Source organism: Tenrec ecaudatus, chromosome 6 (genome assembly GCF_050624435.1).
Source record: "Tenrec ecaudatus isolate mTenEca1 chromosome 6, mTenEca1.hap1, whole genome shotgun sequence".
NCBI classification, from domain to species: Eukaryota; Metazoa; Chordata; class Mammalia; order Afrosoricida; family Tenrecidae; genus Tenrec; species Tenrec ecaudatus.
In genome coordinates, this window is record NC_134535.1 from 89,936,988 (window position 1) to 90,009,076 (window position 72,089).

Genomic DNA, 72,089 nt, shown 5'->3' on the forward strand with positions numbered 1-72,089 from the left:
CATGCAAGCAAACAGTCATAGAAGCTGGCTTCCATGAAGAAGTAATTGTATGTCAGGAAAACATCCCAGCCCAGTGCAACTCAAGTCCATAAATCTGATACTAGTTCATAAGTCTCTCTTCAGACTCATGCAGTCACAAGCAATGATGCAAAATGCAGAAAGTACAAAGTCTTGTGGATCCAATGGCGGTGGAAGCATACCAGGGATCTGGCAGGCCCCATAGTGAGCCAGCAGGAAGGTGAAGACTGAGGGGGAGTGTGTACTTCTCAGGGTCCTCTTTATGAGCAGGCTACACCCACCAGCTGTGACCTGATTGACAGGTTGGATACTACCCCTGCAGTTTTATATGTCTTCAAGTTGACATGACATCATGTAACTACCACATCCCCAAAGTGGGAATTGTCCCTGGTTGAGAATTACTACACAGTTTCATTATCTAGTCCTATAGACTCAACTTTTGGAACCTTTGTCACCTCAGTTATATTCTTATTGCCACAAATATTAATTCTCGCACCACTTCATGCACAGATTTTTTTCCACTTGCTTCCCATCTGTCTGTGGTAGGTAAGTTGACTGACCCAATAGTCATTCCCAATGCACATCGTCCTTGCCAACTTCTGCTAAAGAAGAGTGATACTTGTTTTTCAGCCTCCGTTGGAGAGGGGTGTGGAGAGGTAAACAATATAGAATGGCAAATGAAGTTTGTGATGAGGGAGATGATGGAATTTAAGGTTGTGAACAAGGCTTTGAAATTATCCAACCTGAGGTGTACCTCAACTTTACCATTTTGGTAGCTTTGTAGTTTTAGGAAAATTATTTCAATTCTGTTTCATCTACAACACTGGGCTGATCACACCACGCAACACACATACACACACACGTTCCATTGGGTCAATTTTGACTCAAGGTGATCCCATAAATACTAGAGAATTTTATTCTACAGGGTTTTCAATAGCTGACTTGGGGGAAGTAGATCACCAGGCCTATTTTCTGAGGTCCCTCTGGATGGACACAATCTATCAACCTTTCATTTGACCACCTGCTATATCCAGAGACTCTTGATTAATATTAGTACCAACCTTATATGGTTATGATAAATGTATATATCCCCAGAACAACTGAATGAATATCTGTAGTAGATATTAGCATTAAAAACACTCATTTCCCATTTTGCCACAGTTGATGAAAGTATACATCAAATTAGAAAAGAATTCCAACTTGTTAGTTTAGGTTCCTATGCTCATCGTTGGGAAGAGTGAACATTAACAACAACAAACTTTGGGCAAAGTTAATGTACATGAAATATAAATACATCAATTCACCAAAGGGTGATTTTGAAAAGGAAATCTATTTTATTTTAAAGTATATGTTCCTCACAAGTCTGCAATTCCAGACAGTAAATTGAAGACAGGGACCAAATTATTCTTAGGCTAAAAGGAAGACTACCACGTGACTTCTACCTTTGCAGAATTATTAACACACACACACACATACACACACACACACTTCTAAATAAACTATTGTAATCTAAATTTGGAGAGGAGAGTGGCAATAGGAAATGTTAATTGAGAGAAGTCAATTTTAACACTCCAGTGAAATTGTGCCAGGGAAACACAGTTTTGATACATATGGAGTTGAAGTTGACTGAATGGAACTGATCTGTGTGTGTGTGTGTGTGTGTGTGTGTGTTTAATCATGCCTCTGTCACAGATGGACAAAGTTACCAAGGTTGTAAAGCTGAGTGAGGTACATCTCTGACTAAAATGCATTTGGGATTTTCAAAATGACTTTTAACAACACACAAACACACACATACACACTCCCATGCTTTTCTTCTGTCCATTCTGCATTTAACAAACTGTTAGTAATAAATTGGAAGATACATAAATTTCCATAAGAAAAGAAAAAGTGATTATAATCCTTAATAACGCAGTGTTTCCCTCCCTCCCATCCCCCCTTCTTTTTGTGGAGGAGGGCTGAAGTAAGCAGTTAGGAACCAAAGGCTGCTCCGCAGGAGAAAGTGGAGGCTCTTTTTCTGTAAAGAATTACAGTCTTAGAAACGCACTGGGGCAGGTCTACCCTGTCCAATAGGATCGCTATGAGTCAGAATCTGCTCGATGGCATTGGGTCAACCACGTGATATAGATGAACTTGGGGCTGGCTGTTCCTTCCTAGATTTAGACCCTGTCTTTTGGCATTTAACCAACTCTGAGATCCCCTTCCCTAGATCAAAGTCTATTCGGTCTTCTCTTTTTGAGTAATGGCGTTAGCGGCACTTTCCCCGATCCCTAAAACAAAAAGGCGACGGAAATAAATCATTGGAAACGGAGACATTTCTCAAGAGTTCTCCCAGAAAATCATTTCATTTTCCGTACCTCGTTTAATATGCAAACAACTCCTGCTTTAAACACTGGTCCCACATAACAGTCTCAGTAGCACTTGAGCTGTTTCTGATGACAACGCTCCAAGACTCGGTTTACTTTCCTTTCACCTCACGTCGCTGTCAGGAGTGACACCAACGCCCGAGAGTTCGCCGGTGTCCCACGGGTGGCCTCGGGAGCGCCCTCCGGAGCTGGGCCCGCCTGCCCCGCCCGCAGGCACCCCGGGGCGAGGACCCACCGGCGACGGGGAGGGGACAGATGAGCTCGCCTGCTTAGCGTCTCCTCCACACCCACCTCCCGCCTCTGATGCCCCTCCCCTTGCCAGAGCACCGACTCTCGGGGCTGGCACTTATTGTTAGTCTCCTCTCTATCACTTTATGGGCCGGGTGACATGAATGGATGGGCTGGACATACCTTCCAGCCGCCTCGAAAAAGCCCGTCCGGATCTGCACAGAGAGCCAGAGAGACGCCCCGGGCGCCCCAGAGCCGACGCCGCGGGCCAGGGAAACGCACGGCTCCCTCCATCTTTACTACCCCTGTCCCTTACAAAAACCCCAACAAACTCCCAACAGACACACGTACGATCGTCGTCGTCCCAAGCCCGCAGGCGTCCTCGCCGCTCGGAGCCCGTGCGCGGCGGCCGGAGGCAGCGGGGCGGGGGGCGCGGGAGCCCCGGGGGGCGCGCGGCGGGCCCAACCATGCTCCCCAGCGCCGCGGCGGCGCCCGCCGGCGCCTACTGGGACGTGGTGGCGTCCTCGGCGCTCCTCCACCTCCCGGCCGCGCCGGGCTTCGGCCACCTGGGCAAGAGTTTCCTGATCGAGAACTTGCTGCGGGCCGGGGGCGCTCCGCCGCCCGGGCCGCCGCCGCCCGCGCCCCACGGCCCCGCGCTCGTCGTCGCCGGCGCGCAGGTCCGGCCTCTGCCCGCCAGCCCGGTTCCGCTCAAGCTGTGCCCCGCGGGGGGACAAGGCCATCCCGGCGGGGCGCCCTTCGGCACTCGGTGGGCCTTTCAAGTCCTGAGCCCTGCGGCGGACTGCCCGAGGCTGTCGGGCCGGGCGCCGGGCGACGGGGACAGCACCTTCGCGCCGCCAGCCCCAGGTAAGCCAGCTCCGCACCCAGGGCTCCGGGACGCGCCCCGGTGCGCAGGGACCGTGCCTGGCAGGGCCTTCCTAGGGCATCTCGACCTGAAGTCGGGGTACGGCTTCCTGAGTGCCCTGCATCGTTCTCCCGTCTGGTCCCCTTCGGGAGAAAGGTGGGTGGACTCCGGGAAAGGGGCCCGTCCTACCCTGGCCTGCAGCATCTTCGGGAGCCGGCACGGTCTGAGGGCAGTGAGGTTGGTTTGGGGTTAGCGGTACCACTAGGTCCCCGCGAGTCCTTTCCTTTCCAAAAGTAGCTGGACGCCCCGATTGCCTGGCCTGTAAAGAGCATTCCCTAGTCCCGAGGTCCCAGGGGCGCCGAGCCGGGCCGGTTTCTGGGAGTTCTCCAAGTTCAGCGGCTCTGGCCGGGTCGCACCTGTCTCCTAGGCCAGGCCGCGCGGGCTCCCTCGGAAGGTCAGGGAGGGGAGAGCTTCGCCTTTAGCGCCTCAGACTTGCTGCAGCCCGCAGACAGCCAGGAAGGAGCGAAAAGCTCGTCGGAACGAGTTGTACGAAGTTTTGGCTTTTTCCATGCGTACATTTGGATGGCTGAAGACGGGAGAAGAAAAATCGGAGCGGACTTTGCTGAGCTGCAGCCGCTGAATTGGCAGGCGGAATAGGAAATTCACCAACAGAATTGAACATAAATGGGGATTTATCAAAAGAATGGCAGTCGGGGTGTGCCGTCATTACTGCATGATGTAGCTTGAGAGGCACTGGGGAGAAGGGGGTCAACCATTGAGTTACCAAGTGGTCAAAGCCCATGGCGGGTTGGTGAAGTTGGCAATGATCAAGGGCAAGAACCACCGCATGGACAGTCAGGAACTGAAGTCCTGTTGGGTTAGTGTTCTAATTCCTGCTTTTTCAGAGGATCTTGGCTCATCCGCCAGTCCCCAACAGGGTGGGTAGTACAGAGTGACTAACAGGCACCCCGCCCGGCAGCCGCCATTGTCCCAGCAAACTGCCGGATCAAATGTAGTGCTAATGGCTTTATAGAAGCTAACATGTTTAGAACCTGCCCTGGTCCTTTATTTTAAAAAAATGGTTAGTAACAGACAGAACGGAACAAATATATGAGATAGGAGCGTCGGTCTCATTCACCTAGTGAAAACTCTAAATTCTAGGGAGCAGTTCGCACACTGGGAAAGGAAATACAGTTATGGGAAAGTTTTTGTGACTTAGAAGTTTGGACCTGTCGCTTATTTTTAATAGTGCTAGGAAAATTAGAAACGTAAAAAGCAGAGCCACAAAGAACAAAGTTATGAACAATGAATGCCATTTAAAAATAACATTTTCGAAGATCTTTTGGTGATCGCACTAACTTTGGGTGAGTAGGCATTAATTTCCTAGAAGCTATTTTTTCAGGAATTCTCTTAAAAGTCCGGAATATGTTCAACTACTCACCATTGAAAAAGTGCTTAGTTTTTTACTTTTGTAGATCTTACAGGTTATGTGAACTAAATCCAAACAATTCCATATATTCATTTCATTCAAATTACTGCAGTTAACGGGTAAAGAACTTCTTAGCTATCCCGCCCCAGGACATATGCATTCTTGTGCACTTATTAAAGTGACCAAATGCAAACACAAAGATGATTTCTTGGAATAATGAAAGAGATTAAGATGTTATATTTCTCTTTGATATATTCTAATATAGGCTAAGCATATATTCATGAAATCTTTTATGCAATCTCCACCGAAGATGCGAGGCCTGTCGAATTTTCATTTGAACCACCTTTCACTTTTAGTAAAACTGTTCCTATAAAGAATGCATTTAGTTTTTGAACCTAGAAAAAGATAGAACACTAAAATCCCTTAAATTCATGCCTACAAATAAACTGCTTAAAACCAATACTTAAATTCATTTGCTTTTGCACTTTGACAGAGAATCAAGTTTTCTATTACCCCAGTGTCTTGCTTATTATTCAGGTGACAGTCTTGAATTGCCAACTGTCATGAGGTTCCTTTGATAACATGTAGAATTATGAAGTCCTAATGAGTGCCCAAATTTTAATTATCACATGAACTAGTGACTGATGTTCTATGAGAGGCTAAGAGGGAAAAGCTATTATTTTTTCAGAGACATCACTTTCTGTCTCTCCGTCCCTCTGTCTATCTCTATCTTTTCCTTTCTCTCTCTCTGAGTGGTCAATGAATAATCAGTCCTGATCGTTCAGTGACTACTGTGGACTAGCATGGCTGTGAATCACAAAATGTGGTTTTTAATGATTTTAGTATAGTGTCCCCCATTTTCCCCAAGCCTTATTTGGTGAGTGCACCAGGCGAAATGCTGAAGAAGATAATATAAGAAAACCAAGACCAATGAGGTTTTTTTTAATGCATTGGTAAAATACTGTGCCATGTAATGTGGAGTTTTATGCCATTATATAAATTTCGACCTCCTTGTTTTTGGTACCCACTCTTAATGACTATATATATGTATATATATATACTTAATGACTATATATATGTGTATATATATATTTCATTCATTCAGCAAATATTTCCAGCGTGCCTCCTACGTGTCAAGGTTTGTTCTAGACCCCTGGGTAACTAGTGAACAAAATAGATGACTACTTCAGCCCTTGTGGAGCTTAGCATCCATGTTCTCTACTACGTTATCATTTACCCAGCCGTCTCGCAATTGTAAGCTCCTTTAGTCCTCATGAGAGGTCAGTGAGGCAGCCATTGATATCCCCCAATTTTTTTCTACACAGAATATTTCACTTGCTAATTTTGTTATTCAAAAATGTCATTTTAAACTTCTAGGCTGTTGTGAAAGAAAAAAACTTGATCACATGTTTGGCCCTTAGTCTTTCATCAAATATGGGAAGCTAATAAGGAAGGCTAATGGGATAGCCAATAACCTTATCACGATAATAAATCAGATTATGATTTTGTATCTTAGCCCACAGGTAACGAAATTAGCTCGTCCCATCATCTTATTGCAAGACTTGTCTGAAAAGTGGTGACAGCCAACCAGTAACGTAGACTAACAGGTCATGGATGAAAGTATAGCAGCCAGTGCTTCATGCCTGAAAGTTGGCAAGTCTTTGGTCATTTAGGACAAGGAAGGAGACATTCCGAGTTGTATGTTCCCAAATTACCTATGTAGTTTTAAAGCTGTTTTAACAAATTCAGAGGGCACCTCTCATTGATAGTAAGTTTGCCTTTCTGGGTGAGGTTAGGGGTTGGGAATTGTTTTAGATCTGCTGTTGTGTATTAGTGGAAACCAGAGGGTTTATTGGGTCAGTCCTAACCATTGGAGATTCTTCCCCCAAAGTTCTTTAAAGTCAGTATTACATCACTCTTGGGCTACATTAAAACATTGATACATTTTTATATATAAAAGAGGGTCTAGAATTTTAGGCAAATAATAATTGAGTCAAAGTAAAAACTGAGTAAGTATAAATTTCTCTTGGTTATTCATCCTATTTTCTTCAAAATAGGTGGAACAAATAAATAGTCTTTTACATTGCATTTGCTAACTTTACACCTTTTAGGAAATGCTTGCCATAAAAATAATTTCCTGAATATGACTTTCTTTAATGTCTATTAAATCTACTCCATGTGCTGAAGATATTCTGAGGTCAGAATAAAAGGATTGGAAAGCCAGTGTTCATTCTGAATAGGCAGGTTGTGCTCTATTTTAAATTATTTTTTCCCAAGTAAATTGTACTTTTTAGTGCAGAATTGGATGCAGATCCAGTGTTTTTTTGGAGGGGGAGGGGCACCCAGCTAGGGTTTTCTCTTACCGGCATACTTAAAATGACCTCTAATTTTCTTGTCTATCTCTCAGTCCCAGTTATTACTAGCTAATAATCCTGGACTGTGTGTTAAAGTACTGCACTTAAGTTTTGTGTTCCAACAGTTCCATCATTGAGATTTATGGAAGCATGAAAGGAAGTAACGTCCTTTGTATGTTAGGGATTTGGAATCGAGTAGTGGTGGATCTGTGCCCAAATAAAAGATGGTAGTCTGATGGAATACTTCAGGGTCTGATTTATTACACCATAAGTTTGTCATTTTGTTGCTAACACCATGCTCTTGATCTATTTTGGCAAATTAGGATCACAGAATCTTGAATGTTGCTGATGCTGATCCGGAGCCAGGATGATGAGAATGGGGTTCAGAACAGAGCAATGCTTGACACCATTTTAGCGGTTGCTGGAGCTCAGGCCATTATCCTAGCAGTCTATTGGTGGAAGTTGTAGATAATACTGGGATCATATCCTCATTTTATCTGCATATTCTTCATGATCCTTGGGTAGATCTTTGTGTCGAAATTAACTTACTAATACGTTTTACATAGTTCATGAGTAACCTGCTCTGAATAAATTATTATATGGTTAAGAAACTGCTTAGGTTCAAGGAGAAGTTCCTTCAATGAACAGAAACAGCAGAAACAATGGACAGTCTCTTTACTTCTGGTCAAGTTGGATAAGCCTCACTCCTTACCAAATTATGTATGAGGTGGATCCGCAACTGGTTAGCAATTCACCAGCTTTAATGTCTTACTCTGCATGTCCAGCCTTTCTTAGCCCTGTCCTGCAACACCCTTTTCTCTACTTTAACAAGTGAATCCAAGTCAGTTAACACTCATTGAAGCTCTTCAAGTTTAATAGTATGGAGTAAATCCAGCAGGCAAGTAGAAACATCTCAGAACTCCCTGCTTACCTACTATTCACTTTAAGGATTTGAGGATTATTTTAAGAGGCACAATACCTTGAATGCCAAGAATTCTGCATATGGGCTTACGGGGCATTAAATTTAGGATCTAGAGTGTTATGGTTTGCATAGAGCTAAAAGATGCCATATAGTATGGGCACGTATTATGGACATTTAAAGGGATTGTGAAGGGTGTTTTTAACTACACTTGCCATGAATCTGGCTCAGGTGTTGCCCCTGATTAGATGTCATGGTATCACTTTGTGGTCATGCCACCTACTCCCTGTGTTTGTGTCCACTGATAAAGCCCTTCTTTTATTGCCAGATTTACTACTGAATCACGACAGCAAACTGAAAGTGTAGGAAGCAGTTTCCAGACACAATTTGTGTAATGGATGTCCTCACAATATGCTTTGGAAATCTTTTCTATGAAAATTTTTGCAGAAGCAAAATGCTGACTTTAGAACACTTAAACAAATGTGTGTCCTCATGTTAGAGCGAGTGGCAAACACTTCGTTTACTCCTCATTCAACCGATTTTCTACCTGCACATTTCTGTTACTGCCTTGTCCATAACTTTAGAATCCATGATACTGTCTGTTCAAAGGGGCTTCATTTGGGGGCTAGTGTTGTGTGTTGTTCTACTTGGGGATTGCCATGAGTCAGCACCAACTCAATGGCACCCGATACAGTGTTTGTCCAGTTAATATTAGTTTAACAGAGCCGTTAGATAATGTTTTTTTCCCAATTAAAGTGATTTTTTCCCTTAACAAAAAGTACATAATTCTTAAGTCAATGGAAATAACTCCATTTTCATCAATTGCACCTGGAGTCTTCTAGGAATAAAAAAGGCAAAATTGATTAAAAAAAAAAAAGCAACCAAAAAAAACCAACAAACCAATCTGATTTTTATCTAGGAATGCTCATTAGAATCCTCATTTAAGAATTCATTAGAGTACGTTTCTATTTTATTATTTTTTAGTAAGAAATTGGATTTTTGCCTTAACACATAACATGCTTACCAGACCCTTGTATATTTTATTCCAAAATATTTTATTTTACTCTCAGTAATGTTTCCACTTTTAATGAAATCTTTGCCTTTCATTCTTTTTAGCCTCCAGTCAGTACTTGATTTGGCAAAGCTGAGTGATTCATCAGTTTATATAAAGTCACCGTAACTGATTTCATTTTTAATAGCTTTATTCATTCTGTCAACCAGCTATTAGTTGGGAATATTTCAGGGGCACATTCTTCTGGGTTATGTGAATAGTAAACTTAAAGTACTAAAATTTTCTCTGAAGTCAGAGATCAAAAAAACCTCTATAAGTTTCTAAACTTTCTTTCAGAATCAAAATATTAGGAAAAGATGGAAGTAAAAAGTTCATGGATTTTTACATACACTATTAAATTCTTGTTTACCAATATCTTGAAAATTAACTAGCTCTTTTATATATTCAAGTGCCATGCTGTAACACCATGAATGCTGCTATTTCTAATTGACTATCCAAAATGTAATATTTAAAAGATATGAAAATATAATACACAGTGTATACACTTTTTACAACTTCTCTTGAGGATGACAAGTGTTCTTAGATACCTTAAATCTCTTGTATATTTTGAAGTTGACATATGTAAAGGGGTCAGTAAGTTATACCTTGAACAACTTTCGACTAAGAAGAGTAGAGAAATGATGACTGCTGACACATTTTCAAATGGATTAATTTAAGGCCCATTGGGGTTCAGGTGCATTCAAGCAATTCTGCAGTAATACTAGGTCTGACACACAAAAAGGCAGTGTATTCTCGAAAGCAGGAGCAGAGCCATACATGTTTGCTTATGTATTTTTTTGGGTGCTTTTGCCCTACAACTGCAGAATTGACTGGTGGGACCGAGACCTTCTGGCCTACAGAGCTTACAGGATTTCCTACACGGCCCTTCATTGGGAAATTGTGTTCAGCTTAAAAGCAGTAACGGCTAATTGGGTAAATTTTAAAATGCTTCATTGGCTTTAGGGGCATGCTATGATTTTCAAACAGATTCAAGGCTAAGTTTGTTATACAACATGGAGATGAGCCTCCACAATTGAATGGGTCCAGTGTTGCAGTTGTGAAATTTTGGGGTAAATTAAAGAGACATCAGACAAAATAAAACATGGTAGGGCTCACCTCTTTCATGTTGACCAGAAACAGAATGAGGGATTACTTGAAGGGAAGAAATTAAGAGAGAGACAAAAGTTTTAGGGTGCTCACCTCCACCATGGCTTCAGGAATCAGGTCTGAACAGAGAGAGAGTAATGTATTCTCTCACAAGCTTATTCTATGTTGGGTATGCAAGCCATGGCAAACACATACGTAACAGGAAGGGATTTTATTAGAGGAATACACATAACATGAGGGGACAAGCTAGGGGTAGACATGAAATAGGAAGGGGAGACACTAGAGGCATACATGTGACAGGAAGGTACATAGGCAACAAGGTGAGTGGGCTCTAGAGTCAAGATGGCAGCCTAAGTTTGGTCATCCCTGAGTTGGCTTGCCCTTAGATGTCTTTGAGCTCTTCTCCAGGGGAACAATCTATGATCCTTATCAGAAGGGAGTGATCTGTATTTAGGGTTAGATGGTCTGATGGTTTTTGATGGCAGATAACCGTTAGGCAGATAGCCTTCAAGCAGTTGACCTTCAAGGGTACGTAGTAGCAGCCATGTGATTGCAAGTAGTTCCTTCAAATTGGTGTTATAGGGGGACATTCAGGGAATGACTTTTACTTGGGCGCCCTGGCCTCCCAGACTCCTTAACATATATATAGCATCGAGAGTTTGTTTGCATATACTCTCTTCCCGGTTTTGTTTCTCACAACATAAAGCAGTATCAAGTAGATTACAGACCCAGGATTAATAACAAAGTTTAAGAAAATTTAGAAAACAAAAAATTCTGGCAAGGGTATAACACTCATGCACTGCTGGTGGGACGGTAATATGGCACCACTGTGGAGAGCAGTGTCCAGCTCCCTAAAAAGTTAGAAAGAGAGATACCATATAGCCTAGCAGTCTCTCTACTTGGTTTATGTCTTAGAGAGATAAGAATCACAACATGCCAAGAAGAATTACTGAGACCTGAGTAGAGGGTCAACATGATAGTGGGGTAGAATAGAAGGTGAAAGGAAATAGAGAAGTAGGAAGTAAAAGCTATGTATAGAGGTATAGCCATAGGCATGCATATATGTAAATATATTAATTTAAAATGGAAGGAAAAGAGGCCAATGTACATATATTTATATGACAAGAATTAGGCTAGCAGACAAACGCTGGGCCTCTACTCAAGGCCTCTCTAAACACCAGATCACTTTGTTTTAGGAACCTAGCAATCTTTGATGCTCACCTTCCTGACATGATCACTGAAGACAAAATGGATACATAAGCAAATGTGGTGAAGAAAGAGGATGGTGCCTGGTTATCAAAAGATGTAGCATCTGGGGTCTTAAAGGCTTGGCGTTAAACAAGAGGCCATCTAGCAGGGAATCAAATAAGCCATATGGAAGAAGCACACCGGCCTGTGTGATCATGAGGTGCCCATGGGATCAGGTATCAAAAGATCCCAGGCAAACAATTATTGTGAAAGAGGGGTGTTGGAGTGGAGACCCAAAGCCCATCTGTAGACAATTGGACATCCCCCCAGATGGGTTACAAGGAAGGGACAATTCAACCAGGGTGTGGTATGGCACTGAAGAAACACACATCATTCCTCTAGTTCCTGAATGCTTCCTCCACCTGACTACTATGACCCAGATCTATCTGACAAATCTGGCTAGACGGAGGCACACACATTAGTACTGATAAGAACTCTCAACACATGGAATTCAGGACAGATAAAACCCTCAGGAACAGTAGTGGGAAAAGGGGGGACCCATCACAAGGGTGAATATATAGCCCAACTCCCCACGGGGATGAGTAACAGAAATGTGGGTGAAGGGAGACAACGGACAGTATAAAACACAAAATACCAACAATAATATATGATTGATCAAGGATTCACCAGGGGTGGGGAGGGGAAAAGAGCTGATACCAAAGGGTCAAGTAGAAAGAAAATATTTTGCAAATGTTTATGACAACATATGTGCAAGTGTGCTTAACACAATTGAATGGTGGATTGTCATAAGATTTGTAACCCCCCAATGAAATGATTAATAAAGAATAAGTGAAAAGAGAAAAAGAATCACAATGTGACTAGATATGAGGGGTATGCCCCAATAAAACAACCCGCGACAAAGCTCCGATGCGCTGAGGTTTTATAGTACGCATTTTCCCTGCTAGGCGAGCTTTGAGCAACTTGCTCTGATTAGCGCACCTGGTGGTGTCACCTGGAAGGTTCTCTCTGGCCACAGTGAATTTTTCCATAAAAGCAGTTTTGCTCGAATCTCATTTTTTTTGTGATGGCAAATTTAAGAGAACAAGTTGTGACTTTGGAATTTTGTTTCCTGTTCTGTTAAAATGCTGCCGAAACTGTTGTGATGTTGAACACAGCTTAAAAGGACAGCACTATGGGAAAAAAACTCAACGGTATGAGTGGTTTTCTCATTTCAAAAAAAGTAAAATATCGATTAATGACAAACCTTGTTCTGGACATCTGTCAACTTCCCAAATCGATGACAATGTCGATTCGTAGGGCATTTGGAGTTAGGTCCACCGGATCAGATTGCTAATTAAGCTTTCTATTTATAGGTTCTGAAAAGATTGTGTAACAGTGTGCTTCCCCAAAAGACCTGATTTATGGCAGACAGGAGATTGGTTTTACCTCCATGACAATGTATCTGCTCATGCACCCATATGAATGCACCCATTTGGGGCAAAACCCAGCATGCCTCTTTTGCAACTTACTCACCTGACCTCACTCCATGTGACTTCTTTTTGTTTCTGAGAATGTAGAGGGGCACAAAAAGACAGCGATTTGATGATGTTGATGAGGTGAAGAAAAAGATAAGGGAGGTGCTTTAAGTCATCTGAACAGATGAGTTTGAAAAACATTTCCAAAAATGGAATCACTGATTTGACAAATGTATTGTGTCATGGAGAATACTTTGAAGGTGATAGCATTGTAAAAAAAATTAAATGCATAGCTTTGGAAAAAAAATTCAGGTGGTTCTTTTGGGGGATGCCCCCTAGTATGCACACTCATATTAAACACAGTACTGTTCATAACAGCAAAAAAACACTTTAAATCATCAATGGAAGAAACATTATTAGAAGAATGGATAATTAATTCTCTGTCAAGGATATCTTGTTGCTGGGATCCACAATCACTGCTCAGGGAGGCAGCAGTCAGAGATCAAAGACAAGTTGCATTGGAATTCCACTGGCCGAGACCTCTTTAAAGCGTTGAAAAGCAAGGTTAGTTTGAGGACTTCAAGGTGTCACCGGGGCCAAGCAATGATATTTTCGATTGCTTCATGTACATGTGAAAATTGGGCATTCAATAAGGAAAACCAAAGAAGAATTGATGCCTTAATTATGGTGCTGGCGAAGAGTATTAAATTCATCACCAATGACCAAAGTAACAACGAATCTGTCTCGGAAGAAGTATGACTAGAGTGCTCGTTAGAGGCAAGGGTGGTGAGGTGTCATCTCCTGTGCATTGGAGAGCTTGTCAGGAGAGGCCAGTCCCTGGAGAAGGACAGGTGTCGAAAAAGAGGAGTGACCTTACAAGATGGATGCTCACAGCTGCTACAACAGTGGACTCATGGATAACACCCATTGTAAAGAGAACAGCAGTTGTGAGGGGCCCACAGGCCTGGGCAGTATTTCCTACCATTGTACGTAGGGTCTTGGAGTTGGAACTGGCTCCATGGTACTTAACAACAACTACACACACACAATGGAATCCTACAAGAGCTACGAATAGCAATGGACCTGAGAAACATCTCATAACATGGATGAACCTGGACGACATTCTGCTGAGTGAAGTTAGTCAATCACAAAAAGGCAAATAGCATATGAGACCCCTATTGTGAAAAGCCAAGAAAAAAATGTCCCACGAAAAGAAGCAATCTTTGATCATTACCAGGGGTGGGGGGCAAAGGAACATAAGTCACTGGCCAGAGGGGAACAAGTTGTTAACGTGGGTGAATGGGAAGGCAATGTGAAATAAGAGTGTGGTTAGCAAAAAAAAAAAAGATGGAGACAGGGCAAGACACCGAGGGGTTTGCAAGAGTTAGAGGCAGCTGGAGCAAACAGGAGGGCAAAATTATGAAAACCTCTTAGACATACCAAACACCATGAGGGAATAGGTCACTGGGTCTGGGGGCTCAGAACCACCGTCTCCGATATACTAAGGTCAATTGGCACAGCATAGTTCACAAGGACAACATTGTACTCTGCAATGGTGAGTCGAGACCAGGGTCTTAAAAGTTAGTGAGCGTCCAGCTAAGGTGCGACTATTGGCCTCTCCCTATTGAGAGGAGAGTGATGAAACTCAAACCCCAAACCCACTGCTCACTGAGCCAATATAGGGTTACTAAAGCTGTGGATCTTTGTGCAAGCAGACAGCCTCGACTTTCTCCCAGAGAGCAATGAGAGTGTTTGAACCCTTGACCTTGAAGTTAGCAGTTCACAGCACCAGTTACAGTCGAACCCCAGACCTTGGCGCTAATCCATTCTAGAAGGAGCGTCAAGATGTGATACAGTCGAGTTCAGAATCAATTTTCCCATAAGTAATAACAGAACGGGTTAATCCATTTTTGACCACCAAGTTTTCACCCCAACTTTGACTTTTTATACAAAACATTATACAGAGTAAATAAGTTCAAAAATAAATAAATTCAAAGTAAATAAGTTCAGAGTTAAATAATACAACTTAAATAAGAAACACAACATTTAAAAAGTTTTTTAACAACTACAGTCTGACCCATACCTTGAGATTGATGAGGATCTGGATCTGTGGACAGGAATGTGGAGAGGAGGGATGGAGAGAGTCACTGTTTGGAAGGGGAATCCCCTGCCATCAGATCAACTGGTAGCTGCTCTTCAGGAGGTTTTTTCCCCCTTCTTTTCCTCTTTTCACCAGGACCTGGCTGGCTTTCTCTGAAAAAAATCTGCCTAATGTGGTCAGCTGTTGGCATTTCCTTAACTGTTTTCTAAAAGGGTTTACTAAATTGCCGCCAACAATATCGATAACATGGTTAACCAGTCCTTATCATGATGATTCTTTAAAAAAAACTCTTTCTTAGGACCCATGGTTTTTTAAAATATATTCTAAAAACAAAACCCAAAAAAGAAAATTCTAGGAAAATGCTCGGAACACAGCCTCAAAAGGTTGAAACAACGTCAATTAACAAGGAGAGACGGGAACACGAACTGCTTTTGTTTACACAAATCACATGTGTGGGATCACATTCCCATGTTTTGTTTGCACTCTGATGAAAAATTTTCTTGACATTTCGCCTCGAAATCTGATTATGTCAAGCACTGATGCGGTCCACTACCGGGGTTCTACTGTAAAAACTTCATGGAAACAAGTAGTTCAGTGGACTAATGAACCACAAAAACATCAGTCTCCGTGACCCAGAGTCCAGAAGAGCTACATGGTGCTTGACTCTCACTACCAGCTGCCTAGAAAAGGAGTTCATGAAAAGATTCTGCGTAAGATATGATAAAACAATCATTATAAATTATCAAGGGTTCATGAGGGAGGGGGGAACAGAGAGGGAGGGGGGAAATGTGGAGCTGATTCCAAAGGTCCAATGGAAAGCAACTGTTTTGAGAATGACGGGGGCAACAAATATACAAATGTGCTTGACGCAATGGATGTATATATGGATTGAGATAAGAGTTGTACGAACACCCAATAAAATGACTTAAAAATAAATTAAAATGTGCTGGGGGAAAATAAAGGTCCTGGTTAGAGTAGTAGAAAAATGTGGAACAAAACTGAAAATGAAAAAAAGATAGCTGGTTTACTGGTCTGATAGTGACTGGTCAAAGCCCCAAGAGTACGGCCCTTAGTGATCCTTCCCATCTGGAACTCATGCTCAGGGCACAACATTTACCCAACAGTAGACAAGTCTACCAGGGAAGCAACAGTGTAGTAGGGGCATAGTCTACACACCTGTGAATAATCAACTATTTAAGATGAAAAGGGCAGCATTTAGTCAAGGTCACAACCTAGAAGGTTAGGAAGGGAGGATGGAGACAGGAAACACAGGGAAGAAGTGAGGTAAGTGAGGGTGTAGCGAAGGGATTACACTGGATGGGATGGGAAAAAGTCTGAGTTGTTGAATGTAAAACTGATCATTGGTTTTCGAAACCAAAATTTAATTCATAACAAAACTTTTTTTCCCCTTTAAGTTTGTAGGAATTTTCCATTATCTCTCAATTCCATTTTTTCTGCAAAGCATTTGAAGCCTCACTCCTATTATTAATTGAATAATCCTAAAAATTCACAGTTAATCATTCTATTACTAACCCCAAAGTTTGTGTTTTACACCCACTATTGAGTAAGCAGGAGCAAAGACCTGGCCATCTACTTCCATAGAGTGGCCTAGTGGGTCGATCTGACATTGCCTTCTAGGATCACTGAGTCCACTCAGTGACACACGACAACCACCTTACATAGCATCACTCAACCTTATTTCACTTTGAAAGGACAACAGATATTAGGCTCAGCATTTGACTTTCCAGAATGCCCCTAAAATGCCCCTTGATAAAATAGAGCTACTGTGGAAGACTTCCTCCAAGAGCAAAATATTAGAAACAGGAATGTTGATAATTAAGGAACCCTCCCCAAATGCAATGGCTTTAAAGAACCACTTACAACTTTTCCCCTCAAACTTGTTTGGATTGATTGGGGCCAGCTGGGTGGTTCTTCTGCAGTTACAGTGAGATATCGTGGGAGTTTTTGTCATCTGAAGCCTTGCCTGTATAGGATGTACTCACATGACTGGCACTTGAGCCTGGTTGTTTTCTGAGTGATCAGCTGGAGGTGTTCATGGTACCGCCCCAGAGTCTTGGGCTTCCAGTCTGGTGGCTACATTCTGAAAGGGTGAGTCCGAAGTAAAAGTATTCCATGAAATCCAGGTCGTAGCCTGGCTTCTTATGACATATTTATGACATTTCCAAAACAGTACAACTGCCATTTCCCTTGATCAGACAAGTCTCTGAGACCATCCCAAATTTAGAGAAAGGAGAAATAGATCCCACCACTCAATTAGAGAGGACACTTGGTTATGTAGTTGGTTAAGCATTGAACTGCTAACCACAAGGTCAGCAGTTCAAAACTGCTAGCTGCCCTATGCGAGTAAAGGGAGTTTCCTTAGGTAACAGCTTGCAACACCTTTTGTCTTGGCAAGAGATAAAAGGACAGAGAGGTGAATCAAAAGGAGGGACTTCCTGTTAAGAAGAAAGAAGAGCAGAGGGTGCAGTACATCCTTCTATCCTGGGGTCCCTGCATTGTGACCTGCCTGCCCCCAGGAGATGATAGAGCAGTGGGTTCTCAACCTTTCTAATGCCGCGACCCTTTAATACAGTTCCTCACGATGTGGTGACCCCCCCAACCGTAAAATTCTTTTCTTTGGTTTGTTTTGGAAATGTTTTTTTTCTTTTCATAAAATTATTTTAATTGCTACTTCCTAACTGTTATTTTGCTACTGTTATGAATTGGGCGACCCCTATGAAAGGGTCGTTTGATCCCCAAAGGCATCACAACCCACAGGTTGATATGGTGAAAGGAGACAAGGGCCTGTCTCCATAGCCCATGGAGAGGGAAAACCTTCCTGACAGCTAGCACACTGAGTTTGGACGTAAGGCCTCTTGATGTGTGAGAGAATATGTTTCCATTTATCAAAGCTACCAATTTGTAGTATTTCTGTTATAGCATAAGATAGAGATAACCAAGTTCCTTTGACCATTTCATACTAGTTTGACCTTTAAGACCATCACTCTGTCAACTCCCTATCATCGACTTACATTGCATAATATCCACCAGTTTGACCTTGGCCCAGGCATCAGGCTAGTCTCCTTGACATGCCCTTACCACCAGTCGTAGCTTCACCTGTTTTCCTTTGCTCCTGCAACCTTTCCTACCAGGGATACCTTTATTTCTCCTTTTTTGGTTTTGCTAATCTAGTCCTTCTAAACCAGGATCCAGATTAAAATTTTTCACCTGCTGCAGGCCTTCCTGGAGTGATGGCTGCATGTTGGGTACAAGGCCTGTGGCTGCTTTGGGAGAAAAAGATGAGGCTTTCTCTCAGCTTACACTTGATTAATCTCCTTTTCTCAACTGTGTTTTCAATTCTTTACCATTGGCTAAATTCATGACACTATCAATAGAATGACCTTATGCCCCAGGGAGATGATTGATAATGTTCTCTAACATAAAATGGTAATGATGTCTCTAATGGGAACCAGATATATATATACCATAGATATATGAGTGGATTTGGGGTTTGCACTAATTGTAACCACAATAAGAATTAGTTCTTTTGACATGAGCCTGCTTGGTAAGCACCCTTCATTGAAAATAGGAGAGCTAGAGCAAAATGTGACAAAGAAACTAGAGCAGTGGTTCTCAACCTTCATAATGCCGTGACCCTTTAATGTTGTTCCTCATGTGGTGACCCCTCAACCATAGCATTATTTTCATTGCTACTTCATAACTGTAAATTTGCTACTGTAATGAATGGGGCAAGCCCTGTGAAAGAGTCGTTCGACCTCCAAAGGGGTCGTGACCCACCGGTTGAGAACCACTGAACTAGCTGGTGCCCTGCTGTCAGAAAGTAGAACCTCTGGGGTCTTAAAGACTTGCTTCCAAATAAACAGCCATCTAAGAGAGGCATCAACTAAGTACACATGGAAGAAGCACACCAGGCCATGTGGTCGAAGGATTGTAAATGATGTACCATATACACTTGCGTATAAGCCAAGTTTTTCAGCACATTTTCATGATGATTCTGGTAAAATTAGGTGCCTGAGCAGATATTTGGGTTGGCTTCTACGCGAGTATATAGGTAATCCAAGTTCAAAGGAGGGAATGGTATCAGTGCTTAAATCGTACACTCCTGGTTTGCAAAAAGTGATGGATGACAGGGGAAGCCCCAAGTCGATTAGCCGGTTCTACACATAGATTAAGCCTCCAATGATTTCCTTGTGACCACTGTCTAGGGATGTGAATAGCCTGTTCATTAGGCAGAGACAATTGTTATTATGTAGACACAATTGTAGTAGCTATAATTAGGTTAAAATGTAACATCTAACTTGATCCCCCCTTTTGACCCATTTATCATTCAAAGAGCAAAAGAAGATGAGGAGGGGAAATCCATGTGGCTGAAGCCTCCAGGGAATCCCTTTGAACATCGATCAGGGATAGAGTAGCCTTGCTATATCATACAGAGTACATTGAAAACTGGATTATGACAGATGTAGATAGGTTAAAATCAAACACCCTATCATTTGATCTCCCTTTGGACCCATTTGAAAGTTGTTCTAGTTTTAAATATTTCCTGTTTTTTTTTTCTTTTCAGCTGGATGTTTCTCATTTTGTTTTGTTATTGTTTGCTTTTGTAACTTTTTGATTTTTGCTTTGTTCATTTTTCACGATATGAAATCCAGGATGAATGACTGCATACATAGAGACTTTAAGTGGATTTAACTGTTCCTTGAGGATCTGACAGGGGAGGCTGGGGGAATGGGGAGCTAATAACAAGAAATGTAAGAGAAAAGGACATTTCTAAAATTGTGGTAATGGCTATACAATTCTTCTTGCAATGATTGAACTATTGTAGGATATTGGGATCTTGTCACCAAATGCTGTTTATAAAAATAAATAAGTATTAAAAAATTACAACCTCAGCAACCCAGAGACAATTGTACTCTGTCCCAACTGACTCTATGCCAGTGTTTTGAGTATATTTATAGAAAATCTCCCACTTTATATCTTTTTATATGTTGTCTTATAGCTTATCACAAATCATAATAATAATGGGGATAGAAAAGACCAACATTTGTCATCCCTGAATGGCAAAAATAGTTTGCCCTGGGCTATTATTCATTGGGCTGTGATCTCCAAAGTCCACAGTTTGAAACCACCAGTGGCTCTGCATGAGAAAGACCAGGCTTTCTACTCCCATAAACAATGAACAGTTTTGGAAACTCATGGGCAGTTCTACCCTGTTTTATAGGATCACTGTGAGCTTACAGGCTCACTACATTGACTTGATGGTAATGAGTTTGGTTTGAAGTGCCCCAAAGGTTGGCACCTTGAATCCACTTAGAGGAGCTGTGGAAGGACAATCTACATCCACATGGCCATGGAAAGTCCTATGGAGTGCTAAGCATCTCTCATCTCTATGGCTTTTCTGTGCCTCAGAATCAACTGGTTGGCAACAGGTTGGGTTTCACCAGGTATCGGTCGGTGTTTCAGCTACACATTATAGTTGAAAAAAATACTATGCCAAGTCATTTCCAAGAGGGTTTATGGAACTGAGACCAAGAGCTCTTACCACTGTGGCCAAAGATTAAGATTCTCCACGGAACGCCATCGTCACTCAATAGTGCTGTGTTTTCTCCTACAAAATTGGAAAACAAACAAACAAACTGCTAGTGGTCCAATTCTTAAGCAGCATGATTGAATTAGACTGGGGTGGGTGACATGTGGCTTAACCATTGGAATACTAATCAAATGGTTAGCCTTCGAACGAAGCCACCAGCCGCTCCCCGGGGAAGCAGTAAGGTTGTCTGCTCGGATAAGGATTGACAGCCGGGAAACTCCATGGAGCAGTTCTACTCTGTTCCACAGGGATACAATTTGTTGGAATTAGCTTGATGGCGGTGGGTTTGGGTTTGGCTGGGGTAGGATGGGGTCCGGGCATTTGAATCATTGAAAAGAACCTCAAACGTAACTCATCTTATTGCCATCGAGTTAATTCCAAGTCTCAGTGACCCGATAGGACAGAGCAGAACTTCCCGGGTAGGTTTCCAAAACGATGTCTTTCTGGAAATAGAAAACCCCGCCTTTCTCCCCAGGAGTGCCTGGTGGTTTTGAACTGCTGAATTCATGGTTAGAGGCCCAATGACGCCATCGGGACTCTTTGAAAAGCACCTTATGTGATTCTAATGTGTATTCTGGTTTGAGAATTACTGGGAAACACAAAATATGAGTTTTTAATAGATCCTATCTATTTCTGGTGCAGTGGCTGGAGTTGGACAAAATAGAGTTTGGTATTGTTTCTTTGACGATCCGATCTCCATCTGTAGCACAAACTAAGGATCATTAAACTGAATTCTTCAGGAAGAGGAGCAATCCTTTCCCGTGTTGGCAGTCACAGCACTTGGTGCAGTGCTTGGCTCTCGATAGCTATGCAATGTGTATGACGTGCACTGAATTGAAGGGCAGATTCAAACAAGTGGGCACTTTGCTGGAGTTACCTTCTTGTGAGCTGCAGCAGGTCATTGAGACCTTTGTCTTTGAAATGTTCTTGAGACAAAAATGATGACTTTGGTTGTTTTCTGGTGAGCAGAAAGGTAAAAGATGACTTTACCCAACTTGCTTTTACTTGTGATCAAAAGGTTTGCAACTGAATCTCATCAATGAAAATAGAACAAAATTCAAAATAAAAGAAATCAAACCCTACTGGATTATTGATATTTCTTAGGTTCAACTACTCAATGCAGGTGATTATCATTCATCAAAGTCACATATTTTTGTGACCATGTAAGTGAGATTTTAAAAGTTCCCAGAAAAATGGAATCGAAAGACAATGGATTTTTTTTCCCCATGAAACTTTTGAAGTCCTCTCGTGTTATTTTCCGATCAGAAGTGGAGGTTCGCTTATTCCCTGTCGCCATGGACCTGGCTCCTGAAGGAGGTTATTAAGACCATTGTTTGACACTATTTAATTTCTGTTCCTCTTCTGCAATGGTGTTTTTAAAAACCCTTGCTCAGGCTGCTACGAATCTCTGCCACTTCTCCTCATCTTTCTGAAAACATGCGCGGCTTTGTGACGGGCTCCTCAAATTTACTTAAAATCGGATGAGTGGTCTTTCGTGCCTTTGCTCTGACAGGCCAGCTCAAGGCAGTCAGTGCCAGAGGCCACAGTGCCAAGGAAGAGTGTGGCTTTACCTCTATTCAGTTACCCGCTTTCTTTCCTATCAGTAAAAAGAATGAAAATAGTTTAAAAAATGAAAATGTTGTTTTCTAGACAACAGAATTTTAAAAATAATTTCTCTGTCAGCAAACTTGTAACCAACCTTGGCTTTGGGGTTCGTTAAAGCACAGAATTATGTAGTTAGTTAAGTTAAATTTTGCCAGGTTGGTCCACCATTAAGTTGGCTACACTTTTCCATATTAACTAAATATTCCAATTAATTACTGGATGCTTTGATTCGGTGTCTTCAGATAAGTCAAAACAACCTACGAAGAGGAGAAAAGCCCATGGAGCTTTCAGTGAATAAGTGAGCTTTAGTCATTTGGATTCAGGCAGGCTTCAGTTGGGTTCCCAAACTTAAGGCATGTATGTAAATCTTGCTGCGGCTCCACAAGGAAACTTGAATGCTAGACTTGTTGGAAGTGCACACAATTTGGAGTCTCCTGAAGAATTATACTAGTGGAACTTCATGCCCTATAGAACCTGACGTGTGTGTGTATGTGTGTGTGTTTTCAGGTGGGAAAGGCTATTTGATATTCTTGGGAGATGGATCCCCTTTCTGGCATCCAGCTCTTACTGAATAACTGGCCAACACTGTGCATCCTCCTCCTTATAGCTCACAATGGAATTTTATACTAAAATTTTTATTATTTCTCTGGTCTTTTCATTAAAAATATGTTTGCCGAAAGCAGTCATAAACCCAGTACAGACGTATGCTCATTTGATGTCAGAACATTAAATAATTTGTGACATAAGCATATAGCTAGTCCAGTGCCTGACTGAAAGTAGGCGTTTCCTAAACATTGCTGTTACTATAAACCATTATTGGTCAGCAGGCCTCCACCCTGATAGCTGGCACAGTAACTGCACCTGGACAGCATCAATGGGTACCTAGGATGCAATTGCTTTGGGTTTTTCTCCCAGAGCATCTTCAGATGACTCTTAATGGATTCAAAAAGGGTTCACATACTTGTCAACTTGTCACTTTCTTTTATTTTTTATTACACTTGAGTTACCTCTTGGGTTGATTGCTTTAGGAAGTATCTTATTTTTAAGTGTTTCAAAATTATATAGCTATTGCATTATATTATTTTAAATGGTTAATTTCTAAAGCTACTCATTCTAAAGCTTTCTATTGCAGTCACATGCTCAGCTGCTTAACATTTAATTTATGTCAAAGTAAGAGCATGTCAAAAAAAAAGCACTTAATTGGAATTTCACAGCAATTTCCACATAAACCAGCTTAAACAAGGTATATTTATGCATGGCAGTCAGGAATTGACTAATCTGTGTAAATATATGTGTCAAAAGTGGTGATTTAGGATAGTGAAGAGATCCACACAATAGAACGGTAAGCCTGGTCATGCCTCATTCTGTGAAAGTCAATTCTTGAGCAAAAACAAGAGTTGTTATTGTAGACTGTCATCGTGATAACAGCAGTACTATATTCAGATAGGGGTAACACCTAGCAGTGTGGGTTCAATTTTAAATTGCTTAATAAATACTACTCTTCAGGTTAAATTTGTCATTAAGATCATACATCTTGAAACTTTATTTAACATAAAGGAGTTTACATTTGATTGCTTATCTCAAATGAACATTTTTTTAAAGAGTTAACACAATATACCCCACAACATTTAAAACTGTGGGATTAGACTGTTTGAGAAACATTTTGTCTACATAGGAAATTTGTAATTTATACATATCCTCTATCGTTATTTTAATGGTCTTTCAAGTACACTATTTTATTTTTTATATTCCAGATTTAGCAAAAAGTGTGTCTCTAACAGTGTGTCCAGACACCTTGGTAAATGTTGCATTTTATTTAGACGTATGTAAATATGGGGAAAGATGAAGCTTTCTACTCCCATAAAGAGTTGCAGCTGGGAAATCCACAGGGACAATTCCATCCCGCTTAGGTTTGATTTGATTCAGAATCACCTCGATGGCAGTGAGTTTGCGTTTGAGTTTGTTTTTTAGTATGTAAACACAACACAGTTTTTGCTCCCCTCTCTACCTCCATTTTTAAAATGTCAAATAACTCAGTAGCCATAACTTTGACGTTGAAATACATTACTTAACAGACGTATTTGAGAATAAACATAATGAAGCAACTTATACATATATTTTCATATTTTCAAAGTAAATATACCATAGACTAAATAATGCCATATTCTTGTAAATTTCATTTAAGATGTTAAATTCAAATAAAATTATCACTTTTGTGACTTTGTGATAGTCTTAGAACAACTTATGTTAGCAATTAAGCTTTTTGAAAAATTATTTCAGAATTTATGAACACAAAAATAGTCTCATAACTCTGCTTAAAAACTCGTATTTTCAAAACAGCACTAAAACAAATCCTTTTCATCAAAATTCCAGACATTAAAAACTAAAAAATATCAACATCGACAATATCAGCATTGGGAAAAGGTAAATTCCCAATTCTCATATTTTATTTGAAAAGGGCAGTACAATTTCCTATTTCTTAGGTTTAAAGCTCATTTTTAAAAGTAGCTTTATTGAGATATAACTGACATACAATTCAAAAATGCAACCATTTTATGAAAGGTTGCGCATTCCTCTCCACAATCAACTTTGGAACAATTTCGTTCTTCTCCTATCGGTTGCTGCTGATTCCTCATCAGCCCCACCCCTTCCATGCCCTCACATAATTCTTAGTCTTGTTGCTGTCTTCCTAGATCCCACCATCCCGACTTCCCTCTGCAGAAAAACATACAAAACAAAGTCAAAAAGCAAACACAAAAAAGGACCCAGCACAATGGCCAAGTAAAACTGAAAGCCTCAATTGAAAAGAAAGCAGAAAGTATTTTTAAATGCAGCTCATTTCTTCACTTACTGAAAACACGTTGAGGATTTAGAAAGTGCCAGGGACTCTGCTGGATGTGCTATGGTCACGCTCACCTTCAGGAGCTCTCAATTGATATTTCTGTTGTAAGAGACTGATTGTATTAAAGGATATAGTGCATTCAAGGGGTTTCACCAAAGCCTGGAATACAGTCAAGTCTCAATAAAGGAAATTATTCATGTTCTGTGCTGTCCTTCACACTACACTTGCATTTCATGATGAAGGCAAGCAGTTCGAGGTTTCATTTAACTCCATTTATGAGTAGTGATAACTATTGAACATTTTATTAATAGTGTAGTTTAACAAATGAGCAGAGCAAAATAATGTAGCCACTCTAGTGCATGAATGCAAATGTTTTCAGATGAACAAATAACAATCTTCTGAGTTATTAGCAGCATCGTCACACACTTTGAAGCATCACACGGAGTCAGAACTATGTTAGCAAAATGCCAACTTTGTTAGGGAGTTGCTCAGCAAAATCACTATTTTACTTGTTATATATTTCAAAGTTCTTTCTGCAAAGAAACAGCACAGTTAAGATGGTGTCTTTAAAAAATAGAAGTCAAACCCACAACATTCAGATTTTTTTCTTGGTCAGTGTACTGTCTAGGGCTTGCTCTTTAATATAGTAGCCCCGACAAAGGGGTCTACTCAAACTGAAAATCTCAGGCGCTTTACCACAGTAGACACATTTCAAGGGCTTTGGGTCCCAGGTGACTCCTGGATCCTCTGATGGACAGTGCGCCTACAGGACATTTCCAGAGTCGTACTGCACCGGCCTGGGCTAGATTTTTAAGTACAAGGATAGAGTTTGTACTTATGATGATGACCCCACTGAAAATGAGCTGGAAAATTGGAGTTTGATCATTTGAGTTTTTCCACCACGTCCTCCAAGTCTTCATAAAATGATTTGGGGCAAGCCCTTTGCCAGCTAAAGACTACCTTAAAATGATTTTAATTTCAGTGTAATTAAAAATGGTCAGCAGTGAGCTAGGTAGACACCCAGAAGTTGAAGGACTTGCGCAGAATGGCTGTTGGGAACAGAGTGTTGACAATCGTCTGAGAGGATGGCATAATCAGAGAGCCCGTGCTTTTTTCCTGCAGCGCCTTCGAAACCTTTCTTCCTGAGCGCCCCCCCATTCTACTCGGCGTGCTGCGGTGGGTCCTGTCGGCGCCCTGCGTCCCCCACTGCTTTTCCAAGTAAGTTTTTATGCTTCATCAGCAATGCCTCGGTTATTCTGTAAACCAAAGCAGCAGGATTTAATGTGCTCTGGAAAACTAATTGGTGATGCAATGGCGAGGAGCTAATTCCCCACTAAAAACCACAGCCATCCTATTCAGGAGGTGTCCACAGATCTATCAAAGCTCAGGACACTGCGCAATTGTGCGCGTCTCTAATGGCATGGAAACCCCGGCCGAAACGCCGCGGAGAGCGCCTTGTTTTCTGTTCCATAGAAAAGATTGCCGAGGGGCCGGGTTGGCTCTTTTTGAAATGGGTAGCAATACTTGTTTCCAGAAGAAACTCAAGGAAGGAACGAAATTGTGCCGTGTAAAATTCCCATTCCGTTTAAAGTAGGACAGGGCAAGCGACTAGAGGGCTACAGGAAAGCACTGAAAAGGGTCGAGGATTTTAAAGGAGACAAACACCTCCTCTTTGCCATCTGGAAGAAAACCAACCAGAGCTATGCAGTTCTAAGAACTATTTCCAAGAGGAACTTTCCTCCAAACATTTGAAAAGCAAAATGTTAACAGTTTGGGGGTCAGGGTGGGGATGACAAACTGTCAGACATCTGTAGGGTGCCCCTCTGCCCCTCAGGACCCGAGGTGGGGTGAGGGCAACAAGTGACTAACATTCACCTTGGTCTTGAGATTTCTAGGTCAGATAAGAAAACGGAGGCAGAGCATTTGAGTTTATGATACAGACGTTCCGGGGGAGAGTGCATTTCTTGGAACTGCCCGAGACAGCATTGATTGATTCAGGTGAACAGCGCAATGGGAGAGAAACCCTTCTGAAGGGCCCACTCACACACAGTGGGATTCAGATCCCCGTCGCCTCAGTGCCTGTGTTTTATGAATGTTTTGAGAGGGCAGTTGCTCGATGGGATGATTCCTGACAAGTGAGGCAGCAAATGCTGGCCGTTTAATGAGCTGCGAGCTTCTGAGCATCTCTTTAGGGGGCTGATACTTTCCCACAGAGCTGGGGCCCAGTCACAAAGGAGGACAGAACCGTGACCAATCGTCACTTTCACTTGACTCATCCACACGCGACCTCACCACGATTTTTCACTGTGCAGATGAACTTTAGGAACCATTTCACATGGAAAAGGCTTGGGCAAGGGTCAGTTGCCCTTTTGTATGGTCATAAAGCCAGGCTCAGCATGTCAGTCTTTTCTCCTGTCTCACATTCCAAGTGAATTTCTGGACACCATTTAAAACACTTGACTGAAAAATAAAGCAGTGAATGAAGCTGACTTTTATAGACTCATTGTAGCTCATCTTCCCATAGCACCCTGTGCACCTGAAAAGGGATTTAGTGGATGAGCTGAGTATATACAGGGACGTGCTGAATGCATCGGGCCCCGTAGCCGCTGTGGAATTGTTTATTGACCAGGACTCATACACTACTATTTTGGAAGTGACCTATTAATTGTCCATTTAACTAGAATGTAGTGAATTCCAATAGAAAAATAGAAACCGTGACTAAACCTTTTACTCGCTCCTTCCAGGTGGTCTCCCACGAGGGCAATTGAAATCTGCTGTGCAGATTAAGGCAGCCTTCACCAGCCTGTGTTAGCGTGTCAGGGAAAGCCTCCGGGAGGACAGATGGAAACCCCACATTCCCGATACCTTTTCACAGTGACATTTGTGGAGAATTAAACTTCGGGGCTGGATTTCAGGGGGAGAGCATAGAAGGGAACCCACACGTAATTTCAACTATGTCAACCTCGTGATCCAGTCTTTTTTTCCGTAGAAAATCTCAGACACTGCACTTTAGGTAAGTGGAAATGAAAAAAAAAGTTCCGTGTAACACACGGTGGGCATTTTCATGAGCGTGTGTGTTTCTGCTTATTTTATAGTATTTTTAGTCATTAAGCCCCAGAGACACCAATACTTGGGTTAGGTTAATAAGCAGGACATACTGGCAATTCTACAGATGTTTTCTTGACAATCTCATCTTTCCAGCTGCTTTTGAAATTGCTGTAAGCAGGTCTCATTTTCGGTCATCTGCTCCTCAGTCCTTCCAGCTTTGCGTCTATTGTCTATGGTGTGAACTGTAGTGTCTGTGTCTAAAGGCACAGAAATCGCTGTTTATTTATTTAATTTTAATGTACAAGCTGAACCTCAGCCCAGCTCAGATCAAGGACACAGAGTGCTGCACTTGGTTCGTCTCCTTTTCTAAAGTTGGATTTTGAGAACAGTTTAGAAATGTCACAAGTGCATTTAATAAACTCCGGTGTCTCATTAAGTATAACTCAAATGAATATACATAGATATTTATATGAATAAATATAATATATTCATTTTAGAGTTATACTTATTGAGACACCGGAGATTATTATATAAACTTTATAAATATATTTCTTTATAAAGTTCACATTTCTTTATAAAGTCCATTTCTTTGTCAGTAAATAATAATGTAAAGGTGGAATTATGCTGTCAATAGAGATTTTACATAAATAACCATGATACCTTGAAACTGTTAACCAGGCTTACACCTGCACAATCCTCTTTTTTAGTTAAGGCTTTTGCTAGTTTGGGCCTTCTTCATGTTTATAAGAAGAATTATTTTTATGCCCACACATTTAAAACTTCTTTCCATTATACGAAAGAAAAAACTGAACCGTCCAAGTAAACTCGCATTGAGTGTCACCTTGGAAAGCCAAAATTAAGATTGATATTTAAAATTTAATGGCTGATGAAATCAATGGCCCTCATCATTATTTCCCAATATTGACTTTACTTTTCCTAGAATAGCAGAATCAGATCAACACTTCTGTAATTATGCCAGGGAAATACCATCTTGGATCTTTTAACATGATTCACGTGTTTAATGTTGGTTTAGTTTCTTGTTAACTTCCTGGATTTATGAGCAACTCATTGCTGCAATGTGGAAGCAATCATTCACCCAGTGCCCTTCACACGTATAATAAATAGTTAAATAGGTCTTTTAAGTACAACCCTTACAGTGGGGAAAAATTAAAAGGCAGTGGTAAAAGTTCTCTCGTTCCCCAAAGCAGCGATGGAAAACCTTTGATATTACATCCATAATGTTCCCCACCGTCTGCAAACTAATATATTTCTCCTAGCCTAAATTGAAATGGAAAGTTGTAGAACCCATGCAGATAATGACCTTAGGAAAAAAAAAAACTACATGAAAGCGAGGAGGCTTAATCACACAGACTGGCTAATTGAATCAATCAATCATAGAATTGTTTCATTTTGTCTTTGAATCCTCAACTTGAGTCTGACCTTTTGAGAATTTTATGCCTTAAAAGACGAAGCTTGAATTTGGAGCAGCATTATAAAAGCCTGAGCCAGGAAAACTTGGAGACCGTTTTATTATCTTCCCTTTCTTGTTAAAACTTAAAAAGACATAATATACTCTCCACATTTGAACATCAGATTTTTGTTGAAGGCATCAGGGAAAGGGACATTAATTTTATGGTTATAACTGTGGGCTGGTCTTGGGAGTTTCATTGTTAAAGACGGGTAATGCTTTGATTAGTATTCTTGCCACCAGACGTGGCCATGTTCTCGCTTACTGCTCTCAGTTGAAATGAGGAATGGCCTGAAGAAAACGAACCAAAACATATTGGAATCCACAAAGGTTGCATTAAAATTTCCTCTAATAAACTATAAAAATTCTCTTACACTGCAAGAAAATTAAGATCTTCAGAGACTTTCAGGATTTTGTTCTAATAAAGAAGCCTGTGTTAGTCTGGGTAGACCAGAGAAACAAATTCATGGACACTCATATGTGTCTATGAAAGTGCTTTATATACAAGAGCAATTGGCTATTGAGAAAAAATTCCAGCCCAGTCCAGATCAAGTCCATAAGTCCGATATTACCCTATATGTCGATACTAGTCCATAAAATGCTCTTTAGACTCATGCAGCCATGCGATGACGCCAAATGCAGGGAGATCACAGACCAGGGAGTGGAAAGTCTTGGGGATCCAGTGGCAGTAGAAGCATATCAGCACTGGCAGGGGTCTCCATGTGACTTCTCCAGCTCCAGGGCTCTGACTGCATCAGCATAGCTCCATCAGGCTGGTTGTCAGTAATGTCTTGCAGGGAGTGAGCGTGTGTCCCACCTCCAACAAGCTATTTATCTCCTTAGTGCCTCCAAATGAGGTCATCAAACTATGACTTGATGGACAGGCTAAATTCCACCCTTTACTCTTAAGTCTCACATTGACAACAGATTATGTAACTCCCACAAAGCCTAATTATATTGTCTAAAACATAAGTCTCTGCAGTAAGTTGAATAGAGGTACTGACTTTGGTGCTCATAGAGGAATGACATTCGGTCAACTAAGAAGAATGTGTAAAGGAGTCAGAGACTCAAAGACAATTGCTTTTCCAAATTGATGGCTCTATTCAGACGTTGTACAGAAGCAATGAACATTTTTGAGAAGTATCCCTATAATAAAGTCTCCTTTCTCCCCACATAGAAGAAACTGGTTATGACAGACAGGACTTGTCTCCGAGCTTGACTCAGTCCTTGTCAAAACATAACAGGAAATATATTAGGGCTGTTTCTAATATGACTTTAGGTTCCTAAACACAAGTGCATGAATACAAAATATTGTGGGGAATTTACTGACTATAACAGCGCAAGAAACATACTATGTATCTGCTGAGACCTATGGGGATGTTAGATTATGATTTTAGAACCAGAATGTCCAGAATAAGGGATACGGGAGATCATGAACCAACCAGACTCTTTAATAGTCAGGTTGCCCAAATCTGCTTCATTCTGGAGGCCTATTTTTAAAGGCACATTGAAACAATGAGATATAGGAATCAGATAGGAGGTAGCCATCAACTATTATAGGGAAAGATCTGTGTGACTGTTTGGAGGATATTGAATATTTTTGGCCTGGAGAAGAGAAGAAGACACAAACTAGAATATGAAGTGATGTATATATATGTATATAAATGTATATATAATGGAATCTACATCTAGAGTGTATAATTAAGACCAACGAATGAAGGAAGTTTAGGAAAAGTAGTTAAATTTGGTCCAATATAAGGGGAGATTTTCTGTCAACTATGTTGCTGTTGTTAGGTGCCGTGAAGTTGGTTCTGACCCATAGTGGCCCTACATGCCTGAAAGAAACAGCACTCAGGACCATGTCTCCCACACAATTGCTATGTTTGAGTCCTTTGTTGCAGTCACTATCTCAGGCCATCCTGTCGAGGGACTTCCCCTTTTTTGCTCACTCTCTGCTTTACCAAGTATGATGTCCCTTTCCAGGGACTGGTCTCTCCTATTAACATGTCCAAGGTGATAGGACTGTTGTTAGTTGGTATTGAGTCACTTGCCGCCCATAGCGACCCACACACGACAGAATGAAGCACTGGCCAGTCCTGCACGATCCTCGTAATTGTTCCTATGGTTGAGCCCATTGCTGCAGTCACTGTGACCATCCATCTCATTGAGGGCCATCCTCTTTTTGGCTTCCCTCTACTTTACCAAGCATGATGTCCTTCTCCAGGTCTCTCCTGACAACATGGCCAAAGTAGGTAAGACGAATTCTTGCTATTCGTGTCTCAAAGGAGCACTCTCACTGTACTTCTTTTAGGACAAATGTAGTGGATCCTTTATCAGTCCATGTTACTTTCAGTTTTCTTCACCAGCACCACAATTTAAATGGATGGATTCTTCTTCGACCTTCCTTATTCAGTGTCCAACTTTCACAGGCATATGAGGCAGTTGAAACTACCATGGCTGTGTCAGGTGCACCTTAGTCTTCAAGGTAACATCCTTGTTTTTCAACACTTCGAAGAGGTCTTGTGCAGGACATTCACCTAATGCAATGTATTGTTTGATTTCTTGACTGTTATTTCCTTGAGTATTGATTGTGGACCCAAGCAAGACAAAATCCTCGATAACGTCAACCTTTTCTCCATTTATCATGAGGTGACCTATTGCTCCTTTTGTGAGGATTTTGGCCGTCTTCCCATTGAGGTGTAATCCATACTGACAGCTTCAGCCCTTGATCTACGTCAGCAAGTGCTTCCAGTTCTTACTTTCAGGAAGCGATGTTGTGTCATCTGCAAACTGCAGGTTGTTACTAATTCTTCTTCCAATCCGGATACCACATTCTTCTACATTTAATTCAGCTTCTTTGATTATTTGCTCAACATACAGATTGAGTAAATATGGTGAGAGAATAAAACACCGATCCACGCATTTCTTGATTTTGAGCCATGCCCTAGTTCTTTTTGCACAGTTGTCTCTTGACCCATGTACTGGTTTCGCATAAGCATAATCGGCTACCCATAGTTTGTTATGGTCAACACAGTTGAATTCTTATTAACTCTGGGTGATCGTGCTGGTATTTGAACATACCAGCATCATGGCTTTAGCAGCGTAGCCACACATAGGTCACCACCGTACAACACACTAACAGAAAAGTGGCGGCTCACAAATATATCTCTTTGATAACGAGATGTTTTTATATGTGGGTAAGTGCCATAGAGCCAGTTCTGACTCATAGTGACCATATCTATATGTACACCACAGAACGAAGCCCTACCTGGTCCTCACAATTGTGGCTATGTTGGAAACCACTGTGATAGCCACGGTGTCAGTCTGTCTCTTTGAGAAACTTCCTCTTTGCACTTCCTCTCTATCCAGCATGGTATTCTTCTCCAGGGACTCGTCCTTTCTGATAACATACCCTAAGTCCAGATGACAGAGTCTCGCCAACACCCTTTTTTTTTTTAATTAAAAGATCATTTTATTGGGGACTCTTACAGCTCTTATAACAATCCATATATCGTTTGTATCAGCATGTTTGTACATATGTTTCCATCATTGTTTTCTAAAAATGTACTTTCTATTTGAGCCGTTGGTAGCAGCTCCTCTTTTTTTCCCTCCCTTCCCCCATTGATAAATGATAAATTATTATTATTTTTATATCTTACACCGACTGCTGTCTCCCTTCTCCAACGGTTTTTGTTCTTCATCTCCCTGGGGTTGGGTGGGGTGTGTGGTTATGTGTCAATCATTATAATTGGTTACCCCTTCCACCCCTTCTCTCCCCACCTTCTCCCCCCACCTTCCTGGTATTGCTACTCCCATTCCTGTTCCTGGATTCCGTGTGCCTTGAGCTCTTATCTCTTATCTGTACCTATGTACATGCTCTGGTCTAGCCCTCAGTGAAAGGCAGGACTGGGGTCTTGATAGTGGGGGGTCAAGAAGCGACAAGGAACCAGAGGAATATTGTGTGTCTCATAGGTGCTTTACTGAGCCCTGGTTGACTCATCCCTTCATTGTGATCCTTCTGTGAGGGGATGTCCTATTGTCTACAGAGGGACTTTGGGTCTCTGCTCTGACCCCCTTCCTTCTCAACAATATGGGGTTTTTTGGTCGTCTGTTTGTTTGGCTTTTTCTGATGCCTGTTACCCGATCCGGTTGACACTTCATGATCTCACAGGCTGGTGCGCTTCTTCCATGTGGGTTTGTTGCTTCTCTGATAGATGGCCGCTTGTTTAACTTCAAGCCTTTAAGATCCCCGATGCTTTATCCTTTGATAGCCAAACAGATTCGCTTTCTTCACTACATTTGCTTTTGCACCCATTTTGTTTTCAGCAATTGTGTTGGGGGCGGGGGGTGAGCACCACAGAATGTCAGGTTGTTAGAACAAAGTGTTCTTGCATTGAGGCAGGGCTTGAGCAGACGCCCAAAGCCCGTCCACTACCTCCGTGTAGTGCCATATAGATATATGTACATAGGCAAATACCTCTATTTTTAATGAATTAATGTCCTTACATATGTATGCACCTGTGTTTATACCTCTATCCATAGCTTTACTTCCTAGATCTTTCCTCTGTTTCCTTTCTTTCTGACCTACCTCACACTTGCCCTTCTTCTACCTCTGAGTAATTCTTCTCAGCTAGATTGCTGTTGCTCCAACACCCCCAGGATCTCTACATCCTCCTTGTTGTTGATTTTAATTCCCTAGTTGTTCCCCTCTCTATGGTATGGTTTGTTCACTGCTCCTTCCTCCCACCTCTTCCTCCCTCCAAGTCCCTCTGGAACTGTTGGTCCTGAGGCTTTCGTCTGGAGCTTGCTTCCCATGCCTATCATATAGATAGGCAAAACCAACATTATGGAGACAAAACAAAAAGAAAACAAAAGATTGAAGAAAAAGAGAAAGAAGAAGAAAAAGATAATAATAATTAGGAAAAATAAAAAAGCCTACATAATTCCCGGTCTGTCTGCTGACCTTTATGGCTGTCTCCCCACTGATCCTAGGGGAATTCTGGGAGCTGCCCCTCCTAGCCTAAAGTCTATTTAGAGGACTCTTCCAGGGTTTTGTGGCTTTTCTGTGTTCTGGTTGCTGATCTGTTATGTTCCCTTCTTGGTTCTGAGGAGCATTCTGGCTATCCTTTTTCCAAGACACATCTGTTTCATCATCTGTCAGTCCCTGTTCATTGTTCTTTACCAACCCCATAATCTAAATATATCTGTTATTCCATTGTGTTCTTTATGGCATAGTGCTTATGAGGTGTGCTGCTCATCACAACATCAACAGTTCAAAACCACCAGGAGCTCCATTGGAGAAAAATTACAGCTCAGGAAGCCCTATGTGTCAATATGACTTTGTCCTTAAGGGTTATTATAAGTCTAGATCCATTCAGGGACATATAATAAGTCATTCAGAGAGACTACTATTCCATCTATGAACCAGATTACCTGACAAAATGGACTATATGAAGTGGGACATCCCATCAGCACCAGAGAATGACTCATTAACCATCTATGATATAACTTTGCTTGCTAAAAGTAAAGAGAGCTTGAAGTACCTACCGATGAAACACAAAGACAACAGTCTTCACTATGGATTACACCTCAGCATTAAAAAAAGTACTCACAACTGAATCAATAAACAATATTTCACAACACAACGAAGAAGACTGAATTTGTCAAGGATTTCATTGTAGTTGGATCCACAGTCAACACCCATGGAAGCAAAAATCAGCAAACCAAACTGCTTATTGTACTGGGCAAATCTGCTCCAAAACACCATTTTTAAAAAAAAGTGTTAAAGAGTAAGACTAAGGTGCACCTGACCCTAGCCATGGTACCTTCGGTCCCCTCAGCATTACGTGAAAACTGAAGAGTGAACAAAATCAACCCCCCTCCCAAAAAAAAAAAAACCAAACAAAAATTAAAAACCTTACTGCCATCAAGTAGATGCCAACTCATAGTGATGCTATAGGACAAGGTAGATCGCCCCTATGGCTTTCTGAGACTGTAACTCTTGATTTATGCTTTGGTTTGTAGAGACGGTAACTCTTTAAGGGGGTAGAATGCGCCATAGAAGACTGATGCACACCTCTCCTGAGTTTAAGCCACCAAAGAAATGGAACCTCTTGCTATGTTTAGACGTCTCTCTCCTAATCTGTGTACGAGTTTCACATGAGCACGATGAAGTGTTCTAGAATTCCCGTTCTTTACAGTGTTACTGTGACTTGTTATGATCCACACAAAGTCTTACACAGTGGAGGCATGAGAAAGGATGCAACTGAAGTGAACACTGACATTTCTGTTCCAAGCCCTGTTCTGACCCAGCTGGAATTGCCAGCAGTTCCTTGCAACAGTACTGCTGCAACCATTTTTAAATTTCTTTCAGCAAAATTGTACTTGCATGTGATATTCATGATGTCATGTGATAATTCCTGCACTCTGTTACATCACCTTTATTTGGAAAGGGTAAAATATGCATCTCTTATAGTCTATTTGCCATAATTTTTAGGCATAGATGAGTGAGCATTTTGAGCCTTGCATCTATTTGTTAAGTATTTCAATGGATACTTTGTCAATTCCTAGAGTCTCATTTTTCTCGAATGCCTTCAGCACAGCTTGTACTTCTTCCCTCACAGTCATCTTGACTGTATTTTACCTCCTAACACAGTTGAAAGTCAACCAGTTTTCTGTGGTGCAATGCCTCTGTCTACCCCCTCCGTTGTCTTCGAAATCTTTCTCCAGTGTTCCATACTTACCCACTTCATCCTTCAGGATTGCAACTCAAGGCTTTATTATTTTTATTTTTCATCTCTCTCAGCTTGATAAATGTTGAGTGTTTTTTCCTTTTGATCTTCAAACTCCTGGTCTTTGCACATTGTGCTATAAATCCGTTTTGGGTATTTTTGGAGCTCTCCGTCCAAATCTGTTCAGTCCTGCGCGCCATCCTTTCTTCTCTTGGGGTTACTGTTCTACATTCAAGAGCACGTTTCAGAGGCTCTTCTGTTACCCATTTTGTACTTCTGCTTTCTCTCCTGTCTTTTTAACCACTTTTGCTTTCTTTGTGGAGGATGCCCTTGTCTTTGGTCATTCATTAACATGTAATGAGTCAAATCTACTCTTGAGATGGTCTCTAAATTCAAATGAGATATACTCAAGATTATACTTAGTACACTTGTTTTCATTTTCTTCAACTTGAACTTGCACGTGAGTAATTAATGGTCTCTTCTGCAGACACCCACAGATCTTGTTCTAATTGATGACACTGAGTTCTTTAATCATCTCTTTTTTCAGATGTATTTTAGTTGATTCCCGTGGATCCTATCTGGTGAAGTAACTGTTTATGTTGTTGAAAAAACAGTGAAGGAAGTTACTGATCTTACAAAATTCTATCGCGCAATCTCCAGTTTGTTTCTATCACCCACACCACCTGCTAATCTTTCTTTGTTTTCAGCTTTCTCATTCCACTTATTCACCAAAGATTATCAGTTCACATTAATTGATTAGTTGGCCTATTTCAGACGGATGGAAGAAGTTGATAACAATCTTCAATTTCTTCACCTTTGGCATTGGTGTTTAGTGTGTAAATTTGAATACTAGTTGTAGTAATTATTTTTCCTTATAGGCATAAGGATATTATCCTATTACTGACAGCATTGTATTTTAGGATACATCTTGAAGTCTTCTTTTTGACCATGGCTGTGATGCCAATTTTCTTCAGTTTGTCATTCTTAGAGAAGTAAACCATATGCTGGCTCAGTTCTAAATGGGCACTGCCAGTCCATGTCAGCTCACCAATGCCTAGGGCAGAGGTTGGCAAACTGCAGCTCTCCAGCAATATGGGTCTCTTTGGGTATGCACATGTAGCTCTGAAGTAAAAATAAAAAGTTTAGAAGGCATTCAGATAATAGTGATTTCCTTTGTTTGTAAAACTATATTTGTGACTCTCAAATCATTTTTAAATTGTTTGAGGGACAGGATTGGCTCTTTCTTCTCAAAAGTTTGCCAACCCCTGGCCTTGGGTTTAATCTGTGGGTATTCCATTTTACTTTTGATGGCTTCCAATTCCCCTAGATTCATCCCTCATACATTCTGTGTTCTGATTATTAATAGATGTTTGCAGCTGTTTCTTCTTATTTTTGAGTCATGAACCATTAGTGAATGAAGGCTTCTTGAAGCTTTATTCATCTACATCATTAAGGTCAATTCTACTTTGTGAAAGTAACTCTTTCTTAATTGTATTTTGAGCACCTTCCAACTTAAGGGACTGTTTTTCCTACATTACATCAGATAATATTCCACTACTATTAAGAAGGTTTTCACTAGCCAATTAATTGAGAAATAGATTCCCAGGCCCTTTTCCTAGTCTGTTTTATTTTAATTAACTAATTTTTATTAATCATTTTATTTGGTGGGACACTTACAAATTTCATACCAATCATTCATTCAATTATATTAAGCACACTTGTACATATGTTGCCATCAACATTTCTAAAACATTGTCTTTCTATTTGAGCCCTGGGTATCAGCTCCTCTTCCCTCCTCCCCCTACTCTTATGAGTTCTTGATTAATTATATATTGTTATTGTTATTTGTATCTTACACTGTCTGATGTCTCCCTTCACCCACATTTCTGTTACTTGTCCCCTTGGTGGGGTCCGAGTCTGTTTTAAATCTGGACGCTCTGCTGAAAGTTGTTCACCATGGGTGATCCTGATGGCATTTGGAATGGCAGTGGCATAGCTTCCAGTCCCATAGCAGCATACAAACCACCGCAGTGCACTGACCTGAGGGATTAGTGGTATCACAAAGCAGTCCCAAGTAGTGGAGTATACAGATATCGGAGGATAGACTTCTAGTTTTCATTGAAATAGAACAGTCAAATCCTATATTTTCTCTCTTCTCTCCAGATTTCAAATCCACAGAAACACATACATAGGCAAATATGCGTAGGCACAAAATCCCTCCATCAAAAAAAATGGAAAGTAAGAAGGGTAAGAACACTTTTAATTGAAGAGAAATTGAGAAATTTCTGAAAGATGGGAGACAAGCAGGAGCCGCCAATGGGAGGACTGGTGTAGAGGCAAATGGGCACATAGACATCCCACATTCTGTGGAAATCTCCCTCCGTAAAGTGCAGACACAGATGCAAGATCTTAAGTCATTTATATTTGAAGAGATTGTTAACGAGGCTAGTTCCATCTTAGTTGGGCTATTGGATAGACCCTCACTGAATAGGTGTTCCATCCATGTAAAAAGGGTAAAGGAATTCTGTTTCTGAAAGCTTTCTTGGTAATTCCAGCTTGAGTTCTCCTGAAATAACCATACATACTTGTACTGCAGCCTGAGAGGCCTAGATTCTGTGGTGCTTCATGGATTTAACATGCTTTTTAATGAAACCAAAAGGTATTAGACTATGAATTAGTTTTTAGTACAGAAACATCATACAGACTAAGAAATAGAACCGTCAATAATATGGCTGATTAGGAGTGACCTGCAGAGAGCTTTACTTTGCCTGTTGTGATGGGAGGGTAGCCCAAACTGAGAGTAGGGGCTGAAAAGGAGACCAGGAAACAGAGAACAAGACTGGAACCACCGCAGGGCCCAGAGTCCCCCACGGAGCAAAGGGCAGCACTGGGCAGCAACAGGCCAGAATCTTCATAGAGCTTTCTGAAGTAATCAGGTGAATTGATATGGGACAGAGGAAGCCACCCATAACAGGATTAGTGATCTAGAGATAAGAATAAGTTAAAATGAATCTACACATCCTACAAATTAGTACCATATTTTTCATAGAATGGGGCAGCAATGGTAGCAAGATAGGCCTGAACTGAAACTACTTACTCTTAGACTGGAATGCCATAAAGTTTCCACTTTGTCCTGTCGGGCTTCGTGTTTTCTGATGGTTGAGGAAATAGGGAGAGGCAAAGAGTCCAATGGTTGACAATGTGGTGATTCTCTATTGCCCCTAGCCCATCCCCCAAGGCCCTAACAATATCACTCATCTGTAGCGTCCATTAGTAACATTCCTCAATGGCCCATTCTCTGTGGCTAGACTTTGGAGAGCATCTCAGGACTCAAGGATACATGCCTTTGAAATAGTTTCTAGCCCAGGTAATTCTGTCATTTCAATATGATTCTCCAGCCCCACCCCCTACCTCTTTCCCTGCCTACTCATATCTTTCATAACTTTGATGTAATTTTTAAGGTTATTGATCTTCATTGTACTACTCAACTTTCTGGATCCTCGGTTTTTATGTTTCTTATGGAAAATGAGGATGATAATATATACCTGTGAGGATTATTGAAAAAATTAAATGAGATGATGTATGTATTTGAGTATAAACCACACATGTTGACCTTCCAATATAGATGGGAGTTGTATTACAAAGTTATAATAATAATAATACTTCCAAATTCCTAGAGCCGAAGCACTTTGAATTGCCTACCCTAACCCACAAAGATGTTTTTCTGCTACATGACTTAAACTCTGCATACCTTAAGAATATATCTAATTCTTTGTGTGTGTCTATGTACTTCAGTCACGTGGACATCTTTAAACCAGCTGGACATTTGTTAGGAACTTACAGGTTGAGAGAGTTGAATTTTTTTTAGTAGCCTCAGAGTTTTGAACCATCAACAAGTTCTCAAAACTCATATGTTCATTTTGTGGGTATTGGAACACTGTTTGTAGGCTTAGATGATTTAAAAAAATAAGGTAGATTGATGAACTCTGTCATTTATGGTTAGATACAGGAATATCCTAAAAAAGGGCCTGTAGGTAAGATGTGGGTGAGAGTAGCATCATAATAAGCTTCCTGTAGGAATTTGGGGGGTAGGTCATTTTATGAAAGCGTTGGTCAGTCATTTTATGAAAACACTTAAGGTTATTCTACTGAGAGCAGTGCTAAGAAAAACCAGAAAATTCACAAAGAGAAGGAACATTTTCTATTTTCTGTGGCAGTGTGAAACCAGAGGTGCCTCAGAGGAGAGTCCTGGAAACTCCTTCTAAAAGGTCATAGCCTTCAAACCCCTGTGGACCAGTCTTAGTCTGCACACAAGGGTTCTCCGTGAGTCAGAATTGACTCCAGGCCCTTTGGTTGTATTCAAGAATCCCCCCTGGTGCAGTGGGTTAAGTGTTGGGCAGCTAACTGCTATTTCAGTGGTTCAATCCCACTTCAAGGGAGAAAGAGGAGGCTGTCTACTCTCGAAAAGATTGGCCCACTCAGAAATCTTGTGGAGCTGTTGTACTCTGTGCTCCAGGGTCAAAGTGGTCAGATTGTCAGTTCTTCTGGTAGTTGGGTACTGGCAAGTCAGGTATATGTATACAAGTTTAAATGATAAGAGCATCAGAATCATAAAACCAAGCCAAAATGCTACTCTGGGACTCGAGGACATGGATACAGTGTATGTAGGGAACAGCATGTCGTTGCCCAGCCTCAGAGAGTGCCTCAGGACAGAATGCAGATGCACGCCCTTACAGGAAGGGTGGATGCAGTGCTTGCAAATATTTCATACTTCCCGTCTTGTTCATTCCCACCTGCGTAAGGAAGCTGTTTGAACAGAGGAGAGGGTCCCCTGATGCAAAGAGATTTTATTAGATTCTCCATTGCATTTGGACGAAAAGAAGTTAAGAAATGTTGCCTTCAGGTACAGAGTGGAGGGATGCTGCCCTGGGCAAAATGGGCTATTTCTCTGTGAAGCGATGATAACTGGACTTTGTGTCTCCTGTGTTTTCTCGCCCTGCCAGGAGAAGACGGTGTTCTGCCACTCCTGACCCAGGACTCCACTGCGAAAGCTCGGAGGGGCATTTTAAGAAGAGCTGTCTTTTCTGAGGACCAGAGAAAAGCCCTGGAGAAAATGTTTCAGAAGCAGAAATACATCAGCAAAACAGACCGAAAGAAACTGGCCTTCAATTTGGGCCTCAAGGAATCACAGGTAGTAATGAGAAAGAAGACGCTGCGATGTTCTGATTTCTGAAGGGGGTCAATGAACCACTCACTCCCTGTGACAAATGACAAATGACAAATGACGAGTGAGCTGGGCATAGGCCTGGACCCTGAGGTGTGATTGCAATGGATTTTCATAATGTCTAGTGTTTGGAAATCACATGTCACACTTTCCCTTGGAAATATTCCTTCTGCTTATAGGCCTAGCTGTTTTGCCATTAAGCTGATTAATTTTTTCCAAATGAAGAGAAATGCTAAAGACATGACATTTACACCATGAAACAGTTTGCTCTGTGTTCAGAGCAACCGGCTTAATAATTCCTTACTAAAGCAGGAACCAATTTTCTTGTTTTTCTCATCATTTTCAATCCTAAAATGAAAGCAAAAATGAATGACTCATAAATACCTCTTAATGGGCTTCATTATTTTCGCTTTGGGTTTATTTAAAGTACTGTCAAATACACACAAGAGCTCCCAGCAACCCTCTAGGACAGAGTACTACCGCCCCATATGGTCCTCAAGGCTGTAAATCTTACCGCTTTGCCGAGGCCGACTGCTACATCGTCCTCCCATGGAGAGTTAGTAAGCTCAGACCACGCACCCTCTGTGCCACCAGGTCACTAATGAGTCTCAATCAACTTGATGGCACTTTAAAAAATGTATTTGCTTTTGGTTTCTTACCATCAAGTAACTTCACATTTGCAGCATTTCCTAGACCATCCTGGTATATTGATGTTTCATGTAAGTTTGAATGAAACTCTTTGGACTTACGAGAGATGCAGAATACTCCAATTGGAGCCTAGCCCAGTGACTGTAAGTTTCCTACTTACTCTCCCTGGACACCACATGACGTGCACACGGTACTTACTCAGGGCAGCTCTCTAGCTGAGGGACCGCAGTGGAGCAGACATTGCTGCCGCTGTGGAGGGAACCTCCCGGCCCAGGCCGCCTGACCCTGATGCTCTCTGTCTCTCTCAAGTGCAGTCAAGTACTCAAACGAGTGACCCGTAGCCACCTAGGGGACAGAGGAGAGCCAGCATGTTGAGTCGTGCAGGGTGTTCTGTGCACAGGGGGGCCTGGATGGTGGCAGCGGAAAAGCAGCAGGAAGAGCCGGTTCCTTGTGCATTCCCCAGGTTAGGGTAGAGGCCTGGGATTACTGGCAGGGGCTTTGTCTTAACCACTTTGGTTTACTGTTACTTTCTAACTACTAAAGATCTGGTTTTTGGGGGGTTAGGGTGGGGTGTTGGTTTAATAGGGTTTGATTTCAGATCACATTAAGGCAAGTAACAGTGAATGAAGCTCTTTTCAGTCATACTCCCGCCCCCCCTTAGGGAAGCAACCCTGACCCCCGACCCCCACCCCTGCCAGCAGTTTGAGTAAGAAGGAACACAGTGTGTGGTGTGGTAGAAGGTAATTCCCTGGATCAGGGAGTCTCTGCTGTCTTCCCAGGGCACTGCTTCAAGCCCAAACCAGACTCACTGCCAGCGAGCCGACGTCCACTCACAATGACCCTGTCGGACAGGCTCAGGCTGCCCCTGCGGGTTTAGGCACCCGAAACTGTTCAGGAGTAGGAAGCCCTGTCTTTCCCTTGTGCGGTACTTACGAGACCAAAACCGGAATCAAGTCGGTGGGGCCTGATTTTATTACTTTCAAAATGGAGTGACTCTAGGTATTCAGTGTGTCACAGAACAATGGTGTGTACGTAACAGAGGACTCATTGACCCTGCTCCATGTGTAAGGCCCTGTCCTGCAAGAGGAGTCAGAGGGAATTTTGATAAGGACTGATTAAGATATATTTCTTGTACTCCTGAAACTTGCATGCTTGGGAAAACAAAGGAACTCATGTAAAATTAGTAAACAGTGTGACACAGTGATACTGGAGCCGTCTCACCTGGAACATTAGATATACTGCCAACATGGGAGCTAGATCCTTAAAGATATGTATTTCCCTGGAGCCTTATATTAATCCCCACCTCTGCAAAGATCGCCGTAAGACTATGGTTCGCATCCCCCTGGTAACTCTAGTGATTAACTCTTTGATCCTCAGAGGACCCGCTGGGCCTGAGTGAGGACCACGTGAGGACTTCATAGGCCTGGTCCACATCTCACGGGATATTATTTCCATAGACAGAGGGGAGAAAACACACGGGCTCAAGAGGGGAACTCCTGGTTGACTTAGAACTTGAAGTCGGTGTTAAAGGAAAAGTGGTTCTGTTAGAGTTGACAGTACTCCAGAAGGGTGTGGACATTTCAGATGGAACATAGTGTTCTCTTAAAAAAAACACCTGCTGCAAAGATAAAGCAGAACCCACAACAGAATTTCACATGAACACCATCGTCATGCCGCCCCAGGAAAACCAACTATTTTCCTTTTGGCATATTATCTTCTATGGCATGATTTATTAGCGTGTGTAAGTAAAAAAGTATTGCGACGAGAGTGCCGTCTGACTGACCCATACCAAAGTTGGGCTGCCAACCACCAGTGGACGCCACCAGCATCCTCAGGAGAAAGTTGAGGGTTTCTGCTCCTGTAAAAAGTTAGTCTTAGACAGGGGCACTTCTCTCCTGTCCTTTAGGGTCTCTGGGAGTTCATACATACATGAGCTTCAACATGCGATCAGTGGATGCTGTTGACAGTCGCTTAGTAATACACGTGTCTTAGTCCAGTCAAGACACAGGCGTAATCAAACCAAACAGTGTCTTCCAAAGGGATCTGCTGGGCCAGTTAACGTCGAGGTAAAGAAGTCAGCTCAGAATGTTACAGCAACCTTCTTACTTTATTTGATTCTGCAGAGGTAATTTTTTTTCAGTTTTAGAACATCTTCATTCTTGTACACATTATTATTATTAGCTCTCCATTACTCCCTGCCCCAGCATCCCCTACTATAATCCCAAGGAACTTTTCTTAATAAGGTTGCTGCGTCTATGAATTACTTATCCTGGATTTCAAATAAAGAAAATCACACCAAAAAATGCCAACAAAATCAAAATAAAACACAGAACACCCTCAATCCCAACGAACGAAGAAGATAAAAGGAATCAGAACAAAGGACAATGGTCAAAAGAGAAAATCAATGATAATATGTTTAATTTTAACTTAACTATGTCTAAGTTAACCCACTTTCGAATGCACTCTGTCCGAGGGCAAGACTATTCACATCCCTTGGCGCTGGTCTGAGGTTGTTCAATGGAGGCTTCACCTGTGTGGGGCCTCTGCAAATGGATTTTGGGCTTTCACTGGTCCAAAGCCTTCTGGCAAACCAGGTGCTTAGAATTGAAGCTCTATTATAATTCCCTCCTTTGAGATCGGATGTCATTATTTACAGTCCTTGGATTACAAGTTCTGGTGTTCTCCTTCCGGTGGATTTAGCTGTCACCTCATTTAGATGGCGGCTTGTTTTAAGACCTGTCCTTATTACTCTAGGCACTATTCTTTCTGATCTCTGGCCTTCAAGAATGCACACTGATTTTTTTTTTTAAATCTCAGCAGTAATAAACATTTTCACATTTGCATATATATAATTATGCAAAATGTAGGATGTGGTTGATGTTAGATTCTCTTGAGTCCATTTCGCCTTATACAACCCTACGCAGCAGAACAAATCCAAATAGAAAGGAAATGGATTCCAGCACCCCTCATGGGCTGCTCACTTATGTGAATTTATTGCCTCCTCATATATTACTTTGAGATGTACATCTGAGCATCTGCAATGCGTGATTCGAATGGTTAGCATGCTTGACAATTAACCAAAAGGTTGGACATTTGAATTGACTTAGAAACACTGTGGAAGAAAGGCCAGGCGATCTTCTTCTGAAAGACCAGCCATTGGAAGCTGTATCTCCATTCTGACACACATTGAGTTTCCCTGAGTTAGAATTGATGCAACACCATCTGTTTTTTGTTTTAGCTTTGTACATGTGCAAACATATAAGCACACACATATTACATGATGCCTGCTATGTGCCCTTATTATTTGATAAGTCACTGACACCTACAATGAGCCTGATTTAGCAAATAACTGTTGTGATTTGTTTCCAAAAGTCACAGATCCACTTCCTTGAAAGCCCTAAGAAGCCATTCTGCCCTGCACACATGAAGTCCCCATGAGTTGGAATCAACTTAATGGCAACTATCAATTTTATAAAATATCAATATGAGACATAGAATATGTGTGTGTATAAATGGTATGTGTGTGTAGTTAGACTTTTAAACGAAATGCAATGCAAATCACCTTTCTACCCAACGCACAAATCAAGAATGTTATCACTGGGCTAGAAAGCCCTGTATGGCCCTTTCTCTATCACACCTGCTCCTTTCAAAGATATCCATTCCCTTTTCTACAGCACAGATTACTTTTAGATTTTATAGAAATAGAACTTTTTGCTACATATTCTTTTGTAAAGGGCTTCTTTTGCTTAGCCTCATGTTTCTGAGATCCGTTATTGTATGTAACAGTAGTCCATTCAGACCCATCATTGTAGTTCTCTGCATGAGCTCTCACAACTCTACTACTCATGAACATTTGGACTGTTTCCAGTGTTCGGCCACGATGACTAGTGTCGCCAATGGTGCATATTGATTTATACTTTTTTCCATTACATGAGCGTTCATTGACATCCTTCCATGTCAGTATATAGAGATATATACCCCAGTAGACTTTTGCTTGGATATATAATTCATTTAGTCATCTTCAAGTTTGTTATCTTTAATGCTTACTTTTGCTTATCCTTACATACTTTAAAATATGTGTGATAAGATAAGGGACTAGCAGTGGCACTTAGTGTTAAAGTTTATGTACACTTTAAAGTATAATAAACCACCCAAAGCAACCCCCCTGCCTACAATTCAATTCTTTTCATTGCCCCTCTAGGACAGAGGCTTACAGAAGTAGACCAAACATCTTCAGCTAGTGGGTTTGAATTGCTGACCCTTTGATTGGCAGCTGAGTAATTAACAATTGCACCATGAGTGATCCTTTACATTATAATCAATTAAAATTTTTCTTCCCCAATGCAAGTTAGTATCAAATTAAATGCCAAATTACTTTAGCTAGCTAGTCACTCTAATGTGCAAACTCACTACTATTTTTCATTTTTTAAAAATATAGACAATTTTATAGATAGTGATGTTTGAATTATTGTTATCATTTTATTTGAATTTTCTTAATTATAAGATCTTGAGGGTCTTCTAGTAGTTCTGACCTCTTGTAGTTTTTGAATTAGACTTTGCGCTGCTATGTAATTTTAATATTTTTTGTTGACATGTAGCAATTATTTCATCTGCTAATCAAAATATTTGGGATATTATAGCTGTGAACATTTTCCTGTTACAGATATAGAGAAAAACCTCTTTAAATTTGTAGGATGGCTTCTTCTCCTGTGTTTATGATGTCGCTAACTTTTTATGATGTTTCTAATTTTTTATTATGATGTTTCTAATTTTTTGGTAAGCAGATGGGTTTGTTTTTCTTGCTTCTCTGGCCTCCTTGGTTTGTACCGTGCTTAAGAAAACATCCATTTCCCAGAACTTTAATGATCACCTCATATTTTCGCCTAGAAATGTTGATAGTTTTGATGTAATGTTTAGCTCTTTAATCAACTTGGAATTTGCTTTGTATTTGTTGAGAGGTACAACTTACTTTTTTCGGAATAGATACATTTATCCCAACATCCTTGGGTGTAAAGGAGCTCATGATTTTTTGTTCATAGTGATGTCACCCAACAAAGTTTTCTGTATGTGAAGAAAAGCTCAGGGTAGAGAAAGACAAGACCTACTCCAGCCTCTAAAGGGGCCAATTACCAGTTGTAGTGAAAACTCATTCGAAATCCTTGGCACACTTTCTGGGAGTCAGTGCGCACTGCAAATAAGAAATGAATGCAGGGCGAGGACCAATTGCTTTGTTATGTGAACATTCGTCCTAATTTCTTTTTAAAAAGCCCCAATCACAAGGTGGTGACTGCCATGGCAGTCTCTGGAACTCAATTACGGGTGTGTGTGTGTGGGGGGGGGTGGGTGGGTGGAGATTTCTTTTGTAGCTATTCTGAACATTGCCAATCACATTGAAAGAATGATCAAATTCTTTTGCCACGCTGGAAAAAACATCTCAGAAGTTTTTCCTTCATGGAGAGACAAATGCTTGAATGGTAGGATTTAATATTATCTTCTAGGTAAAACATGGTTCTGGTTTTATTTGAAAAATACAAATTTGCTAAGTTTCTTTTAGAAATCTACTGCGTTTTTGGTGTAAGAATAGCAAATGTAATTCCCAGGAAAAAAGAATGCAGGAAACTAGTTGTGAAGTTTTCTTCTCAAGCTCAGCTGACTACAAAGTGGATAAGAAATGCAAGCATAGGCCAAGGCAACGGTCTGATTGGAATTAGAAACCATCTTTGTAAGCACTTCCAGGTTAATTATTGAGCCCAAATCTTAGAGTTTGATAAATCCTAAGAGAAATTCAGACTCAGGGACTGTGGGTGTTGGGTGGGGGGGAGGGCTGTTTTGAAAAGTTGTGGGAAAATTCCATTCTTTTAATTCTATTTTCCATGAATTTTTTTTAAGATTCCTTTTATAAAGCCTGCAATTTCCCACAAGGTTACAAAATGTATTCTGCAAAAGCTCCCAATGAAATCTGAATGTTTATAAGCAGCTGAGCACAGTCGTGGTGTCTAGACTGAGTGCTTTCATTTTCCTCACTGTGGATGTGACGTTGAGTTGCTGACACTCTCTGAGCCTTGGTTTTCTCCCTTGGGAAATGAGGACTTCCAACAGTCATTGTGAGGATCAGTGTAAATAATCCAAGCAGAGTGCATGGCTGACCACTAACACATAAGAAACACAAATGGAGAGATTCCCTTATTAGTCAATGTACTTTCTGTGAATAATGAATCTAACACAGACTAAGTGGTAATGTAACATGTCTAAAACAGTTAAGTCAGTTCTGAAAGATGTCAGGCTTACAGGATGTAACCAATTTACTATAGTCATTTTGCTTCAGATGTGTCTTTGGGGCTGTCATATTAAAGTATTTTCTTAGATTTTAAAAAGGAGCCATGTGAAAAACCAATGGAGCTCTGTCGCTTGGTCTTTATAATAAAGGCTTTATTATAATGTAGGATTAGAAATTCTATCTAATTTACACACCTAATTATAAATTATTTATTTTAAAGATAGAATCATAGAAGATATGACAGTTTAAAAAGCATAATTGAAATAATCTGGAACAAGTGATCATTTTATCCAATTATTTTCTCATTAGGTGAAAATCTGGTTTCAGAACAGAAGGATGAAATGGCGCAATTCCAAAGAAAAGGAAGTGCTTTCCAACAGATCTCTCCAAGAAGTGGGTCTCCAAGAAGATCCCCTCTCAAGATCTGCTCTGGGTTTCCCTTCTCCCTGCCCTTCCCTATGGGAAGTTTCCCACCAGCACTCCAGTCCAAGTTGGAGGGAGAATTCACCAGAACCTTCAGAAAGACTGATTCAGGAGCGTTCCAGCGAATCACCCCTGGAAGCAAATGCACTGCCAAGTGTCTTGTATTTGTGTTCTGAAGAAGGCACTGGGGACGAGGGGGTGCTTGCTGCCGCCATCTGAATGAACGCAGTCCTTCATGTTAATTTAAAGGAACGCGTCACTGATATTGTTTGGATGCTAATACCTGCTAGCTTGTGACTCATCAGTGCCTAAAACCTAACATGCTTGAAATGATGCATTAACTAATGCTTTAGGAAGCCCCTCTCATTTGCCTCTAGACTCCAGTTGACTTGGCAAATGGAATAGGCTCTCCCAGGAGGTATGAGGAGACTGGAAAGAGAGAGCACTTGTTGGCTCAGTCCCTGCTCTGAGTGTGTGTATACGTGTGTGCATCTCTCTGTGTGTGCATGTACAAATAGTCCTTAAAATGCATTCGCATGAACTAGTTCTTCCTTCAATTGCATTGAGGGGAATTAATTTCCTTTGATATGAAGAAAAAATAATTGATTGAATACTATTCAATTTTGAAAACAATGTAAAATGTAGGTTTTTGCCCATCATATCACAAGAACATGTCTAAGAAGTTTCTCTATTCTTTTTTTTTCAGTATCCAGTTATAAATTAATTGCAATAAACCTGTTCAGTCCTAATCAAATGAATCATGCTATTTATATCTACTTCAAGTATATATTTAAAATTAATACAACTAGCAAATTAGAAGAATTCCTAAACATAATTTTTGATTCCCTTAATTTTTAAATCCCTGAAATTCATCAGGCCATCTGTGAGTGAGGTCTTTCTAAACTGATGATTAACCTTTTCATTTTTTCTCTGAAAGAAGATCAGAGGTAACAACATATAGTGTCTTTAAGTGCTTTTAGGTAACCAGAGGGCGTGAGTCACCTAAAGATAGCTCATTTCAATAATTCTTACAACATTGTGTCAGCCAAAGCAAGCATCTGTGTCCAGAAATGGGTGACCTGAGTCTTGACAAAAGAGAACTATGGTATCGGTTGTAAAATGTTCCCAACATGACTTCAAAACGCAATATGGATGGCATCTGTAGTGGTTTTATTTGCACTTCTCCTACGGACCCATTTTTCCACTTAGGTGGCATACACTGTATAGTAGGGTGGTTTTGTAAAAATGTAGTAACAAACCCTACACAGATGTGTAATGCTTCCTGGCTGCCCTGAAATAGTATTATTATACATTTGCATTTCTGGTAACAATTTGCTTACTTAATCCAGAAATTTCTATTCCAGATCCAAGAAGAAATTATGTTTCACTTTGAAGGATATGAAGCAGAAAAAGGAAATGCTGTGGTTCTGAATTAGGTCGTTATTAATCTGCGGACATGTTCCTAGAAGCTCTTTATGTGGCATTGTGTTAGTGAGACCACTCAAGTAAGGAGAGTGGCATTGGATTTGCTTTCCTTCTTAGCTACAGATTTTGAAAACTGAGTGTTTAGGAAATAGTTCAGAAGGTAAGAATTGTAACCAACATCAGGAAGTCATTTTGTATGAGTGGAATTTGAATTGGTCTGTGGGTAGCCTGTGATTTTTATCGCCACATTTTTTACCTAAAAGTCATCTGAGAGGATTGTCTCAGTGCCGCATGGGGCCGGGGGGGGGGGGGAGGGGGGGATTTGGGGAGGGGTTTTACAGTCTGTCTTAAAATGATTTAAGATATGGTTTCAATTCTTTAGATATTATTAACCTTGTTTACATTTATTGGGTGCCTTCTCTGTCCCAGAGACTGTGCTAAGTCGTTTGGGTGGATTAACTCGTTTGATTCTCGAAGCAATAACCCTGTGAGCGAGGTGATACTACTCATGGTTCCTGTTATCCAGACCAGGGAGCTAAGACAGAGTATGCAGAGGGTGACTGACCAAGGCCACGAGGTTCATAAGTGAGATGTAGGTAGACCCTGGCAGCCAAATTTCTCATTTTCAAACCAAGTATGTGGGATGCATACCATTGTGAAATTGTACTCTAGCGATGGGATGTGCTGTAACAAATACATTTTGAGGCATTGCAGTGAGATTTATTAAAGAAATTCTGAAGCATGTTGTATTTCATAAGTTTGTCTTACTTGATAAATGGGTTTCTCCTCAGTATTCTCTACTCAATGTTGAAGTTCAGGGCCACTAAGGAATTGCAGAAACCTTCAGCCATGAAGCTTCCTATAGCAAATAATCCTATAAAGTATATGAAATGGAAATGTCGCATACCATCAAAGAGTAATAGAATATTTACTTATGGTCATCCTTTCTTGAGAACCAAGTGCTAGAAACCTATCTCATGTCAGTCTGATTACCCAGGTGTTAGAAGTGGGCTAATTGGGACTTAACTAATCTTCCCGTTAAAATCCAGAGATTTCACCCAGGAGCTCCAAGCCCTGGAACAGGTCATTCTTTTGTCAGTGCCCTTTTTGGATGAATATGCTAATGGTACTTAGGAAATGCAAACACACACGTATCTTTTGTGCCTTTCTGTTGCCTTCCCTGGACAGTCTTGATGGAGGGAACTGTGGAGCCTCATCGACAAGACTGGTCTGCTAACCACCTTTCCACCCTCAATGGACCCAAACTTGTATTTTTCTCTGTTACTCACACACAGATTTCCTTTGGCACACATTCCAGTATTAGTATGTTAGTATGTTTGCTGTCTGTTTTCCAGACACAAGATGAGCTAATAAGCACCAGAATGATAAATGCCTGGAGACAGGAGCAATTTTAATGCTTTTGAGGAAATTTTCCAATGACTCAAGCTGAGGAGAAGAAAGATGTCTGGACAACACATTGGAAGCTTTCGTAGATGCGTAGGATTCGAAGTACATAGTCATTGGATGCAGTGAAGGCCATGACCCCCCACGTCCAGTGCATAGCTTAATTTTCTTAGTAGTACCATAAATAATATGGCTTTAGTGGAAAACTTCGTTATTTAGGCCAGTGTTTCTCTAGTTTTAAAAACCTGTACCTATGAATGTGTTAGACTTGCCCAGTTGGGGACCGATGCTCAGATGTGGTTACACACCCCTAGCATCCTCCTTCAGTGTTCCACCTCCACCCTGCGGAGCTTTGTTACATGGCTCTTGTTTTTCAAATTTCAAACATAAAATCACATGAAGCTTGTTGAAACTTCACATGTCTTTTATGTCCCCTTTCATACTCTTTCTGGTTCATCCCTTTCAAAGCCACACATTCCTCAACATACTCTAGGATCCGGTCTTTTGATGACCAGAGATTTCATCAGGCCCAGTTGGGCTTTACAAACAGCAGAGCATGTGCCACGGCTTTGATACAACTGATGCACATCATAGGTACTGTCCTCTGACAGCCACACGTTTTTGTTTTGTAAATTAACACAGTTTGGACAGATACTGTCTTCTAGGTTCTATGTAAATAAGTAGGAAGCACGTGGCCCTTGTCCTCAAGTGGTTTATAATCTAGTCTTATTGTCAAGCAACGTTTGAAGGGTTCCACACGGCCTGTTACTGGATCCAATGAATTTGGGATAAAAAGCAATATTCTGACATTTTCTAAACCCTGCCTTTCTATTTGCCAATGAGCGTTCTGGAGGACTCCGCTACTGAGAAGAAACTATCTGCTTCGGGTTCTTGGTTTTCTAAGTTGCTCTTCTTCCACTCAGACCACAGTGGTATCAGAAAGACCACAGTGGAATCAGAAAGAGTTCGAGGGAAAATTTTGATAGCTTTCCTTTGTTAATGGTCTACCCTACTCTTTATTTATTTAGCCTCAGACCATCCTCTATGAGTGGAGATGATGGGCAGAGAAAGCAAACAATTCAAGTGAGAGAAATCAGAATGACTAATATTCATGAATATATAAAGAAGAAAAGCTAAATTGGTTTATATTCCTGACAAATCATTTCTGAAATTAGCAACTACCTGAAAATCAGCCCTACAAAGACAATTCTCAGCTTCCAGTTCTGAATTAGATTCTGTTACATGGATATTTTTGGTTATAAAAGTAATGCATGTTCATTATAAAGAAAAATACTAGAAAATACAGGTAACAAAGTAACATTCATGTGAAATTCTGTTAACAAGATAGTCAACTTAGCTTTTTTTGTGTGGAAAAATTTCCAATTATTTTTGTAGGCATATAAATGGATAAAATGTGTTGAAACAAATTTGGATCATAGTGTACATCTAGTTTATTATATGTTTTGCTCAAATTTATGCAGAGAACTTTTTCCTATGTCATTAAAGTTGCTTGAAAATACTTAAGATGATTGTGATAATTCCATTAAGCTCCTTCACACCTTTAGGTAGACTAAAAGATAGGGTCTAGGAGATAGCAGGTCCCAAAAAGTGACCATGAACTTCTGTACCATGGCATGTACTTAAGGGGAAAAAAAGATAACCGTTTCTTTTAACTATATTCAAAAACTTGGAATGAAAATCGAGAAAGTTTGAGGGTCTACTTTCAGTGATGTTGAATGCCAGGAAATATCAAACATGCCAGTGGAAAACCTCTTCCTCAAAGCCACAATGCAATTCGTCAAAACCTACACCATCCCTGCAGCCCTCAGAGGGAGTGTACTCACTTTCAATACGTTGCCAACAGCAAGCCTACCAATATAAGGTGCTACACCACCACTCTCTAATTGCTCTTGGCAGATGGACGTATTAGTTCAGCTCTTCCAACTATGCTTTATTGTTAATAAAGTGGTGAAGAGCCAAGCATATTGATGTCAATCTGGCACCTGCTACCTCCTTGATGACTGAGTTGATAGTATTGGTTTGCCTTTTTTAGAGTTTCTCCAGTCGCACAACTCTATGACTATTTTCTCAAAGTTCTTTAAGCAGAAATTCATGGGGAGAATCTTTTTGGGGAATAGAACATTTAGAAGTTAAAAAGGAACTGGTAAACCTTTCCTGTTATTTGAACTCAGAGTAAGACTCAGTACTTGATGTTAATTGAAAACTGAAAAATCAGACAAGTTGAATTTGACATGCCAAAAGACGATCCAGTTTATGCATAATATACATCTAATTGTATTGCATGCATAGCATTTTGACCAAGTGCTGAATGTCAATTGCAGTGTACTGGGGCTGAGGTTCCAAATCACCAAGCTCAACAGCAGAAATGCATTCTCGTCGAGTTGTGTAGGAGCCCTGATGGTAGAGTGGGCACGCACTGGGCTGCTAGCCCCAAGATCAGCAGTTCGATGACAGCAGCCACCCCAAAGGAGAAAGGCCAGGCTTTCTACTCCTGGAAAGAGTGGCAGTCTCAAAACCCACAGACAGTTGTACCTGCCCGAGAGGGTCACTGTGAGTTGAAATAGACTCAATAGCAGTAAGTTGAGAGAGAGAGAGAGTTGAGAAGATCACAAGTTTGAAATCAGCATGTCATGCTCTCTCACAACCACAGGAAGCTGCTGCTTCTCGGCTTCTGGGGGCTCCAGGCGGTCTTTGGTTCAGGCCTGCATGTCTGCAATCTCTTCCTATGTCTTCACATGACCTCTTCCCGGTGTGCCTTTGTCATAAATTTAATCCTGCTTTTCTTTATATCCACTTTAAAACTAAGATGCTTTCATCTTAAGAGCCTTAATTATATCTGCAAGGACTGTTTTTTCCTCAAACAAGGTCACATGCACGTGTTCCAGGGGCCAGGCCTTTTTTGTGGACCACTATTCAACTCATCACCACAGCATTAGAGACTCCAATATTGGAGCCAAAGTAAACTATAGACCAAACCAAATGATTTAGATTCCCTTGCTATTCTCCACAATGGAATTTGCCTTACATTGTTTCTACTTAAATATCCTATAAACCAAATGATGCACTACTTATAAAAATAATTGGGTAGGATATCTTGTTAAAATTGTCTCCAGTTGATTGCATTGCCGTAGAGGGGAAATTTTAAGAAAATCCATCATTTTTAAAAAGCCCTCACATGGGTTCCAGATGCTAACCACTTAATCCAAGAAGGTGTTTCCTTATTATACAAATGTGGTGCACATAAAAAAAATTTGGCATTGTTTAATTCATGACTCACACATGAACCATTGTTTTTTGTGATGTAGTTATTTTAAGTGATTCATAAATTAAACAATGCCAGTATTTTGGACACATACCATATTTGTATAATGAGGAAACACCTTCTTACATTAAATGGTCAACATCTGGGATCCATGTGGTAACCCTCTTTTAAATTTTAAATAAAGGCAAATTAGCATGGCATACACTTTCTGAGATGCAACTAGCTGGTATTCAAAAAAGGGTAATATGGGTGCTATCTTATAGTTTTAAAAATGGGAGATATTGTTGGGAGACACATGCTGGGTTTTTACAGCATCAGTTGAGGATGGATTGATGAAGGTGGAGTGAGCTGCCGCTTGGACGTTGCTGTGTCAGGGTTCAAAAAGCACTCTGGTGTGCTCTCAGACTCCATTAGTAGAGTATAAGTTCTTCAATGAAAAACCAGCCTTAGAAAAAATTCATCTAGAACTCTTTCTGAATCTGATAGGCTAAATGAGGCAATTCCTTCAACTTCACTCTGACCATTTGTTTCAATTACTTCTTTATATTTTGTCTTCCGACTCTTATGAAATCTAGACAGACTTTTAGTTTTATGAGGTCAGGAAACACCTGGCAGGGAACCTGGCATTTAGTAGTATCCCAAATATTTGTCGAAATTAAATGATATTTAAGAATTGATGCAAAATTAAGTGGCACACAAGAGTTTTACTCCCAATTTGCTGCTTGTATTTGTCTTATATACCGCCCTCATCTTAAAATTAAAGGAATCCACAGGTCAGAGAGGGAAAAAAAGACAGCAGAGTCAACGTGACAAGAACACACCTGTTGCATTGAGCTTCGGTAGAGTGTTGGGGATGAAGCAATATTCTCTTTGGGTGATGATGTTTCAGTGGAATCCTGGTGGATGAGAAGCCACACATGGAATGAGTGAGAGGAGGAAAGTTCCATGCAGAGGAAAGTTCATGTGCAAATTCTTTGAAACAGGGAGCTTGCTGTGTTTGAGGAATTGAGGAAACACCTATGGGGATAAGCACTGGTCAGTAGGAGAAAGAATCTGTAGTGTGGGGCAGAGATTGACCAAGCCCTTACAAGATATGTTAGGGGATTTATGTGTTATCCTAAGTGCATTAGGAAGCAGTGGACGGGGAGAGAACTTTAGTGTTATTTTGTAGGTGTTTGGGTTGTTTCTTTTAATATATTTTTTGCTATGCAGGGAATGGGGTGATACTAAATGGACAAGAGTGTAAATGGAGAATTAAAAATAACCCAAAGAAGAAATGACAATGGCTGGGACAGAATTAGTGGCAAGATGAGCAAAATAAGACATTTTAGGATATTTTTTAAAGCTGCAATTTGTTTTAGCTAAAGTTGGATTTTCTGTTGGAATGATGTGCTGGCTGAAGGAAAATGCAAAGCTCAAGAAAATCCTTACATGAAATACCTAAACTAGGAAAATATCTAAAGATCAAAATGTAATAGTGGCTACCTGGGATGCAAGGAGTAGGGAAAGGAGGGAATCATGGTTAGGAAGCACTGGATTTGTTTATGGTGATGGAGAATTTAGCAATGTATATTAATGATAGTTGCACAGCATGATTGTTGTGATTGGTGTCACTGAATTGTGTATATGAGATATGTTGAATTGGCAAATATATATGCAATTAGACATTAAAGTTCATTAAGGATATGGGGGATTAAAAGGAGACATCCATACTAGAAATATAAATTTGGGAGTCGTTAAAGCATATGATATTTGAAATATGTCTATGTTGGATAAGATTATGTAAAGAACATCGTAAAGAGAGGGGCGCTTTGATGTGATTTTGTGGAACATCAGTGAAGAGAGTTTGCAAAAGGGGTAACTCAAGGGAATGAGAAAGCAATAACCAGTGAGGGAAGAGGACAGTCAGCATTGTCTTTTATCAGGACTGGTAAGAAGAGACTATTTAGATAAATGAGAACATTTACATTGAGGAATGCCACTAGGATAAAATATGAGCAAGGAAAATTCTTTTGGATTTGATTACAGAAAGGATGCTAATATAATGACTTTGACAAACAGCCTTAAGTAGAAGGATTGGGGGTGAAAGCCAGGCTAAAATGGCAAAGAGAGAATGAGAAGAAAGTATCCTTGTGTATAGAACAACTTTGAATAAGTTTCTTTGTGATGGAAAGTAGAAAGGCAGGGTGGGTGGAACCTGGAAAGGATTTTGCAATGAAGCAAGATGTCTTTTTTGTAAATGGGGAGCCACTAAAGGGATGACAAAGAATTGGCTAGTTGAGTGTGGATGATGGTGACATGGAATAAAGGAGAAGAGGGTTGACAGATATAGGGCTTGGATCTAGAGCTCTGTGTGGAGGAGGAGCTACCTTGAGGAGGAGGGGAATTTCCTTCACTGGAATCAGGGAAGAGAGCAGGAGAGAGTTAAGCCAGTTTGTAGGCAGAGGGTGAGAAGAGGAGACTTCCCATTTATGACTTCTTAGTGAAGTAGGAGACAAATGAATCAAGTGAAGTGATGGCTAAGGTCAGAGAAAAACAGAGCTGAAACAAAATGGGACACGGGGAAGGGAATGTAGTACAGACACAGTAGGATACTTGGTCTTACCGAGTGCCCATTTATAATCTGTGAGGTACATTTAAAAATAAGTTTACATATATGATTTTTCTTACCAATGTGCAGATGTGAGTGCATCTATAAGGAAGGTAAAAAAAAATAAAAATAAGAAAACTTACCCTCACTCTTTTTGAGTCGATGCCCCTTAGGAGTTTCTGAGACAGGAGTACAAAGTCCCACCTTTTTCCTGCTGAGAAGCGGGTGGTTCCAAACTATTCGCCTTGTGGTTATCAGTCCAACACATAGCCATCATGTCACCAGGGCTCCGCATTAGGAAGATAGAAAATGTAATAGTTTGGGTTTGGCTGTGAGAGGTCGAATCAAGGTGTAAGGAAGCTGAGCACATTTGAAAAGAGGGTGGGTAACATGGTGGACCGTGGCATCTAAGTTAAACAAGGAAGGGATGAGAGGGGCCTGACCTGATTGTGAGAAAGGTGTTGGTGAAAGTGAAGGTTTCGATCTGGTGGTTGGAAAGTATTCTATTCAAACGAAGAGTCCAGAAGTGATGCAGGTGCTAGTGTCGATGAAGTCAATGAAGAGCGACCATGGGAATGGTTGGCTGATGAGGTAGAGAGGAAGTTCATTGGAGTTGAAGAGGTCAAGAAACTCAAAGACTTCTCATTGCCTTTAGGATAAATTCGAATTCCTTTCATAGAGCCTACACATTTTTTAAAAAGTTAATGGTCTTTTATTGGGGGTGGGGCGTGGGGAAAGGAATTGAGTAGCATTTACAAGTTGGAATGGATGCCAATGGCAATGTCTTGAACAGCAATCTCAATGGTTGTTCTGGAGTCCACCGTAATAGCCTACTACTCTGCCTGCTCCAAGTCACGGTCCAGAAGGATTTTGTTTTGATTTATTTTGTTTTTGTTCTTAAAAGGCAGAGGTTCCAAAGGTGCTCCCTTGGCAAAAGTTTCTTTTTAAAAACTGGGGTGGACAGTGAACACTTGGCCCTTGAGCAAAACACAGGAGTTAAGCCAGCACAGGCAGGCAGGCAGGCATACCACCAGGTGTCACCACCACCTTGGGTTGGAGTGCTCCGGTGTCTAAGAGGACCCTCCAAGCAGTGGGTCCTCAATAGTGTGTCTCATCAGGCTACCCTCCCCCTTCACCCTCTCCTCTGCTCATCATCCTGAGGTACACCATTTCAAATATGTTTGCTTTTGGTAAGCCAGCTACAACAATTTAGGCTAAACAAATTGAGCCAGAACCCATTTGAACAGGATTTTGTCTTTTTTCTTTGTTGTTTTCAGTTTTCATTTTTAATATAAATGCCTGACTGTGCTCAATTTTCAAGCATGCATGGAAAACTTGCCAGTCTAGACTGTGTTATTCATTAGCAAATGGATCTTGAGGAATTTACTAAATGCTTCCTTATCAGTTAGGTTTGTACAAATATTGATACTGTAAAACTGATGTGTGGCTTGATCTTTAGGGGAAGGGGCACCAACCCATACATGCAGATTTGTGTGTGTGTGTGTGTGTGTGTGTGTGTGGTGTGCGAACAGAAGGTACATTCAGTTTTACTACAAAAACAATGAATAATACTCTTGTATGTGTTGGTATGCAAGAAGTAAAAGATTCAGTTTGATTCTTCTAGAGGAGGGGTAAAGGAGCAGAAAGTAAGTCTTCAGTTTGCAGTCATCATGTGTACGAATTCTTCCTAGTTGATTTCCCCGTCCCCATCGATACCTGTGTCTCTTTTTCATTTCATCTACTTCTTAATCTGTTAGTTATTCTCGTGGTTTTTGTGATGTGACACAGCTGGCTGCACTGATGCAGCATTGCATCCTTGTCAAAGACCCAGAATGCCTCCTGGACTTCTTCTTCACTCTCTGTGTCTTCCATTTTTCTAGCCACCCTTGTCAAAACTCTGGGAAGTCAATGGTGCCATTGTCACCGGCTTCCGCCTCGTTGATCACATCCTGTAACTCAGCTTCTGTTGAGTTCTAACTCTGTCTGCTCAGGACAGTTCCAAGTTCCTGTACCTACACTTTTTTTTAATGGTTCCTACTTCTCAATACAGCCTCACTGTTCAACACCATCATTTCACTCCAGGCTTCTTTCAGACAACTTTGTTCTTTATGCTCTGTTGCCTCCAAGTCTTTTCATTCTTCTTGTTGTTGGTGTGGTGGTTAGGTGCCATCGAGTCTGCTTCCACCCATAGCAACCCAAGGCACAACACAACAAGACACTGCCCAGTCCTCTGCCATCATCACAATTGTTTCTATGCTTGAGTTCATTGTGCAGCCCCTCTGCCAATCCAATGGAGGGTCCTCCTCTTTTTTTGCTGCCCTTCTCCTGCACCAAACCTGATGGACTTCTTCATTCTGCTTAGAATATACTGGTCCCACTGCATCCCACTTGGCATCATCCCCAGTGTGCACACATTTTTACGTTTTTTTACGATATCACTTCTTCCATGAGACATTCCCCTTCTTGCTTTTAGATAGACCCCATCCCTTCTCTCTTGTTTCTATGTTTCCACACTAGTCTGAATGAAATCAATTTTAAAATATTTGCTCAGACTTGCTTATACATAGTGTATGCTCAAACTTTACAACTACTCCTTTTTTTGATTTGAGAAGAATGTGTATTTTTTATTTGTTGGGCAATGAAGTCTATGCATGCATGCATGCATTTGGTTAGTCATTCAGTCTTTCATGAAATAAATATCTACTAACCATGCACAATATTTCAGGAACTCTGAGGTGGCTGGGATACATCAATGAGCAAAACAGAGCCAAAGCTCTCCCTTTTGGAGCTTATGTCCTGGTGGGGGGAAGACAGATGATGAGTAATGAATGCAATAAATAAGTGAATTAGAAGTATATACAGACAATAAAACCCATGGGGAAAATAATTTTGAGTTAAAGGGAAATGGGTGGTTGTGGGTAGCTTTTGCAGTTATAAATAAAGTGGTCACGAGATGTCTCACTGAGAAGATGAAAGTTTTGCTGAAAATTAGAGGAGATGAGGCTGTTAGTCACACAGTAAACTGGGGAAAAGAGCTTTTCAGGCAGAGGTGATAAGCAGTGCAGATGCTCTGAGAGGGAGGACAGAGATGATTACAGATGTTTGTCAGTGAGAACTTGTATGTTATATTCAAAGAGGCAGTGTGACTGGAGGAATGTGAACCAAAAGAGTAAGAAATGAGGTCAAATAAAACCCAAAACTTCCATCCAGTCGATGCAGGCTCATTGTGACCTTATAGGACAGGGTAGAGCTAACCCGCCCCCATGAGTTCCTGAAACTGTAACTGTAACTATTTATGAGCGTATAAAGCCCTAACTTTCTCCGGAGAAGCAGATGGTGGTTTCGAACTGCTGACCTTGTATTTAGCAGCCTGTTGCATAACCACTATACCACCAAGGCTCTGAGGTCCAATATTAAGAGGATGCAAATCATTGAGGTCTTTGACTTTTACTCTGAGAGGGGGATAGAGAAGTGACATGATTTGATTTAAATTGTAAAAGGGTCTTTGTCACGGTGTCCTGGGTTGGGAATAGACTGAGAGTGAGAAAGGTGGAAGCATGAAGACCAGTTAGGAGGATCATGTAACAATCCATGGAGTCAAGAAAGGTGGATTGAAAAAGAAAGAAAGAAAGAAAGAAAGAAAGAAAGAAAGAAAGAAAAGGGTAACTTGGCTCATGGTTATAGCATTGGAAGTGGAGAGAAGTGGTTGAGTTCTGGGTATATTTTACTCATGAAACAAAAAGTAATTCCCTAATTAAATGGAGGTGATGTGAGAGAAAGAGAGGAATCAAGATGACTCCTAAGTTTTTGCCTGGATTCACGGAGTGATAAACTCATCATGGAAAGAGATAAGGAAATGTGTGGTGAGGAAGGTTTGAGTGGGGAAATTAGATGTTCAGTTTAGTCCCATTGAGTCTGTGAAGGCTACCTGCCCTTCAAATGAAGATGGTGACTACGTAATCAGATAGATAAGTCTGCAGTCCAGGAAAGAGGACTGAGCTGGAGAGAGACCTCTGGAAACCATGAGATGGCATTTACAGTCTGAGACAGTATGAGGTCCCCAAAGGAGTGAGAATAGGACAGAAGCAAAGAGGCGGAGCCATGAGGCTCCCCAAGATTGAGAGACTTGAGAAGAGATGAGGAACCAGAAAAAGTTGCTGAGCCAAGGGCAGCCTTTGAGGTAGGTGGAAAGTCAAGAAGGTGCACTGTTCTAGAAGCTAATGAAGAAAGTGTTTAAAGGGAAAGGGTAAGCAGCGGGCTCAGTGATTGTCATAGTAGCAGGTAGGAACTAAGAAATGACTGTAAGATTGGGCTGGGGGGGCGACAGGGGGAAGACCATGACAAGGACCATTTCAGAGGTGTGATGGGGATAAAAGAACACATGCAGAGTTCATTTGAGAGCATCAGAGGAGAGGTGCTCAGAGAGAGCGTGTAGTTTGACTACAATGGAGCTCAGAGAAAGGGCCGTGGGATGGGAATGCTCATAGAGCGCTCAGTTCAAAGGCGGGAGAATGGAAGTCTGTTGATTGTACTGTGTCCTTGAGCAGGAAGAAGGAATGGGATCCAGTGCGTAAAGGGAGGGACGGACCTCATGGGAGCACAAATAGTTGGCCTATTATAAGCGTGGGTTACAGGTTGAGCTGCTAACCACCAGCATCTCTTCAGGAAGAAAAAGGAGACTTTCTACTCCTTTAAAGATGTAGTCTCAAACATTGACATGGGCAGTTCTCCTTGATCGGGTAGGTCAGGATGAGCTGCACTCCACTCGACGGCAGGGAGAAGCGTGGGGAGGCATCATCGATTGGTACAGATAATGCTACGGGGATAGATGTGTTAAGGAGTGTGGTAGGAATTTTTTTTTCAACCAAAATTTCTAAAATTCTTGGAGATGTGGCAAGGAAATCAGCGTGCTATGACAGAAGGTAAGAAGGAAATGCTAGAGATATAAGCTAAAGAATTAGTGGGACATCTTTCTTGAGAGTGCAATGCATGGAGGAAGTTTAGTTTCCTGCAACAGCGAGAACAAAAGACCACAGATTGGTGCGGCTGCTTTACTGTTCTCAGAGTCCAAAGCCAGCTTGCAGGCCAGAGCATCTTCTCTCCACTCTGTAGCCCCAGATATTCCTGGGCTTGAAACCGCAGCATAACTCCTTGGTCACATAGCCTTCTTCCCTGTCTGTTTTTCAAGTGTTTTATGAAGTGTTGAGGGGATCAGGTATCAGGCATCAAAGACCCAGAACAGAAAAAATCATTTCTATGTGAATGAGGGGGAGTGCGGAGTGGAGACCCAAAGCCCATCTGTAGACAGTTGAACATCCCCTTTCAGAAGGGTCACAAGGAAGAGAGGAGGTAGTCACTGGGCAGTAAAACATTGATGAAACATACAATTTTCCTCTAGTTCTTTAATGCTTCCTCCCCTAATTCTACCTGACTCCAATTTTACCTTTCAAATCTGGCTATTCCAGAGCATGTACACTGGTACAGATAAGAGCTGGAAACACAGGGAATCCAGGACAGATAACCCCCTCAGGACCAATAATGAGAGTAGCGACACCAGGAGGGAGGGGAAGGTGGGGAGAGATAGAGGGAACTGATCACAAGGGTAAACATCCAACCCCCTCCAAAGAGAATGAACAACAGAAAAGTGTGTGAAGGGAGACAGCGGTCAGTCTAAGACATGAATAAAACAATAATTTATAGATTATTAAGGGTTCATGAGGGAGAGAAGATAGGGAAGGGGAGGGGGAATGAACTGATACCAAGGGCTCAAGTAGAAAGAAAATGTTTTGAAAATGTGCTTTACACAAGTACAAATGTGTTTGACACAATGGATGGATATATGGATTGTGATAAGAGCTGTAAGAGCACCAATAAAATGATTTTTAAATAAGCAAACAAATAAACAAAAGGCACCACTCAGATTAGATTAGGTCTCATCCTATCCCAGTACAACCTCATTTGAACCTGATAGCATCTTCAAAGATCCTATCTCCAAACAAGATCATGTTCATGGACACCAGGGATCAGGATTTTAGTATATAATTTGGGGGCAGAATAATTCAAACCATAATAAATATGTATGCATATTAGATCAATCTTGCTAATAGTTGCTTAATCTTTATATACTTATTAACTTTGCATTTGTTTGACTCAGCTATTGAGAAAGATATTATACAATCTCACTGGGATAGAGGACTTATCAAGTTTAAGTTTAGACAGGTTGTTCTCATCTTTAGTCTTGTAGTTTCATTGATTTTTCCTTCATATCCTCTATTATTTGAGTAGGAAAGAACCCTGTCAGAGCCCCCCGTTTATAAATAACGATGAGGAAGAACTATAATGTTACCAGTTAACGTCTGGAAGCGAGGTGAGGAATTATAAACTAGAAAGATAGACCAGGACACATTTGTCAGCTTACCGCTTTGTATTATACTCAGTTGAGTTCGTTATTTTGTCAATCTTTCTTCATTTCCCAATACAGCACTAACATTGAAAAGACACCTTCAGCTTGTGGTGAGGAAGGCAGGAAAATTGGTGGAGACTGAAGAGACTGCATTCCATTTCAGAATTAGATTGAGAAGACATAAAAATGAACCTCAAGGGACACAGCGAGCATGAGCAGCGGCTTGAAATCTGTGTTGCTAAAAGGAGAAAAGCCTACACAAGGACCCCACACCTGTAAGGGTTCAGTGGAAGTGAAGAGCACCGTGCATGTCACTTACCTTCAGAGATAACTTCGCTCTGATTACACATGTGACCAAAACCATATGGAGCAGAGCGGACTCTGCCCAGGAGTCCCAGTTAATGGTGCGGATCTGACCACCAGACTGCTCATTCTCTGAGGCAGATTTCTGGTGGGAGGGAATAAAAATAAAACAAGAGTAAGGCAGAATTCCTAACCCAAACAGACCTGGCACTTTTTAAGACTCACCTTTCTGAGTAATTTGATGATCAGAAAATCTAGAAGCAAATCTTTATAGGATGACACTTCTCAGGGGCCAGGGTGGTGATTGTACAGTCTCTCATTGCTCCTGACAAAAGGGAAACAGTGGGCTGCGTCTTTGGACGAATCTAGGGAACTCCTAAAGACCAGATCAGCATGGCTCCACTGGGGACCCAATGGGCAGGGGAGTGGGACTCCCATTGTACACCCTAAATCAGAGACTCTTAATTTGCTTGAGATTCTCAAAGAAGACGTGTTTAGCCTGCTTGGCAATCTTCTTGCTCGATCAGCAATTCTCTAGAGAACCTTTGTCAGTGTGAAAACTTTGAAAAACTTATTGTGATGCTACATACAAAATTTACATAGCATTTGGTATTTCAGCCATTTGAGGTTAATTACCCTCATTTGCCATATTTTGCAATCATTACTACTCTTATTATCTGTTCCCAATTTTTTCTAGTATTTCTAACAGAAATCTAGTGCTACCTTAGCAATATTTTCCACTTTCCCTCTCATTTGCCCCTCCACAACACCAAACCCAACTCACGGCCATAGACTTGATTCCAACTCGTAGCAACTCTACAGGACAGAGTAGAACTGCCACCATGAGTCTCCAAGACTCACCTTCCTGGATTGGCTGGTGGTTTGAGCTGCTGACCTTGTGTTTAGCAACCCAATGAGTAACCTCTATGCCAGCGATGTTCCCATTTTCCCCTGGTGACCACCACTAAGTAGCGGGGCAGTGAACAAGAGGGAGACTGTCAACAACGTAGATGGACAGTGGCTGCAATAATGGCCACAAACAAAAGAACAATTGTGAGACGGCACAGGACCGGGTGATGCTTCATATGTTGTAGATAGGGCTGGAACCAATTCGGTGGCACACAACAACAACAACAACAACAACAACAACAGCAACAACTGCTGGTCACCATATTCCATTACCTCCATTCCATTCTAATGGAGGCATTTGTTATTTGGGCTTATGTGATTGGCTTCTAGTACTGCCGATCATCTGACAGTGAACAGCGTGGCCTTAATTTCTACCCCAGTAAAGAATTATCTAACCTAAAATGTCAATATTGCCAAAGGTGAAATAGCCTGCTTCTCACAAATGCCCAGCTGCATGGACACATGATACTTGGAACATCATCTCAGGAGTTTGAGGGTCTTCCTGAAGTTTATCCACAGACCTACACTAAGCCAATCAATTCTAGGTCAAACCAGCCTGCTGTACTCCCACTTCAGGAAGTAAGTGAGCATACTGTCTGCACTATTTCTAAAAAACAACTTAGATTTCAGAAGGACACTGTGTTAGTCTGCGTAGACTAGAGAAACAAATTCATAAAAACACATAGGTATATAAGGGAGAGGTTTATATAGAAGAGTAATTGAACATTGAGAAAACATCCCAGTCCAGTCAGATCAAGTCCCTTAGTCTGATATTAGCCCATATGCCCGATATCAATCTATAAGTCCTCTTCAGGCTCACGAGACATGCAATGAAGCTAAATGCAGGACCATCACAAGCCAGTGGGTAGAAAGTCTTTGGGTCCAGTGGCACTGTAAGCATCTCAGCGCTGGCAGGGGTCTCTCTTGGCTTCTCTAGCTTCCGAGGTCTGGTTGCTTCCATGTGGCTTGTCTTCTGTAATGTCTCCCAGGGAGTGGCAGAGAGAGAGAGAGAGAGAGAGAGAGAGAAAGAGAGAGAGAGAGAGAGAGAGAGAGAGAGAGAGAGAGAGAGAGAGAGAGAGAGAGAGAGAGAGAGAGAGAGAGAGATGGCTTCTGCCTCCAAGAAGTATCAGATTTCCCAGAATTCTCAGGAGAATGCCATGCCCACAGAAGTCTCATTGGCTATTTCCAGATTGACAGCCTAGACTCCACCGCTACACTCTTTTTTTTTTTTTTACATTTTATTAGGGGCTCATACAACTCTTATCACAATCCACACATATACATACATCAATTGTATAAAGCACATCTGCACATTCTTTGCCCTAATCACTCTCAAAGCATTTGCTCTCCACTTAAGCCCTCTGCATTAGGTCCTCTTTTTTTCCCCCTCCCTCCCCACTCCCCCGTCCCTCATGAGCCCTTTATAATCCACAGATTGTTATTTTGTCATATCTTGCCCTATCCGGAGTCTCCCTTCCCCCTCTTCTCTGCCGTCCATCTCCCAGGGAGGAGGTCACATGTGGATCCTTTTAATCAGTTCCCCCTTTCCAACCCACTCACCCTCCACTCTCCCAGCCTTGCCCCTCACACCCCTGGTCTTGAAGGTATCGTCCATCCTGGATTCCCTGTGCCTCCAGCTCCCATACGCACCAGTGCACAATCTCTGCCCTATCGAGCCCTGCAAGGTAGAATTCGGATCATGGTAGTTGGGGGGAGGAAGCATCCAGTATCTGGGGGAAAGCTGTGTTCTTCATCGGTACTACCTCGCACCCTGACTGACCCGTCTCCTCTCCTAAACCCCTCTGTGAGAGGATCTCCAGTGGTCGACACTTGGGCCTCGGGTCTCCACTCTGCACTTCCCCCTTCATTCACTATGGTATATATATATATATATATATACATATATACACACACACACGCATATATATATATATTTATATATATTCTTTTTTTTTTTTGCATGATGCCTTATACCTGGTCCCTTTGGCACCTCGTGATCACACTGGCTGGTGTGCTTCTTCCATCTGGGCTTTATTGCTTCTGAGCTAGATGGCCGCTTGTTCACCTTCAAGCCTTTAAGATCCCAGACACTATCTCTTTCGACAGCCGGGCACCATCAGCTTTCTTCGCCACATTTGCTTATGCACTCGTTTGTCTTTGGCGATCGTATCATGGAGGTGTGCAGCCAATGATATGATTTTTTGTTCGTTGATGTCTGATAACTGATCCCTTTGGGACCACGCGATCGCACAGGTTGGTGTGTTCTTCCATGTGGGCTTTGTTGCTTCTGAGCTAGCTGGCCACTTGTTTATCCTCAAGCCTTTAAGACCCCAGACACTATCTCTTTTGATAGCCGGGCACCATCAGCTTTCTTCACCACATTTACTTGTTCACTCGCTTTGGCTTCAGCAGTTGTGTCGGGAGGGTGAGCATCGTAGAGTGCAAATTTAATAAAAGAAAGTATTCATGCATTGACGGAGTGCTTGAGTAGAGGCCCAAGGTCCTTCCGCCACCTTAATACTAAACCTATAAATATAGACACATAGATCTATTTCCCCATCCTCATATATATATATATTTGCATGTACATGTCTTTGTCTAGACCTCCATACATGCCCCTTGACTCTCAGCTCCTTCCTCCATCTCCCTTGACTTTCCTCCTGCCCCACTGCCATGCACCGTCCCCACCTAGGCTACAGCTATACCTCTTCTCTATGCAACCTTACCCTTGATCATTCCCCATCAGGCCTGCCACTCCCCCCTCACTACCATTTTGGATCCCATGTTGTTCCCTTGTCCCTGTGTTTGTTAACACCACTTCCTTACCTCCCTGCCCCTTCCCCACCCCAAGTCCCCCTGGAACTGTCGGTCCTGTTGTTTTTTCCTCCAGATAGTTCATCCAGCCTGTCCTCTTATTCCTTAAATTGACACCAGATTAGGTTACTACACAGGCATCAAAATGTATATAATGGCTTAGATTATTTAACAAAAATCATTTTATTGGGGGCTCATACAACTCTTATCACAATCCATACATACATCAATTGTGTAAAGCACATCTGTACATTCATTGCCCTCATCATTCTCAAAACATTTGCTCTCCATGTAAACCCCTGGTATCAACTCCTCATTTTCCCCCTCCCTCCCCATGGCCCCCTCCCTCATGAACCCTTGATAATTTATAACTTATTATTTTGTCATATCTTACACTGTCCAATGTCTACTTTCACCTGCTTTTCTGTTGTCCATCCCCCAGGGCGAAGGTTATATGTAGATCCCTGTAATGGGTTCCTGGCTTAGATTCTTATAAATAAAGCACACATTTTAACAAGAAACTTTCTATTTTATTTTAAAATTAAGGGGTATTTTAAGGCAGACATGATACAGATGGCTTTGATTCATATGCTAATACATCAAGGTTTTGTTTTGTATGGGTGATTTAATGTTAGCCAATTTGGGTAAACCATTTTTTATAAGTCTCCAAAGGGTCATTTAATTTTTAAAGGTGGGAGGTCATAGTTTTCCATTAGGAAATTCACTACCCTGGGTTCAGATCATGTTCGAGTACACAGTCCCATCAGGGTTTTGGGAAACCGAGCCATCGCTTGCTTTTTGCATCGTGCGTCTCTAATGTGCTAGTGCGGGGGAAATGAATGAAGTGATGGCTAAATGGATCTGTGTTTTCATTTACTGCCCCTGCAGGTTGGGCTGCGTGCCTCTCTGTAACTGTTGCCTCGTTAAAACAGTTTAACATCCTAGGAAATGGTGTAAAGGTCTTAGGTGATCAAGTGTGCTAATAACTTGGGTAAAACTCTAACTCATCTGCAATTCATAAAACTTTCTGCCGGTATCCAGAAGGGCATTCAAAAGCTGATATCAGCCTTACACATATGTTAAACGGCTGACGTTATTGATCATTCAATAATATGATCTGACTTCAGAAGTGTTTTATTAAATGCATGTTATGTACTCTTTGTTTTCTTTGATGGAAAATGGAGCAGTTAACATGTTTAATGCCACTGAACAGCATATCAACATAGGCGCTTTAAATTTTAGTTTGCATGTGTTTTTATTTGTAGTAGAGCTTACATTCTGAACATCCCTGTTTGCCAAAGGCTACAGAGGTGGTGGTTACGTGATGGGCTGTGATCCCAGGGTTGGCAGGGGAAGACCACCAGGAGCTCCACGGGATACGGACTGGACTTTCTGTTTCCATACACAGTTACAGTCTCAGAAACCCCCAGGGAGTCACAATGAATCAGCATTGACTCAGTGGCAGCGAGTTTGCATGGATGGCAGTAATAGGTAAAAATCATAAGCCTTTCCAGTCCTTAACCGGAAGATGTGGATAAACTTGCCCCCAGGCAGAGTGCCTTAGAAAGTGGATTATCTCCACTCTTTTCTGGTCAGCCCCAGGCGGGGAAGTCTCCCTCTTAGAGGCTTGCTCCTGTGTGTCCTTGAAGGATTCACCTTACTGGAGAAAGAACAATGGGTCACATAATCATGAGTTAGACCCTATCAGCTGTGCTGAGTGCCTTGGTCAGAAGGTCGTGAGCCAAGACCACTATTGCAAGCCCTTCTCTCTAACAAGGTATATGTCCCAATCACGGTCCCCTTCCTGCGTCCGTCGTCTCACCTGGAACTCTGCTGTATGGAGCTGCCACCGATCCTGAATTTGTGACAGCTTCCATGCCCCTTTTAAGCAGTGCTCTGGCCTCCTCATCTTAATGCTGACTCTGTGTCTTGGTCTCTTGAAAGACTTAAGGAATGTCCTCCTTGAAGCGTATTTGAGATGGGGTCCTGTTAATACCCTAAAACAGATGGAGTATGAAGGTATATTACTTGTACTCTTTTTTCCACTTTGAATATGAAAGTGGACATCCTCAGAATGGTTATTAAGATGGCAAGGACAAAGGTTCATTGATGACTATATTATCACTTAAGAAGTGAAAATGAAGTACTAAGTTTTTATCCATTAAGTCATTCAATCGACAACTACTTATTTGTTCCAGGCTCTGAGCTGGGATTTTTGATGAATGAAAGAATGAATTTAACACCAGTGTTTCCTCAATTAGTAGACAATTTAGGGCAAGAGATAAAGCAGGGAATTTATTCACTCAGTAAATGTTTATTGAACATTTACTATGTTACAGGCACAGTACTTGGTTTTCGGGTTTCTTCATAGATTGAAAAAGCTAGAATCCCTGACTCTATGTTTACCTTGTGAGGTAGTTAGTTTACTGTGCCAACCTAGCTGGTAAACACATGTGGGATTAATTGAAAGGCAGAAGGACAAATGGCTCCATGAACCTTGCCTTTCTAGTTCTCAGGTCTCTTGCTTTGTGATGGTCAGACCAGGGTGCAACTACCTTAGCCAGTTCCCTGCTTCAGATGGTAAGGCTCACTTCCTGCGAGACATCCCCAATGAGAAGTCACATGGACCTACCCCGATGCAGCCCTGGGTGCTGGAGCAGCCATGTGGAGACCCATGCCAGCGCTGAGATGCTTACACATTCACTGATTCAGCTTTCCTGCTGCAGTTGGCGTCATAGTGTGTGTTTTGTGAGTTGGAGGAGGACTTTGTGGATTGGTGTTGAACATATGGGTTAATGTTGGACTTGTGGGCTTGGGCAGCACTGGTAGGGATGCTTTCTTGATGCATACTTAACCTTTATATAAAACTCTCTCTTCTACATGAGTTTCTGTGGATTTGTTTCTCTAAAGTCCCCAGACTGACACACCTTGAGTGAGGGAGGTGTTAGAAGGAGATTAGAAGAAGGTGGTTCTTACGGAGGAGACCCAAGAGTAATAGTATTAATGACAACAGCCTCCATGTGTTGAGCATTGGCTGGTTGCAAGGTACTGTGAAAGACTCATTTAATTCTCCAATAGCCAATGAAGTTGTGGTTGTATTTTCATTTCACTGGCAGCTACACTAACTTTTAAGATGCTAGAAAATTTGAAGGTCATAAACTCTGTGTGTTATTGACTGAGAATTATCCGATTATCTATGGCACTAGTGCAGTTTGTCTTTCACATGTTGGAATCAGAGTATACATAATTTCTTACCCAATTTATATCTTGTAATATAGTCTTAGAGAACACCACCTTCATCTTGAAAATCTATATGGTAAAAAAAAAAAGATCGGTGATCCGGTTTGCCTGACACCCTTTATCATATCTGTTAACAAATCCTATTGATTCCTGTGAAGAACTTACTGCATATTATTTGATTATAGTTAACTCAATTTCCCAGATTCAGAAGACAATGAATACCCTGTGCTTAATGAATTCGAGTGCCTAATGCCATTGACCATAGTTTTTATGTCAGGAATATCTGTCCTTGGGATTGTCTGGCAGAGTTGAGAGGCAGTTGCCCTTTGTCTACAGAGGTGGCTAAGCCAGTAGGCCGTGAGTCTGGCAGGGCTGCAGGTTTATGTCATGACTCACAGAGTTGTCTGAAAGCAGAGAAGGAGAGTCATATGTGAGACCTGGATCTCCCTATTCCTAAAGCGAGAAACCTATGAAACTTTCATTTATTTAAGCTAATAAGGTCCCTATTTTGCTCAGGCTAATTTTGGAAGAAGGAGTCCCTGGGTGGCATCAATGGTTAAGCACGTGACTCCTAGTCCCACGTGGGAGATGCAGACCCATTGGAAGATGCCTGGGATGACAGGCCTAGTAATCCGTTTTCAGAGACCGCCACCATGCACACCCTATGGAGCAGCTCAATTCTGTACACCTGAGGCATCGAACCGCAACACGTTTGAGGTGGGTTTTTATCGCGAGCAATGGGA

General features: G+C 41.3%; 1 protein-coding gene across 1 annotated transcript; it reads left to right on the plus strand.

Moving 5' to 3' along the window:
• The first annotated feature begins 3,079 nt into the window (after positions 1-3,079).
• On the plus strand, positions 3,080-49,194 carry DBX2 (developing brain homeobox 2). Its single transcript, XM_075553020.1, has 4 exons — positions 3,080-3,476; positions 26,279-26,374; positions 41,407-41,594; positions 48,862-49,194. Exons 1-4 carry the CDS (start codon positions 3,080-3,082, stop codon positions 49,192-49,194), a joined length of 1,014 nt encoding a protein of 337 aa, XP_075409135.1.
• Positions 49,195-72,089: the final 22,895 nt, after the last annotated feature.

What these genes read in the sequence shown, in the direction of transcription:
- DBX2 (XM_075553020.1), top strand. Translation starts at nt 3,080, where the DNA reads ATGCTCCCCAGCGCCGCGGCGGCGCCCGCCGGCGCCTACTGGGACGTG. An exon ending in CTTCGCGCCGCCAGCCCCAG is followed by an intron (nt 3,477 to 26,278) that starts GTAAGCCAGCTC and finishes TTTTTCCTGCAG; the next exon opens with CGCCTTCGAAACCTTTCTTC. An exon ending in TGGGCCTCAAGGAATCACAG is followed by an intron (nt 41,595 to 48,861) that starts GTAGTAATGAGA and finishes TTTTCTCATTAG; the next exon opens with GTGAAAATCTGGTTTCAGAA.